Raw genomic sequence first — 61,282 nt, 5'->3', positions numbered from 1 at the left:
CTGTAAAAAAAAAAAAAAAAAAAAAGGGAAAAAGGGTGAATATAAAATACTTGTTAAACAATCTATTTGTAGTCTCTTGTCACATCCTTATCTTAGTAGGTATCTACTTACTTTTTATTGAGCTCTAAGAAGTTCGAGTCTAATCTTTACTGCTATATGAGCATCTGGAGTGCCTCGAAGTTTCGAGCAAGTCTATGTTTTAAATCTTACCCCCTAGGAGTTTGTATAGGCTCTACGACCTTACTATTACTTGACTTTGGGTAGCTTCTTTTGTCAATGCAATGTGAGATTGGTGTTTTGGGTTGAAGCGCTGCTTCAAAAATTTGATGGGACAACATGATGTTTGCTAGTTTGAACATCATCCATGGAAGATTAGCTGGGTGACCCTTCCACTAGGATCATAAAGTCTCTCCAATTTGGGGAGAGTGACCTCCATGTACTGGTCAACTACTGTGTTAACCTATGCGGTCCCACGCCTCCTCTCAAGAACAAGTTTACAGCTCAGTGGCCCTGTTTAGGAGACTCCTAACCATTTCCACAAGGCTGGGACATGCATTACCTTAATCGGCCTAGGCCTATCTCGACAATACTGATATTAGAATGGAAAGGATAGTGGAGACTATAATAACACCGTCTCTATTGCTTATAACTTGGAGTGTTACCTTAGTCATGTTGGGATTTATGCCCTAAAGCCTCGTAATTAATTATTTAGTTTTTTTTAACAATAACTTTTATTATTTTATTTGTAATTTAATTGTTATCCATTGTATGAAAATCCAAGGTTATTAATGTAATCTTGAACAGTACGTGGTTGACATACAAGAGGATCGTGTTCAAGTAATAACCTAAAGAGTCTATAGTATATGGATAAGATTGGGTGCCTTATCTTGGTAACACAATTGATACGACCCACTTTGTAATTGTTACAAATGATTTGATCCAAATTGCTCATGTGGAAACATGTAAGTGGGGGTATCCTATACAATGAATTTGTATAGGACTGAACCAAGAAATATTTAATCTCTATTTATAAATCCATTAATTGAGAATATTAATATTTCACATGATGATCATATGCGACTCGATCTTAATCTTGAGTGAGGTATGAGCTCCTGCCTGCGAGGGCTTGTCATTTAATTTACATGAGTGGGAATGACTCTTCTAGCCAATTCAATATGCCTACCATTTTGGGGACTTTACCAAATACGGAGTTGGGAACATAATATCATGAGATGAAATTCTCTTCAGTACTGATTTCGAGACTTGAACAATTGGGCCCCACCCTCTCATTGGCCCGAGAGGGACTTGATTTATGATTTGAGCATAAACAAATTGTTTATTAGAGAATCAGTGGTACTTAAGGTGAAAGATTAGGACTTTTGACCTAGTTGTAAGTATGAACAACTCGTAAATGATCAACTTTCTTGTAATGGTTATGTCAATGGACATAACTTGTCCTATAGTATATAAGAGTACAACTCTAGGCCTGTAGTGGAGTGACCTATATTTAAGGAATGAAAATTGATTAATTGAAGAATTTAATTAATTAATTTAAATTTGTAGGTCCAAAGGTCCCCTTGCTCTCTCATAATAACAGGGTTCAATTTATTTGAAAGAAAATTTGAAAGGTTCAAATTGATATTAAATATATTAAATATAATGGAGAAAATAAATTTAATTTAAATTGTCAAATTAATATTTAATATATTATATCTATTAAATAAATAGAAAAAATATACTTAAACGTTCAAATTAATATTTAATATTAAATATATTGAAAAGGAAAATATATTTATTGTATTTGATATCATTAAATATTAATTAATAAATGTACTTTAATACATTAATAAAAATATATTTAAAATTTGAATGAAATTCAAATTAATTAAATATGTATTAGGATATCTTATAATATGTAAATATGATTCGGATGAGTTATTATATTTTAATATATTAAATATGTAAATATATTATTTGACAAAGATTATACCAGAATACCAATAGGACATTCGAGATGAGCCAAAATACATCAATCTCTTCTACCTTCTCTCTGAAGAATGAAATTTATCTCTAGAGAATTCTTTAAATTCTCTCTTCTTCTCCAATCTATTCGATATCTTGTTTCAAGAGTAAAGAAAAAAAAATCGGGTGGAATGTGGAAGAATGTTTGCATGATTGGATTAATTAAGGAGATAATGCTATCCATCATTAAAAGCATAAACTAAAATATTTAAACAAACTCAACTCGAACATGATATCCATCAATAGGTTAAATAAATATGGAAGGAACCAGTGGTGAAGGAAATTGGTGAGAAGCTGAAGAAGTCATCAGCCCAAGGGACCCTTCGATGTGGCATCCAAAGAGGCCATAGTGCCCTTCCTAATATGTGTTTTAAAAATCTCAAATATAATTATTAAACTCATATATAAGTCCCCATTTCATGATTTGTATGTCATATATATCTATAGTATTATATTACAATTGGGACTAAACATATATGAAATTGACCGGAAGTTATTAAATATAGAATGTCGATACATGCTTTGAGAAGTCGAGCTCTTCTTCCCCATTTGTAAATTGTTTTAGTTATCATATCAACACAAAAGTTTGGTAATAGAGGATGAAAAAAAATACAAACGATTAACAACCAAAAATAAATTCAGTCAGAGCACCAATCGCTAAATTTCCAACAAGGGAAAACATTGTAGTACCAAACAGCGATCCCAAACTCGACGAAGGTGCATGTTCGTGTCCATGACAATGACAATGACAACGACCATGTCCTTGTCCTTGTCTTTGTCCACCATGATTTGGGTGATGACTTGGATGATTGTTATGTGCAAATGGAACAGGTCCAAGATGCCCAAAAGGGTTACTCGGATGTTCCCAACCGTGACCATTTGGGAAAGCCAACCCACCAGCGGGAAAGCCACCAGGAAAATGAGGTGGCCCCGTCACCCACGGTGGCAGCGGTGCATGGTGATGGTTATGTATCCCACGTGAACCGGACGGCTGGTCGGTTTTCTCCCGCGAACCTAACGGCTTTAGGAGGCATCTAAGATGAACATTAACTCTACAATCGTCACATCCGTACACCCAAAAAGAAGAACAATCAGCTTTGCAAACGGAACAGCAGCCAGCGGAGAGCCTGTGGAGCCTCAACTTATGGGTGGGGTCAATGACATGGCGCAGGCTCTTGGGGAGGTGGGTGTAATATGGATGGACGTGGAAATGGTAGTGGTTGCTGTTAAAGGTAGAGTAAATCATATTTGTGTATAGTAAGATAATCTAGTGATTTACTAGATTGTTACCAAATCTATGATTTACTAGTTTGTTACCAAATCTATGATTTCATAGTTTTGTTACCAAATCTATAATTTAGAATGTAATCTTCATTATACACATCTATAAATACATGAGGTCGTGACCCTAGGTCAGGTCATTGAGCCATTCAACCTAACATGGTATCAGAGCCAAAGGTTTATTTTTAAATGTCTACCATATCTTCCTCCTCCTCTCCATCCACCATCTCCAACACCGTCTCAACTACAATGGAGACTTTTGGCCCAAGCACTCTACACCATGCTGTCACAATTCGTCTAACCAAAAACAACTTCATCATATGGCGCGCCCAGCTCCTCCCCTATCTACGGAGTACGAAGCTTATGGGCTACCTCGATGGCACCAATGTCGCACCTGCCAAGTTGGTACCTTCCTCAACTGCGGTTGGTGCTGAGATGGTCTCTAATCCGGCCTATAATCAGTGGTATGATCAGGATCAACAGGTTCTTAGCGGTCTTCTCTCCTCCATGTCTAAGGAGATTCTTCACGATGTGGTTGCTGCTACTACGTCCAAGGAGGCGTGGGATACCCTGCAACGGATGTTTTCATCGTCAACTCATGCTCGCACTACTCAAATTCGTATTGAGCTCGCCACGTCCAAGAAACGAGATCAATCTGCTGCAAATTATTTTCGCAAGATCAAAGGGCTAGCCACCGAGTTGGCCGCCACCGGCTCTGCTTTGCAGGATGATGATGTGATCGCGTATCTTCTTGCTGGTCTTGGCCCTGACTATGATCCCTTCGTCACCTCAATGACTACCAAGAGTGAACCCCTCACGCTTGATGATGTGTTTGCACATTTAATGACGTATGAAGCTCGCCAACTACAACACCAGGCTGAACTTCAGTTAAATCTAGGATCTTCTGCCAATTATGCTGGTCGTGGTGGTCAGCAGAAGAATCGTGGGCGTAGGGATCGTGGGCGTGGTCGTTCTCAAGGTTATGCATCCTCTCGTCCTGCTGGTGATCGTCGTGGCCCTTCTACTCGTCCTTTCTGCCAGATCTGTGGCAAAGTGGGGCATACTGCTATCCGCTGCTGGCATAGGATGGATGAATCCTATCAAGATGAACCTTCTTCTGCTCCTCCCACGGCACTAGCGGCTACTTCCTCTTACAAGATTGACCCAAATTGGTACACTGACACAGGCGCTACGAATCATATCACCAGTGACCTAGATCGTCTCGCTGTGCGTGAACGCTATCATGGAGGTGAACAAGTTCAAGTCGGCAATGGAGCAGGTTTGCGTGTTTTGCATACTGGTCATTCTCTAATTAATACTGCTACTCGTCCTCTTGAATTGCGTAATATTTTGCATGTGCCTGAAATTTCCAAACATCTTCTTTCCGTTCATAAATTTTCTCGTGATAATGACGTATTTTTTGAATTCCATCCTTGGCATTTTTCTATAAAGGATCGACGGTCGAGGAAAAGTCTCCTAGATGGGAGGTGTGAATCTGGTCTTTATCCTATTAAGCCATCCGATGTCAATGATCTCAAGCATGCCTTAGTGAGCAGATCTACTACTCACGACCAATGGCATGCACGTCTTGGACATCCTTCATCTCAAGTAGTAAAATCAATTTTGCGTCTCAATAATATTTCGTGTGCTAGTGAGTCATCTTTGTCAATTTGTAATGCGTGTCAGTCAGCAAAAAGTCATCAGTTACCATATACTAGTTCTTTCCATAGGTCTTCGTCACTTTTGGAACTTATTTTTTCGGATGTTTGGGGCCCTGCACCTCCATCTGTTGGGGGTTTTAAATATTATATTAGCTTCATTGATGATTTCAGTAAATTTTCGTGGATCTATTTGATGCATGATCGTACAGAAGCTCCTCGTATATTTTTGCAATTCCAAGCTCATGTTGAGCGCCTTCTAGATACTAAAATCAAGTGGGTCCAAACTGATTGGGGTGGGGAATATCAGAAAATTCATAACACATTTTTTCGTTCCCTTGGAATTGCTCATCGTGTTTCGTGCCCTCACACACATCAACAAAATGGGTCTGCTGAACGCAAGCACCGTCATATTGTTGAAACAGGCCTAGCCCTTCTAGCTCATGCTCATGTACCTATTAAATTTTGGGATGACGCGTTTCTTACAGCCACATATCTCATCAATCGTCTTCCTACTCGTGTCATCGATAACAAATGCCCCTTAGAGCATCTTTTTCATATCCCACCAAATTACTCTTTATTAAAAAAATTTGGGTGTGCTTGTTGGCCTCATCTTCGTCCTTATAACAAACAAAAGCTCTCTTTTCGATCAAAGGAATGTGTCTTTCTAGGCTACAGTTCTTTACATAAAGGGTATAAGTGTCTTGACACAGATTCTGGTCGTGTCTATATGTCTAGAGACGTCATATTTGATGAAAATGTTTTTCCATTCAAGAGAGTCCCACCTATTTCTTCCTCAATCATGCAGTCAACGCATAATGCTCCTGATTTGGGTGCCTCACATTTGGGTAATAGCAGTACTAATTTGGAGAATGATCACATGCATATGTCTGTGCCTACTAACTCTTTGGATGCAGAAAATTTGGTGTCTACATCAACTTCGAAATTGCCGCAGCAATCCTCCGCGTCGCTGCCATGCGAATCGGCGTCGGTTGTTCAGCCAATGATTGAGGCCTCGACTCCTCCGCCAGTAGATGATATTGCACAATGCCCAGTCGAATCCTCGGCCGCTGGTCAACCAACTACTGTAGCATCGGTTGCTCCCCTCGCAACGGCTGATACGCCTGTCCCCTCAAATGTGGATCCTGCACCTACTACTCATCCGTATGGTACTCGATTGAAGCACAATATCAAGAAACCCAAGGTACGTACAGATGGAACAATAACATATTTTGTAGTTCGGTCTTCTGCCTCTGAGCCTACTTCACATATTACTACTATGGAGCATCCCCTCTGGCGTCAGGCAATGAATGATGAGTTTCAGGCACTTCAAAAAAATAAGACATGGCACTTAGTTCCTCCTCGTGCTGGTCTTAACGTTATTGATTGCAAATGGGTTTTCAAACTCAAGCAAAAGCCAGATGGCTCTGTTGATCGCTACAAAGCACGCCTGGTTGCTAAAGGGTTTAAACAGCAGTATGGCGTTGATTATGATGATACCTTTAGTCCAGTTGTTAAGCCCACTACTATTCGGCTCTTACTATCTCTTGCTATTTCTCGTGGTTGGGCTATTCGGCAGATTGATATTCAAAATGCTTTTCTTCATGGCGTTCTTAATGAAGATGTTTATATGAAGCAGCCCCCTGGATTTGTGAATTCTCAACATCCTGGTTATCTCTGCAAGCTGGATAAGTCGCTTTATGGCCTTAAACAAGCTTCGCGTGCTTGGTTTTCTCGCCTTAGCTCCAAATTATTACAGTTGGGTTTTACACCTTCAAAGGCTGATGTTTCTCTTTTCATTTTGAACCAGACGAGCATTCAGATGTATATCCTCATCTATGTTGATGACATTATTATTATCAGCTCATCTTCTACGGCTACTGATAAACTTCTTACACAGCTTCAGGATGATTTTGCTGTCAAGGATCTTGGCATTTTGAGTTATTTTCTTGGGATTGAGGTCCGTCATACTTCTAATGGACTTATTCTGACACAACATAAATACATTCAAGATTTATTGTCCAGAACCAATATGCTCACCTCCAAAGGTGTGCTCACACCTATGCTTCCTAGTGAGAAGTTATTATTGGATGGTGGTGAAAAGCTTTCGCCTGAGGATACTACTCGCTATCGGAGTGTCGTTGGTGCTCTCCAATATTTGTCTCTGACACGTCCTGATATATCGTTCTGTGTCAATAGAGTGTGTCAGTTCATGTCCTCCCCAACATCTATACATTGGACGGCAGTCAAACGAATTCTCCGTTATCTACATGACACTATTGATATGGGTTTGTGTCTTACAAAGTCCAGCACTGATTTGTTGAGTGCCTTTTCAGATGCTGATTGGGCCGGGAATCCTGATGATCGTCGAAGCACTGGAGGCTATGTAGTCTTCTTTGGTGGCAATCTTATCTCTTGGAGTTCGAGAAAACAATCAACAGTTTCTCGTTCTAGTACGGAGGCCGAATATAAGGCGGTTGCTGATGCCACTGCTGAATTAATTTGGATCCAAGTTCTCTTGCGTGAGCTCGGGATCTCGCAAGCGCGAGTACCTAGCCTGTGGTGTGACAACATTGGTGCCACCTACCTGTCCGCCAATCCAATTTTTTATCGACGGACGAAGCATGTTGAGGTTGATTACCACTTCGTTCGTGAACGAGTATCGACTCGTCAGCTTGATGTTCGACTTATTTCTTCGAAGGATCAGCTCGCCGATATCATGACAAAGCCATTACCAGCTCCTTCTTTTAGCAATTTTAGGCGCAATCTGAACTTAGTAGTACATCGTCCAGATTGAGGGGGGTGTTAAACGTAGAGTAAATCATATTTGTGTATAGTAAGATAATCTAGTGATTTACTAGATTGTTACCAAATCTATGATTTACTAGTTTGTTACCAAATCTATGATTTCATAGTTTTGTTACCAAATCTATGATTTAGAATGTAATCTTCATTATACACATCTATAAATACATGAGGTCGTGACCCTAGGTCAGGTCATTGAGCCATTCAACCTAACAGTTGCAGCCGTAGAAATCGCCGTCGATGGATTCACGGCAAAGGTAACAAATCCGATGCGTAGCGACGGAACTAGAGGATTACGGATCATGAGAGTGAGAAGGTGGCGGTGGAGGAAGGAGGAGAGTTCGCGGGGATAGTCGGAGTGATGCAATGGAGGATGGTTTGGGTGGTTTGGGTTTGTGGGCGGCGGAGCCATTTTTATCCGATCGGCCGAGAGGAAAAGATGCTTTGGGTGTTGTGTTTCATGTACTCGTAGAGCACTTCTTTTGTAGTCTCCTCTCTATGATTTTGGCAAAGGCGACGTCTTTAGGTGCTGGGGTTTTTCTTTGACTTATTCCATACCCCTCCCTCAATCCCAACTTGAATTTGTACGTTAGGATGTTCATTTCAAGATATTTAAAGTTATTTAAGTAACATTCAAACCAAGGTAGAGGTTATAGTTTAAACCCCATAAATTTTCTCCAATTTTCTTCTTCAAAAATATATCTAATCGTGTGTCAGCAAGGAGTTATTGGTTCATAAATGTCGGCATGTACTAATTAAAAAATGTGAGAGACACTCTACGTGGACCCATTAGGCATATGTTGAACATAAATTTTTGTGGGAAACACTCCACTCTTCAAGACCCATCGAATACTAGTGTTTTGTATTTTTGGATGATAATGTAGGGTGGAGGGATATTTATAACTACTACAATTTATTCATATATTATTGAATTATTTAGAAACAATTTATTTCTAAAATTCCAATCATTTACTTAACATACGTGGTATAATGACTCACTAATTGTTGGGCTTAATTTTATTGGGATAGTGATGATATTTTAACACTAGTCCTCGTTCATTGCATCCTGTTGAGCTGACAACAAAAGCTCTCATGTTAGCCCTTTTGTAAATAGGTTTGTTACTTGGTCATCCGTATTCTTCCTTCATCGCTTTATGTCAAGCCAAATTTTGTGTGCTTCTTCATATGTCTCTGGCTCATTAACTTCGTTTTCTGTAGTAGCCATATTGACGCACTTAGGATTTGACCTTCGGATTCTATTTGATCGCCTAAGTTGTTGATTTGTTATTTCATTTTCATCAAATTTGCTTGATTGAGTCACTTCCTGTTCATAAACATCAATGTCTCTTGGATCTTCAGGCGCATCAACATTTGACTGAATATGCATAATTTGCTCCCCCATCTTTTGTTGTAAAATTTCTTTAATGTTGTTTGAATCTAGTAAGTCTTTCTTTTCTGAGGACCACCATGATATGCTTCATTGAAAACATCTCTTGATGTATTTATCCACTTGTTGGATCACACCACTTTCATCCTTTTCTTTGATTGTGAAATCCAACAAATATACACTTGACTGCTTTCTTGCCAAACTTGGTACGTAGATTGTCAAACACAAATACATAGCCAACACAGCTAAATACTCTAAAGTAGCTAACCATAGGTTTCATGTCCCATAGTATCTCAAATGGTGAGATGAAACCTAGCCTTGGCTGAGGAATCTTGTTGATCACATGGGCATCGGTTCGCATAGCTTCAACCCAAAATCTTTTTGGAACATTCTTCGTGTGTAATATGCTTTGAAATATTTCTGTAAGGTGTCGATTTTTCTTTCTATTACACCATTTTGCTGTTGTGTTGGCACATGTAAACTAATGTCGTATCCCACACCTGTGTAAATATTGATCGAATTCATTTGACGTGTATTCTCTGCCATTGTCTGAACGTAGGTAACGAATCTTCACTCCTACTTCTCATTCGATCATCATCTTAAATTTTTAAAAATTTTGAGAACGTGTTCGACTTTTCTTTTATAAAGAAAATTCACACATATCTTGAGTAGTCGTCAATGAATGTTAGCATATACTGCATTCTGTTGATTGATGTTTGTTTGACTGAACCGAACATATCAGAGTTAATTAACTCTAATGGTTTCTTTGCTTTGAAATTTGACTCTTTTATGGTAATTGATAAGTTGTACCATATTGACATCTAGCCCAAACAACGTTTGTTTTGACTTCAAGTTGAAGTAGGCCTTTGAGCATGAATTTGTCCATAATAAGCTTCAACTTGTGGCAGCCAACAAGTCCCAACCTTACATGTCATAGATCTATTGTCTCATCCTTCGGGGACCTGTTAACATAGGCAGACTTTGCAGATAGGACGTAAACGGAATCCACTCTTCATCCTTTCATTGTTGGCTTTCCTGTTATCTTAATATCTTCATAGACTTCCACATCTTCTAGCTTAAACAAGACATATTTTTTTGATGTTGTTAGTTGTGACACTGACAACAAGTTCTTCTTTATTCCCAGTACATGATAAACATTGTGTAGTGACACTATATCAGATTTATTGTCAGGCATGATTGTCGTATTGTTGATCTGAGCAATTGACAACTGTGTTATTTGTTGTGTGTACCATACGACTTCCTTTATACTATTTCTTGTCTTGCAATTTTCTCTGATCCTCAATCATGTGGTTTGAGCATCCTGAATCAATGATCCAATCATTCTCATAATCGATATGCTCTCTCGTCATCGTCATGAGAGCTAGCTCGTCTTCTTCTATGACACATAGTACCTCTGCATCCCATTCCTCCTCCATCTCCATGTTGGAGGATGCCACATTGCTTTCGATAGACTTTTTTCTAAACCAACATGTGTGGTTCTTCCCGCAATTGTAGCAAACACCTTCAAATTTCTTCCCTTGAGAGCTCTTGTTGTCGTTCTTCTTAGCTCTCCCTGGTTGTGCAGTTTCTAGGTGGCTTCTTCCTTTGTCAACATTTTTGTATCCACGTTTGGTAGACGACTTATTATTGCTTCGACTTTCACTTGTGTAGAGTGCTTCTTCTTCACTCTTCAATGTGATGCCTCCTATTTGTTTAGCCATGACTTCTTGGCTAGCTAACAAATTTTCAAACTCTACAAGTGATGGTTGAGCCGGTCATCCTTATACAAAAATAACGAACCTTCTATATTCTGGTCGCAATCCATGAATAATGATTCTCTTCATTTGGAATTCTCCTTCGGGTCTAATTCAGTAATCTCCCGGCAAATTGACTTAAATTTGTGGAAGTATTGAGAAATCGTCATGTCACGATGTGAAATTGATAACAACTAGATCTTCAGAAGTTGTAACCTTGTATCGTTTTTCTTTGAGAACAACATTATGAACATGTCCCATGGTTCTTTCGGTGTCTTGTCATCCTAAATATGTTCCAACTCGACACGACTTGCACAGTCACGGACTACTCACAACACAACAAAACTCACTCACTAATAATCTCAAGAAATCATTTTTGATGTGAAAGATCAAATAGTTGCAACCACAGAGCATACTAAAAATTCCAAGAGATCAGACACCCTACACCAACCTGGCAACACTCAACTCTTTATTAACACCAATGGAGAAAGATTTCAAGACACTCTTTAGACTTTGTATTTCTTCGGATGATAACCTAGGTAGGATGGAGTGATGTTTATAATATAAGCTATACAATTTATTACTAAAATTTCTCAATATTTTTTCTAAAATATTTAGATATATTTATTCTTAATATACCTAAATTATTTTATTAAGTTTATTTCTAAAATTTTTAAATCATTTTCGTAACATAAATATATATGTGTTGGGCTTAACCCTATTAGGCTTTTAACGTAATATTGCTCTTGTAAACCTTAAACTTGCGAATGGACTTGTGCACTCTCACATCGGTCAAAATCAACCTAAAGAAATAGAACACAAAATAACACATTATAGGTAAACCCTCAACTTGCCTAAGGAATTATAGACTCTCACCGTCAAAATCAACCTAAAGAAATATAACACAAAATAACATATCATACATCATACGTAAGCGATACAATATATGAGTGGAGAGTAAATCCACGTACATATGAGTACACAACATGCTTAAAGTTCCACATATAAAATTATAGTTTAACTAAATGATGCACAAAATACTTCTATACATTATCAACGATACAACTCTGAAGGAACCTAAGTCAAAACCATTTTCAATTTAAGAGGATAAACAAAGCACACTAATTAGATGAAGAATTAGAAACCAGTGGAACCAAAAATAAAGGCAGTAACAGTGCCTACTGTTAAATTTTCAACCAAAGAAGAAATCATTGTAGCCCCGAACATCGATCCCCAGAGAGACAACGACGGTGACGATGTCTGTCCGCCATAAATTGCCCTCGGACACGGATTGTTTTGTGGGAATTGAATAGATCTGTAAGAATTAGGTTGAGTTAGATAACTAGAACGAAATTTTGGAAATCTCCAAGGGGAAGAATGACCCAAATTGTTTTGTGGGAATTGAACAAATTCATAAGAATTATGTTGAGTCGGATAACTAGAATGGAAATTTTGAAATTCCCAATGGGGAGAATGGCTCGGATTGTTGTGTGGAAATTGAACAGATCCGTAAGACTTAGGTTGAGTACCATAACTAGAATGTCCCTTCGAAAATCTCAAATGAGAAAAATGGCCCTAATTATTGGGTGGGAATTGAACAGAATTCGGAAATCTCCCATGGGAAGAATGGCCTCCACCTCCTCCTCCTGCATAACCATAACCGCCAAACCCAGACGGCGCGTGCCCATATGGTATTGAGCGAGAATCCTACGGCGGGACAGCCGGGTTCTCACTCGGGCGCGGACCATACGGCTTGAGGATGCATTGGGGATGGATATTGACTGGACAAACATTGCAGCTGTAGACCCAGAGAGAAGAACAATCCGATTCGCAAACAGAACAACGGCCAGAGGAGAGCTTGTGGAGCCTGAGCTTATGGCGTTTGTCGATGTGGAGCTGCTCAGGGAGTTGGGTGCAAAGTGGGTGCACATCGAAGTCACAGCTACCGCATCGGTAGAACAAGCCATCGATGCGTTCACGACAAACGTCGCAGCTCCGATGGTCCATACAGGGCAAGAGAGCTAGGGAGTGAGTGTGGAGGAAGGAGGATAATTGAGGTGGGCAATCGAGGCAGTAGATGTGGACGTCGACGGAGCAGATATGGCATCGGAATCGGTTACCAATGCTGGAAGTCTTGCAGCCTGACAGGTGTAAACATGATCGTCGGAATAATAGTTTAGAGTGGTTTGGATGGACATGGGAGACGGTCTTTGTGAGCCCCGGCGCCAAGATTATCTGGTTAGAGGGCTCCTGGATGGGCAGGTTTATAGCCAGAAGGAAAGAGCCGAGTTGACTTAGGGAAGACCAAGACTCCAGGTCTTCGCTCTGCCTTTCTTCCCTTCATTTATTGCCACCGTCATTAAATTCAACCTAACAGGCTGATATACGGGAGAGCATGTTCAATTATAACATACCAATATAAGTAATAACTCGTTACAAAATGATTTAAGGGTATCATATACCATGAGTGGTATAAAGTTCCATCACGCTACGGGATGAAATTGAATCCTTCTCATATAGGGTAAGTACGTGAGTAATTCCAAATGCTCCCATATAAAATTGTTCCAAGTAATACACATGCTTAATCATGACGTTTCTACAATTGAGATATTAAAAAAAAAAAAAAAATCTTGTTAATCTAGATAGTAACTTTCATTTTTTTTTTTAAATCTTTCTTAGTTATATATCCTATCCTCCGATTCACTCTCATTTGGATGTAATCTCAGTTCATTCATGTACAATTCCTTTACTTGTGTGTCACATGTTCATTAGCTTCTACCTTAGTTCGTCCCCGAATCACATCTGACTAGGAGATGTACGAGTCTGATACCAAATGTTAGAGTTCCACATTGACTAATTAAGGGGAATATCATGAGTATATAAGTGAGGGACACTATCTCTATTGGTACGAAGTCTTTTGAGGAAATCAAAAGTAAAACCATGAAAATCTATACTCAAAATGGACAATGTCATATAATGTGGAGGGTCGTTGCTCATAACATGGTATGAGAGTCATGCTTTTATCTTAACTTAATCATGTCAATAAAACCTTGGAGTGTCGAACAAATAAGTTGTGTGTCTCGAAGATATAGTCACAGTGACTCAAATGTTGAACAAATGTCGTAATTTGTTTGAGGGCTCTAGAGAACAAAATCTCAAAGGAAGCTCTACGTGGTATACTTTGGGGAGGATTGTTGAAGAGCATTTGAGTCCTATACCGACTAATTAAGGAGAAGATCATGAATATATATAAGTGAAAGACACTCTCTTTACGAATATCTTAATCAATTAACTCGTACAAATGAACAATTGATTAACTCGTACAAATGAACAAATTGAACTTTTGAGAAATAAAAGAATTATGATCTTGTTTCTGCGAACCAAATCCTTCTTTGCCGTGGTCAATAGCCAGATGAGCCTCCACCACCGCCGCCTCCAGAATCACACCCTCCTCCTCCTCCCCCACCTCCGCCACCGCCGCCGCCACCACCACCACCTCCAAAGTCACATCCTCCACCTCCGCCGCCTCCACCTCCACCTCCAAAGTCATATCCTCCTCCCCCACCAAAGTCATAGCCGCCACCTCCAGCGTCACTGCCCCATCCATTGTTGTTGTCGTGGTTAAATCCGCCGCTACCACCGTCATCAATATCTATATTGACTTGGTTCCCATCATAAGCACCAACATCACCGCCGCTAACTTTGCCATTAGAAACTCTGCTCCGACAAATAATACTCAACACACATATAGTAATCCAGAGGGAAACGAAGACAACGGGTAGGATGATGAATACTGCTGTTGGAACCATCTTGCCTCTCAATTGGATATCTCTTGCATCAATGAACTGTTATTGTGGGTTGTAATTTATAGGAACCAAAATCATGGCAAATGTTTGACCTGTTAAACCCAAGTCAAATGCTTTGAACTTTCAAAAACTTGTAACGTTTGCCCACAACCTTTGACTATCTTAATTAACATTCATCTAATTGGGTGTTTTACTTGGTCTCTCCAATTCCTTTCGTAGCTAATTTAGATTATTCCTAAATTATTCAGATTACGATGTTGATCAAATATCTTAAAACAAGAATATTTGTTTGAGATTCGAATTACTTCTCTAGCAATTTCTAGCTTGAATAATTCTAAACATACAATCCAAACTATAAAGAATTGCAGGAGAGAAGTAAGAACACTATGTTCTAAGCAAAAACACTTGTTTGAGATTCGAATCACTTTATAAGCAAAATTGATCACGTTAAGTTTCAATGATTCCACATGCAACCTAACGTACATGCAATTGCAAAGAAATTTAGTTATTGGCTAAAAAGAAGCACAAATGCTCATTTTAATACATTTTCTAAATCTACTTTACAAAGATAACATTAACCACTATGTATACTTTATCCTTTTATATAGCTTCACAATTAAAACTATTATCTTGCCGGAAGCATTTCAAGAATGGTAACTTTCATATTTTATGATTATAATTAACTACCATTTATGCTTTACGGTCATAATTAGCGTAAATAAATCTTAAAATATATTAAAAAAACCACCTTAAACTATCTAATAATGAATGGAGCGGGATTTGAAGTATCTTTGAATATCAAATTTATGCTACAACGAATATCAAATTGTCACCAAAAGGATGATCCTCCGCCCCCTCCAAAATCAAAACCCCCTCCACCACCTCCATAATCAGAAACCCCTCCACCTCCGCCGTGGTCATAACTTGCTCCGCCACCACCTCCGCCGTGATCATGACTGGCTCCGTCACCACCTCCACCGTGAGAACTTGCTCCACCTCCAAAATTAGAATGCCCACCATCCATGTGAAAACTCCCACCACCTCCATGATCAGAAACAGTCCCACCTCCACCACCACATTCGTCGAAAGAGCTCGCTACACCACCATCTCCACCACCTGCCTCGTGAAAACTCGCTCCGTTGCCGTCTCCATTTCCACACCCAACTCCATCACCTCGACCGACATCACTGCCTCGACCACCAACTTCAGAATCCCCACCACCTCCACCGACATCACAACCTCCTCCGTCATTGCCGTTGCCTGTATCTCCTACACTACTAAAAGTCCAATCCCAACCCCAACCTCCATAACCACCGTTAAACATGGGTGTTGTACCCACATAGCTCCCATCATCCACAACTATTCCAATTCTATTGCCACCTTCAACATAACTTCCACTTTTTCTCCCCCTGCTAGCATCTCCCTTAGAAACTCTCCTCCGGCAAAGCAAACACGACAGCAACATGACAAAACAAATGATAAAAGCCCCGACAATGGGCAAGACAATGTATGCTGTTCGAACCATATTTCAAAGAATTGAAGTTCTCTTACTTTTGGTGTGTTATATAGCCAAAAAGAAGACGTGGGGGAATGGCTGAGCTCAAATTGTTCAGTGTTTGAAAATCTTTGGTGTTCTTTTGTACACAATCTTTGACCTTCTGTTTCAATTCTGACATTTTTTTTTTTTTGTGTGGAAATGACAATAGGGTTTGTGCAATGGTTTTAGACACACATTTGATTGGTTTAGTTGACTTTATTTATGTTTAGTTTTGTATGTATTTGAGGGAAGAACTTCTAGAAAAACAATTTGTTGGGTGAATTTTTAAAGGTGGTATTGATTGCACTTTCATAATTAGCAATAATATTATTAAAGATATTGTTATCCAATTATCTGGTTAGGTTTTCTATAATGGGAACATAGCTTCCATATTGTAAGAAAATGGAGATCCCAATCATGGGTTGACAAAAAAGAAAATTAAGGTTGACCAACTTGGTAAACAAACAAGTTAAAAAAATAATAATAATAATATATATCTTTTTCAACATGTACTATCGACTAAAAACGTCGAACTAACAAAAAATAATAATAATAATAATAATAAGAAGAAGAAGTCAACATTGATCCTAAATCTAAATTCGAGACTAGATGTGAAAAATAAAATAGGATAGAAAGGTAGTAAATGAGACATGGAAGGTTAGCACCTAGATGCTACAAACATAGAATTTGAGTTGAAAACACGTGTTTATAGTATTTAGACGCTGTTAAGAGATAGATCAATGCGACGCCTCTGTCATCAGTACAAGGGTGCCTTATCTTTGCTTGAAATATAAGAATAATACAAAACTTGAGTATTTTAAGAAATACTCAGTAAGTGAGCCCGAGGTCAGAAATGCAATCACATGCAACATGAGGACCTATCTTTTAGAACATCATTTCATTTCATTCTCTTAGGTAACTTTCCAAGGATAAGTTGGATGTATAGTACTTCTTTACATACAACCTATACGTGCGAGCGTGGCCCGCCAGGCCTGTTGGTTAGGCTATCACGCGTTGGGCTGTTGCCGAACACCCAGAGGGAATTTTGATCGTCGTAGCATCATGGTAAACATGATAATCATTTCAATCTCGTGGTGTCGCATCTGTATTCATCATAAAGAGGAAGTATCCCGAAACACATGAACATACAATTATGCATGAGATCTCTATACTTTCCATCAATTGTAATAAACAATGCAAGACAACCCCCATTTTTTGAACACATATTAAACTCTATAATTATGCATACATAAACTCTTATAAATTATTTCTTTCAAATCATGGCATAGGGGTTGTGCATCATAGATTTTCTTATTTTAAACACATCATGACATGTCATAGCTGTGGTAAACACACAAACTAAAGCTTTGAAATCAATTACATTGACAAATAAATCAACTTGGTTGGCTTTTATAGTCTTACTAACAACTTTAGAAAGCATAAAATTAATCAACTCTAAAAATAGGAAAAAACAACCCCCACTAATTAATTTAGTGGTTCTACCATTCCTAAAAAACGGGACATCAACCCTAGAGAAAAGTTCTATGACCGTGGACATCAACCATAGTAAAAGTATGATCATCTTTAACCATTTCTCCCCTCAACTAATTGCAGGGATGCTTTCAGATTACTCAAGATACTGCACACATACCCATTGACTCACGTAGTTTTATGAATGCATCTAGCTTCAGCGGTTTTGTTATAATATCTGTAACTTGTTCTTGTGTGACACAATGCTTCAACTCAATAACTCCATCTCTGGTCAAATCACGCAAGAATTGAAACTTCACATCAATGTGTTTGCTACGTCCATGCATGATTGGATTCTTGGATAGCTTAATAGTGGAACTGTTATCACATAACATAGTGATACACTTGTCTTGAACATGACAAGCTTTTCCAAAACTCTCCTCATCCACACCTCTCGACAAGCACAAGACGCAGCTGCCACAAATTCTGCTTTAGTGTAACTACAGGTTGTTTTTTAGAGGACCAAGACACCGCTCCATCACTGAGTAAGAATACATAGCTAGAAGTACTTTTCCTGTCATCTATATTTTATGCATAATCACTGTTAGTATATGCTATCAACTCTCCATTACCCCTTTTCCGATAAAGGATTCCCAAATCTACAGTACCTTTTAAGTATCTCAACACTCTTTTTGCAGCTTGCAAATGCAACTCTGTAGGAATTGCCATAAATCTGCTCATTAGAGACCCTATATACATTAAATTCGACCTTGTTGCAGTTAGATACATAAGGCTTCCAATCAATTGTTTATACATGGTAGCATTGATCTTGGCTCCTTCTTCATCCTTTGTTAGTCTAACCCCAGGAACAATAGGGCTTTTCACACTATTACTTTTTTCAATCCTAAACTTCTTCAAAACTTCGTTTGCATACTTTCTCTAACTAATATAAATGCCTTCAGGATTTTGTAAAATCTCTACACCGAGAAATTATTTCATTTTTTCCAAATCCGTCATTTCAAATTCAAGTTTCATAGAATTCTTGAAGTTAACAAACATACTCTCATCATTACCAGTAAAAATTTGATCGTTCACATATAGACTAACAATCAAAATTTTACCTCAATCTCCTGTTTGTATGAATAAAGTATAGTCACAGTTGCACCTCCCAAATCCTTCTTTGACAAAATGTGCTTCAATTTGACTGTACCATGCACGTGGGACTTGTTTAAGGCCATATAATGTCCTCTCAATTTGTATACCTTCTATTCTTGACCTTTTTTCTCATAACCTTGTGGTTGCTCAACAAAGACGGCTTCTTTTAATTCTCCATATAAGAAAGTACTTTTCACGTCAAGCTAATACACGTTCCAACTATTTTGAGCTACTAAAACAATTATCATTTGAATAGTATCCCACCTAGCCACAAGTGCAAACACGTCGGTATAGTCTATACCATGTTGTTGTGTATAACCTTTTGCTACCAACCTAGCCTTATACTTGTCAACTTCGTCATTTTTGTTGAGTTTGGTTTTGAAAACTCACTTTACTCCAATCTTCTTCATTCCTTTAGGCAAATCTGTCAACTCCCAAGTCTCATTCCGTTCGATGACTTCTATCTCCAAGTCCATTGCAGCTCTCTCCATTTTGAACTTTGAACAGCTTCTTCAAAGGTAGTCGAATCTGTAGTTGAGGTTAATAGAACTAAATTGTTGTGCTCAACTTCTTCAAAAAAATTTCCCCCGCTCACATAATCTTCCATCCATAATGGGTCTCTTCTATTCCTCACTTCGGGAGTGCTTTCTTCAGATGTTGAGAAATTTGATTCAGATGACTCACTGGAAGATATACTAACTTCCCCTTCTTCTTCTGCTATCGTTTCCTCTACAAATTCTTCCTCACTTTGGTCATGTTCGCTTCCTTCTATATTACTATCTTCTCATTCGAGGGTATCAAGTCAAGCTTTTCATTAGTTTTCTCCCAATTCTAGGATTTGTTTTCTTAAAAAATCACATCTCTGCTAACAACTATCTTCTTGGACACTGGATCATAGAGTTTATATGTTTTAGACTCTTCACTCATCCCTAGAAGCACACACTGAAAATTTTTATCATCTAACTTCTTTCTCTTACTGTTTGATACATGAACATGCCCAATGCATCCAAAAACTCGAAAATAATCAACATTAGGCTTTACGTCACTCCAAGCCTCCTCAAGAGTCATATCTTTCACTACCACTGTAGGACTTCGGTTGAGCACGTGCATTGTTCAATTTACTGCTTCTAGCCAGAAATTCTTTGGAACTTGTTTGTCTGATAATATACTTCTAACCATGTTCATAATTGTTCTGTTCTTGCGCTCAGCTACACCATTTTGTTGGGGAGTATAGGCTGCAGTAAGTTGTCTACTGATACCATTAGTTTTGCAAAAATTGTTGAACTCATGAGAGGTGAACTCTCTACCCCTGTTTGTGCGTAGACAACGAATAAAATACCTCTTCTTACCGTTGGAAAGAGGTTTTATGGGTCCACAAATGTCTGCATGTACCAGTTGCAGTCTTTGTGTTGCTCTCAATAAACTTCTCTTTGAAAATGCATCCATATGTTGCTTTCCCACCATACAATCTATGCATATTTTAGACGATGCTTTCAATTGGGGTAACCCTCTCACCATTTGCTTATGTTGCAATGTTTTCAAACCTTTGAAGCCTAGGTGCTCATATCTGCGGTGCCAAAGATGAGTGTTGTCTTCGATAATTGTTTGCAAGCAAGTGGTGGTTTGTGGCATGATTCTTGCAAGTAATATGAACATCCTATTTACAGACATTGTTGTTTGCATAATAAGCCCCTTCTTGGGATGATAGATTTTTCATTCTCCATGTTGTATCAAAATAGATACACCTCTTTCTTGTAGTTATCCAAGACTTAGGAGATTGTTAGATTTTGCATTCTCCATGATGTTGTATCAAAATAGATACACCTCTTTCTTGCAGCTGTCCAAGACTTGGGAGATTATTTTACAACTCAGGTATATAGAAAACATCCGTGATTACCTGAGTGACTCCAGCAACTTGAAATCTAATGTTACCTTTTTCCAACACTGTCATCTTGAAATTATTTTCAAACTTCACAGATTGTCGGAACTCCTCGTCAAAATCTGAGAACCATTCCTTGTTTGCACACATATGATTGCTACACCCCGAATCAAGGAACCAAACATCTTCCTCCTTGATTGATTGAGCTTCACATATGACATCAACAAGATTTCTTCTTCATCCTCAAGCTCGGCATAATTTGCTTCCTTTTCCCATTGAGGACACTCATATCTAAAGTGTCCTAACTTATGACACTTGTAACATTCAACGGTAGTTTTGTTGAATGGATGTCTACCTCTTCCTCTTCCCCTACCTCTTCCTCGAAAAACTTCACGAGCTCGATCAACTCCTCTTCCACCGAATCTGGTATCATATGTCACCTTTAGTGCTTGTTCATCACTTACACATCCATTCAGTCTTTGCTCATGTACCAGTAAGCTGCTTTGCAATTCATTGATTGTTAAAGTGTCTAAGTTATTTGACTCTTCAATCGAACATATAACATAGTCAAATCTTGAGGTCATTGATCTCAAGATTTTTTAAATAATCACCCGTTGTGTCATGTGTTCGCCATGAATTTTCATCTTGTTTGCAATGGTGAGAGTTCGAGCAAAATATGCATCAACACTCTCACCTTCTTTCATAGGTAGGACTTCAAACTCTTTCTTAAGAGCTTGGAATTGATCTCTTTTGACTCTTGTGGAACCTTGGTACTTTTACTTCATAGAGTTCCAAATTTGTTTTGCAATATCTCTATTAAGGATCGTTTCCATAATAGTTCGATCAATGGCTTGGAACAAATAATTCTTGACCTTCAAGTCTTTCAGCTTCTGGTCTACAATTGTTTTTTGTTGTGCTTCGGTAATCTCTACTTCTTCTACTGCGGCAGGGATTCCGATCTCCACCAAAGACCAATATTCCTTTGAACGAAGAAATTTTTTCAAAAGCATAGACCAATGATCATAATGTCCATCAAACTTAGGAATTGCCGGTTGAACGAAATTGATTTCAGCTGCCATATTTTGAATCTTTTTAGCTTACTCTTTAAAGAAAAAACTGTCATTTCTTCTTCTCACAATCAGGCCTTGCGATGTGTCTCTGATACCAAATATTGTAAACACACAAACTAAAGCTTTGAAATCAATTGCATTGACAAATAGATCAACTTGGTTGGCTTTTATAGTCTTACAGACTAACAACAGCATAAAAAAATTAGCCAGCTCGAAAAAACAATCACCCACTAATTAATTGAGTTGTTCTACCATTACTAGAGAAGTGGACATCAACCTAGAGAAAAGGTCTAGTATGACCATCTTTTACAGTAGCATATCGAAGTCTAACCTAACCTAACATATCATAGTACATATGCCACATGCACAACCACTAGACACGTGTCATCATACATAAAGAAATTCTTCTATCCAAACGGATAGTAGAGCCACTTACTTGATTGGTCTGAGCCGAAGTTACTCGATAATCCTAAAGTTGACTTGAGGCACTCCTTATCGTTCACTCTAACTTATATCTCCCTACGGGATCGTATCAAGACATGACAAAAACCTACCTAGTTAAGAGTGTCCCTTAATTCAAATTTATAGCTCTAAATAACTTGGTTCGAGCAAATGAGGGTTAAACGAACCTTAAACACCTCCAATGAGATCAAAACAGCTTCGGAAGGGTAAAAAACGTAAGAAACGGTACCAAATATGCTATACCGAGCCGAATAATCCACCAAGCTAAGCCAAAAGTCGAGTCTAGTCGTGGAGCAATGCACAAAGGGGTCGTTGGACGAAGCCGTGCACGAGCCATTGTCTAGTTATCGGCTCATCATGCGTGGATATCTACTCCAGATCCAACCCAACTTTCGACCAGTGAACCTTGTCTTCTTTGCCCGATTTTCTTCTTATGCCTAAGTTTCACTTTCGATGATTGCATGTTTCCTTCACCACCCACGTCTTGCTCTGGCGACCATGTCTTGGGTGACTGAATCCACGGAATCGACCCCTACACAACCGTTTTATGAGAAACCAAACCCACGCGATTTTTTTCTCTGTTTGGATCTACCCACACAAAGTGGAAGAATGAGTGCTTACTCGTTTGCATTCAGCAACCGTGACGATGCTCACTACCATGAAGGGTGCACGGTGTTAGATGAACATGACTCACCATAATAGTATGATATTGTCCACTTTGAACATGAACTCTCATGGCTTTACTTTTGGCATCCCAAAAGATCTCATAAGATAGTATTTTTTGATTATAGTAATTGTATGCTAGCAAACTCGAAGAACTTCCCCACATCTCTTCTCCTCTAGCCTTATGGTGTTTTGTAGATCGATAAGATTAATGAGTCGAAATAGCTACAACCAAACGGATTCCGTTTCTTTAATTCTTGCTCTATCATGCATAATTATCACTAAACATGTTAATTCAACGAAGTGATCATAACAAAATGGCACTAAGCTCAAAGCCTTGCATAATTATCAATTCACTATTAAGCTTCAACATTGACATCTAAATGAAACTAAATAAACATCATGATCAGTAACCAGCAGAGCCACCGTGGGTGCAGCCGCAAGAACTACAAGATTGACATTTCATAACCTCCCCCACCATCGCTACAACCACCTCCGGTCCTCCGCCATATATCCTATCGTACTGAAACTCGCCACCGGCGTTTAAGGAGCCGACGTTGCCACATCCAGCCGGGAAGTTGGTTCCACCAATAGGACTTCCATTTTGGTCAACCACTGATAATTTTTCCGCCGCCGACGCCATAAACAGCACCTCCGTTGTTCATCTTTTGCAATTCTCTCCATTTACAGCACAAAGTTACTACGAAACGACTAAAACCGCAAAACGCAAATACCATAATCATTATCGGAGCCATTAAGAATACAATGTGGTCGTTATCCATGTTCCTCAAACACTGTTCTTTCTATCTTCCTTTTTATAACAAAAGAATTTGAAATTTTCAATGGTTTTATTTTTAAAAAAGAACATAAAAAATCTGTTAGATCAGTTGACTTTGGGAAATTTGAGTGATTGAAGTGATCATTTGACACATTAAATATTGGTTTTAATACTTGGTTATTTAACTTAAGAACAAAGATTTTTTTCAAGAATGTTGATAAGGTCAACTGTTGAATTTATTGGTAAAGATCATGGAAATAGAAGAAAATACAATATAGAGGCGTGTGGACTTTTCAAAAATAATTATTCTCCAAGCTTTGAATGTTTCCTAATTTTTTTTTTTTTTTTTAAACCCTTCATCCGATTTTGGCCACTTCTATACACGTTTAATTAAGACGCAATCAAGATAAATTATCTTATTGTTGGAACGTTATATGTTTGATTCGATGAATGTTTTTATATGAATACTCGGTTACTATTTTATATAAGGTAGAGAGGCTAGTTATGGGACTGATGTTCTATGGAACGATGAATGCTAGCTGTGGTTTTAAATAATGTATGCATGCTAGCCTTGAGACTAATATGAACGCTTTAAGAAAAGGTGCATGCTAGCACGAATTTGTAAAAAATGCCACCACGTTGGAGACTGGCAATATGACCCTCCAATGTTTCGTCATATGGTCACAACTAGACATTTGAAAACTTGGTGATATGGTCATAAGGGAGAATGATGGTATGACCCTCATATTTCAAGTCGATATGGTCACGTTTGATGATATAACCAATAAAAGAAAGGTTAAATACGATATATCCCAATGTGTAATATAATAGAATCACTTGCATGGTATTTAAAATACTCAACTTTTTTTCAAACCATTTTTCTTAAAGAAAAGAGTAAGAATATCATAGGCGAATGACGATTGCTACAGAGACCATAGCATACTCAAATTAATTTTAAAATTTTAACGCTATCTATTCATAATTGAAAAGACATTTTGAATTAGACCCATAATTCAAATTAACAAATCAATTGAACTAAACCCATAATTCAAATTAACAAATCAATTGAACTAAACCCATAATCCTAACCAAAGACAAAAACAAAAGGAATTGAGATGGGTTGGATGACTATTAATAGAAGTCCTAGAAGTAGAAGTATATGTGTCGTTGAATTTGAAGAAAAGGGTAACTCACCATATAAAATTTGGAATCCCTTACAACATGGCAGCCTGAGAGAGGGTGTAGTGAGACCACCTCAAAATAGAAATGTGTAGCAAACCAAATGAATTCCTATAGTTACACACACACACACACCAGATCAGAAGCAAATTGAAAGAGCAAATCTATGGACAATGGCACTCTTCGCTCCTCCTTGGATCCTTCTCCTAAGCCACCGCTGGGCGGATGGCGAGCCGTCAGATTCATACTCGGTAAAATTAATTAATTTGTTGTGTTGTTTTTGTTGTTTCTACTTTGATTTGATTTCAGGGTTGTGATTAGTTTTGTTGTTGTGGGTTGTGAACAAATAAACGCAAGCAAATGAGACGTTTGAGAAGCTGGCGTCCATGAGTTTGATAGCCAATTTGATATTTTATCTGCACACCATGTATAACTTGGACAATGTTGATTCGGCTTATGTGTTCCAAATCTGGGGCGGCACCACCAATTTTTCTCCCCTCGCTGGGGCGTTTCTTGCCGATACTTATTTGGGAAGGTTTTATACTCTCCTCTTTGGCTCCATCGCCTCCTTCCTGGTACTTTTCCTTCTTCTTTAATCCCTCTTTACCACGTGCATGTTCAAGAATTAACCCTCAAACCACACGGTTGAACATTGTTAGGTGGGTAGAATGATCATGAATTTATAAGTAAATAATACATCTTCATTGGTACGTACGAGGCATTTTAGAGAAGCCCAAAGCAAAGCCATAAGAGCTTATACTTAAATTGGACAATATCATATCATTGTAGCAGATGTTGTCAAATTGGGCTTCCCTTTTAAGAGACGTAGGACGGTGCTCCAGCGTCGAGAGGACGCTGGACTCCAATGAGGGTGGGTGGGTAGCGTCCCCAAGGAGGGTGGATAGTGAGATGGCTTCCCTCAAGGTTTCAATAAACTTAACGTTTTGTTCTTCTCTCTTACAAATGTGTGATCTCACAATAATCCAAAGATGAAAATACTTGAAAGTTGTATGATTGGGCTATTACTAATGGCATTAGAGGCAGACACTGGGCGGTGCGACAGTGAGGATACTTATCTTAAGAAGGGTGGATTGTAAGATCTCATATCGGATGGAGAGAATAACGAAACATTATTTATAAGCGAGACATTTAAAAACTAAAACCTTAACAGGAAGCTCGAAAGAAGAAGACAAAAAACAATATCTATTATCTGTAGGCTTAGTTATTACAGCTCGAACTCGAATAAGAACGGAACATGTTGAATTTGATATTTTTATTTTTTTATTTTTGAGTGAGCTAAAGAGAAGGGATTCTCATGGATTGATTCATGATAGGGCATGGGAGTATTGACCTTAGGCGCAGCCTTACCTGAAATGAGACCACCACCATGCAGCAGTGGCAAAACCGACTGCATACAATCTAAACCATGGCAACTCGCATTCCTCTACCTTGGTCTTGGCCTCCTTGTCATCGGAGCCGGTGGCATTAGACCCTGCAACATCTCCTTCGGCGCCGATCAGTTCGACACCAACACCGAAAAGGGCCGAGCCAAACTCGAAAGCTTCTTAAACTGGTGGTACTTCCTCTTCTCCATAGCCCTGGTCATAGCACTCACCCTCGTCGTCTACATCCAAACCAACATCAGCTGGACCCTCGGCTTCGCAATCCCCACCGCCGCCTTCATCTTTTCCATCGTCATCTTCCTCCTCGGCCGCCACTTATACATCTGCAGGATCCCCCAAGGCAGCGTCTTCGCTGACATGGCCAAAGTCCTCATCGCCACATACCGCAAACGCCAAATCCCAAGACCCTCTCCAAATCACTTACATGACCCTCCAATGGATTCCTCTAAGCTCCCACACACCAATAGATTTTTGGTTTTTGACAAAGCCGCTATGGTTACTGATTCCTCCATGGAATTGGACGAACAGGGGAGGTCCAAAAACGAGTGGAAATTATGCACCGTTCATCAAGTGGAGCAACTTAAATGCGTTGTGGGTATTGTACCAATTTGGGCTGCCGGGATTTCGTGTTTCATTTCAATGCAACAAATGGGTTCTTTTGGGATTTTACAAGCGATTCAAATGAACAGATTTCTCGGCCCCCATTTCGAAATCCCACCGGCTTGGATGAGTTTAATACCCATGATTGCACTCTCGCTTTGGATTTACATTTACGAGAAATACGTTGAGTTCATGAAAAGAAAAACCCATCACAACAAACGCTTCTCCATGAAAATGAGAATCGAAATTGGGATTATGATGTCGGTTTTATGTATGGTAGTCGCCGGAATTCTCGAGAAGATCCGACGAGACTCTGCGATTGAGAACAGAACATTTGTTTCGCCGTTACATGTTTCTGTGTTGATACCGGAATTCGCATTGTCGGGTTTGACGGAGGCATTTGCAGCCATTTCTGTGATGGAACTTCTCACGACGCAATTGCCGGAGAGTCTGAGGACGGTGGCCGGAGCTATATTCTTTTTAAGCTTGTCGTTGGCTAGCTATCTGAGCTCTGTTCTTATGGGGATTGTGAACAGAGTAAGTAAAACAGAGGATTCAAAAACATCATGGCTTGAGGGTAATGATCTTAACAAAAACCACTTGGATTACTTTTTCTACGTGGTGGGTGTTATAGCAGCTTTGAATTTCTTCTACTTTCGGTTTGTTGGTACTAGATTCTTGCCGGAAGGGGATGTTGATCCGCGGGTGAAGGCAAATGAAAGGCGGTCGGAGGATGAAGAATCTGGTTTTAGATGATAAGAGGAGATGTAATGATGATGTTTGGCAGTTGTTATCATATGTATGATTGATTAGATTGTTTGATTCAATCTGTTTTCTGGTGGGAATTCAGATTTGGAAGATGAGCTTAGTTTTGGAAGTTGAATTTTAGAATTAGGAAGGGGAAGTTTACGACTCAAAATCTCTTGAATTTTGTAGACCTTAGTGTTCAACCTATAATAAATTTGTGTATGCATGCACCCAACCAAACTTCATAAATTTGATACTCTTAACCCGAAATGGTTAGGGATGATTTTAGCAAATATTGTCAGTAATCTCTAGTATTTTGGTGAGGAAGACTCGTAGATGATGCCACAAATTTCACCCCATAACCATATTTTGATTGAACTTTTGGAACGGTTTAGAAATAGTTATCAACGATAACAACATTATTCGTAACTTAATAGATAAGATATTTGTTCATTGCTCCATAGATAATACATTTATTATTAGTGAATAAGACATTTATTCATAGTTTAATAGATAAGACATTCGTTATCATCCGGACATGGAACTATTTATAGTTCAATTGAAACTCTGGAATGATTTGATAATCCATTTGTTCATTATCACTATTCATAATTCAATAGATAAACATTTGTTCGTATTTTAATAGATAAAACATTCATTATCCATGATAAGACATCTGTTAATTCCTAAGTTGACAAGTGTGGGAAATCAAGGGCTACTTGCATAGTTCTGGCTTCATATATATACATATATATATATAAGACTCTCGGATCAAAACCTTTATAAGAACCACCAAAAATTCTCTTTTTCAGCCGGAAATCCAAACCCCAAAAAGGATTATGGCCAAGATCGACGCCCTACGTCGGTACCTCCTCCCATGTTTCTTTCCCCCCACCTCAACAGCCACAGCCTCCGCCGCCACCCCCAAGAAACGTCTAAGCACCTCGCTTCGCGACGACGTTGAAACCACCACCAACGGCTATCCAACCGACGATCAAGATTCCCCATCCACCACTCCCGACAGCGTCACACCAAAATTCTGTACTGCCGCCACTGCCATCGTGGCCCCACCACGGCCCTCGAAAACCATGGTCATCGGAACCATCTTCGGCCACAGACGTGGCCACATGTGGTTCTGTGTCCAACACGACCGGCTACGAACCAAACCGTTTCTCCTCCTCGAGTTACCGATTCTGACTCACCAACTCGTCAACGAAATGCGGTTCGGACTCGTCCGAATCGCCCTTGAATACAACGGGGTCGAACTCGGGTTTTGTCCTCTCCGCTCAATCCCCATTTGGGCAATGTCCTGCAACGGCCGAAAACTCGGGTTCGCAGCCAGGAAAAAAGGCGGTGACCCGGTCCGATCCATGCTGAAGACAATGCAATCGACAACAGTCGGAGCCGGTGTAATCCCATCTGGATTCGGGTCGGACTCAGAGGAGATTATGTACATGAGAGCTAATTATGAGCACGTGGTGGGCAGCGCTGACTCGGAGTCATTTCATCTTATCAACCCGGACGAGTACCCAGGTCAAGAACTCAGTATCTTCTTGCTTAGATCTCGCAATGGGTAATTAATAAAAATCCTAGCTTTAATTTATTCATCAGTACAAAAATTATTCTACTCAGTTAAGTTTATAAGTTCACAGTCATTTGATGTGTTTTTGTTCCCTTTATATGATAAAGGAATTATGTTTATTAATTCAAAAAATATAGTTATCAAAATAATAAGAGATGTTTGTCGTAATCATCGTTGCCATGCACGATGTTGGTAAAGGAGAGAAAAAAAAATTTCAATCTGATACGAACCAAATCAAATTGATATAAGTTAAATATATTATTTATGTATATAGCACCAAATACGTTTGAAACGATCGTAGATTCCAAATACTAATTCAGATCCTAGGGAGCGGGTGTTTCACCTCGAGCTTTCAATACTCTAGTTATTTTACCACAACAACCCCCATGTGTTGTTCCATAGTTTATTTGCTTTACCACGTCATCACCCACATCATCCAAAGTTAACCCTTGAAGTGTCATGTCAGCCACCAAATCATCACAAAATGATTGTTGGAGTGTGTCATTTGGCTGTGAGATTGCCACGTTTGATTTTTTTAAAGAAAAACTTTCAAACTTCTTTTCTCCATAACTATTTTACTTACAACTCTAATTCTACTTATTCGAGAGACATTGATATCAACTTTCCACTCAACATAATAAGACTCGAGCAATCTTCAACTCAAAGACTAAAAATTTATACATTATTAGTGCCAAATGAAATAAAATCAAATCAAATATTGGCTGGTAGCTGTACCCATCATATTTTTGAAGTCCCTAAAGTTGAGGATGCAGATTACGAGATCCTAACTCGATCATTACACAAGTCCGTGAAAACGAAAGCAAATGATGAGGACAAATGGGAAGTAGCAAGTGATTGGAGAAAGAGAAGAAGAGAAAAAGTATGAGGAGTTACGAGCATTATGATTAGAAGTTAAAAAGGGTTTGAAGGCCATTGTTTCCCCAAGAAGCTTTGTAGTTTAATATTGCAATGCATAAAGTGGATACCCATCATAAGCTTGAGCTGCTGGTTTGATGATTGTTTTTGTTCTACGCTGCCCAACTGAATCATCATATGCCACATTCTTTTCATACAAAATTATTATTGTTCTTCCCTTCACTGCTTTTTCAAAGGGGTCTCTTTTTTCTCTCTCTTTACAAAAAAAAATTGTAGTTCGTTTGGTAGAAAGTCTTGTTTAAGATATTTGAAAGTAAGATGCTTGAGAATAGAATGTCTCGTAAATGTTTGTGAATAGGATGACTTGTATCAAATATTTAAAACGTGTCTGTTCAAAGAGGACAATATATGTTAATGATGGACTTGAACTATTACAAATGGTATCAGAGCCAGACACTGGATGGTGTGTAAACGAACGCTGGCCCCCAAGGGGTGGATTGTGAGATCTCACATTGGTTGGAGAGGGGAACGAAACATTTTTTAGCACAGTATGGAAACCTCTCCCTATTATAAGCATTTTAAAGCCTGGAAGGAAAACCCAAAGACAACAATATCTAATAACAGTGGGCTTAAGGGGTAACAATAACTTTAATTAATTAAAAATTTATTTAATTTTTTAAATTTATGGTTGATTTTACCATAATCTTAATAACTATTTCAAATAAATTATTTTAATAAATTATAAAAATAAATTAATAGTGAATATTTAAATGATGTACTAATAAATGTTATATAATTACAATAAATTATTAATAAAATAATAAAAAAATTAATTTATATAACATGTGCGAATATTTAATTTATTTTAATTAATTATAGAAACTATAATTAATTAAATTAATTGTGCTTTAAAATTATGATATATTAATAAATGACCCAATCAAAATTAGTCCAATAATTTATTATAAATAATCTATAAGTCATTAGTTTTGATTATTGAAAATCAGTAAGCTAACTAAAAGTAATTAGTTATAATTAATATATTGTTATCTAATTAATTAATAATTTGTTAATAGATAATTCATTTATTTAATAAACTTTTATCTATTCAAATGATTTAAATAAATTATTATTAATTCATTCTAATTAAATAAATAATTATATTAATTTAGATAAATTGGTTGGATGAAAGTCCCACGTTGTCAAATTTAGGAAATGATATGTATTTATAATCAAATAATAGTATCTTCATTGGTATGAGGCCTTTTGTAGAAGCCCAAAGCTAAGACACGAGTGCTTATGCACAAAGTGGATAATATTCATACCATTGTAGAGAATCGGTGTTGACAATATCATGGCATCAAAGTTATGCCCCTAAACTTAGTCATACCAATAGAATCCTCAAAATATCGAACAAAAGCAATCAGTGTTCATCTAACAAAATCGATTGCTTAGTTAATTAATTCAGTAACTATATCAAAATAAAATGAAATGAAAAGTAAATTAATAGACATGTAAACAGAAAATCCATGAAACTACTAAAAAGATAACCTTGAAACAAACATAAACTTTGGATGTCTGGTTATCATCAGCTTTTGTTTAGAGAGCTGTCTAAATTGGAAGGGCCCTTTCATTCAATATTATTCTATTCTTACCACCAAATTTGCTTCCTTCCTCTTCTTTAGTGTTCTTCGTCTGTGCTAACCATCATTGGTGAGATGGCAAAGCACAGGGCCTTTGTCCCAGTCAACAACATCATCATCATCATGAATCATGGCCGTTCAAGCATTGGTTGGCTGTGCTGCCTGCCTGCATCTTGCCCTTTCTCCAAATTGTATCACACACAGATTCAACACCCATTGGATTGGTTCTTCCTAACTCATCCTTGCCCTTCAGCCCTGCCACGGTTCATCTCACATATTTGGTATGCTTGAACATTAACATTAGTATTGCTTGAATTGATGTATGAGCCTGGCTTATAGCTATTAATTTAAAGGTTTGCTTAATATTGTTATGAGATTTGGAGTAATTGTCATTTTGTGTTTGTTTAGAGACAATTGGGATAAACATTGTAAAAGAGACTTTGTAGTGTAAGGGCGTAAAAGATGCACTCGTAAACGCTTTTTGTTATAGTGTTTAGCCACCACACGAGGATGTAGGAAAACTTCTTCTAACTATGTAAATCTTTTTCTCTTTGTTTAACTTTAGTTCGTGGGTGTGTGAATGCGATCGATATTGTGGTTGGTAATTGCTATCCTTTGGACCTGAAAAGTAAGTTCTCACGCTTTCGAGTGGGGCTCATGCTTCCACTTCAAATTCATATACTCTCTTTCGGCCATTTAAATCAAACTTTACACAACCAGTAAAATCAAACTAGCTTCAGCTTACGATACAACAATTAGTATCAGAATATTTTAGTTGTAACATATACGTACAATAATCTGTGGCATTTAGGTACAACAATCATGAACCTCTTAGATAAAAGATGTCTTAGAACAACAGTTGGAGGTTCTAGTCGAGGAGAGGCAAGAAAATATTAGGATTCTTCACTGATCTAAATCCCGGACAAAGCTGATGATATTATGACAGTAGTAGTACATTAAGAACATATGCGAGAGAGATTTAAGCACCTGAACTTCGAACTTTAACCAGCTCGTATCTCACAAGTCTTCAGCTTCACCAAAAGAGTTCATTGGCAAACCAATATAAATAAATGAAGAACACGACAAGTGACATCATGGAAAGAAATAACTGAACAGACAGAGATTCAATGGCCACGCATCAATAAGCAGACAATTCTAAACCAAAAATAATAATCAGTGCAATGAAGCCTACGTAGCTCTTCGAGATGGGAATAAAAATGTCAAGCTTTTAATGGTAATCGGAATGGCAATTGGGTTAACTCTTCCTGTACAAGATAAAAATACTACTAGTCTCTTGGCAGTAACAAGCAAAAATTAAACGCCACAAAATTTCTCGATTAAAATCTAATGGACGATCTAAACTCTACCCTATTGACCAGTATCCTATTTTCTATGCATCTCAATTTGTTCGTCACCATTGATCACTACTGCCTGGAATTAATAAAGTGACTTAAAATAAGCACTCAAATGGAAGAATGGCTACATCTGAGAGCAGCTATGAACTGGTGGAAATTCGTGATAGAAATTTTTTCAGAGTCTCGTACGTCATGAAGACGATGCCTACACTTGGGACGACCTTGTAGTACTCTGGCAAGATTCCTCGGTACAAACCTTTAAGACCTTCTGTCTTCACAATGTATTTAAATGTTCCATACAAGCCAGTCTTATAAACACGGGCCCGACCACCCGCACCTTCCAATTGCATCCTTCGTCTCATAAGATCCAAAGGGAATGTAGCTGAAATAACCGTGACAATTCAATTAAGCAGGAAGAAAGACAAACAAGTCCATTCTTAATCCAGGTAAAACAAAATAACTATCATGCTAAGCATATCAGTTAAATGCATTATACTATTGCAGGTGAATATGATGCACTGGAAACCCCAAATTCTATCAGTTCGATTCAATGGAAAATTCATCACAAAATGCTGACACTAAAGCACATCATCAGATGGGAACGCATAAGTAGAAATTGAAGAAACCACGCTTACCTGTTGATGATGCTATGCCTGAAAGACTACCACAAGCAAGACTGACCATTACAGTGGAGTCCTGAGGTCTGGTGTCAAATCAAATGCATCATTATTTATGCCAAAACACGGAAGCACAGAACCAAAGAGTGCATAGTACACCCAAATATAAACTAACCATATATTTTTTACCTTCGAGATTGCCAAAATGATCTCAAGCTCTCGTAAACTGAAAAGCTGATGGCTATACTTGGTCCAACAACCTGTACCAGGCAGAGTTTCATAAGGCTGTTTAAGTCAAATGAATGAAGCAATATGTACGTATATGTATAACTAGAATAATGCATACCAACAAGGTGGCTCCAAGTCCTTTATACAAACCAAAAAAACCTTCTTCTTTGCAAATAGTATGGAATGCGTGCCCGATGCCTCTGTAATACATGGTACTTCTCTGTGGAGATTAAATATGAAAAGGGTTACTTCAAAGAAAGTAAAAAGAGGTACGCAAGGATTGGATGTTATAACTACAACATACCATGCTAATAGCATTTTCTTTTGGGATACAACAAACTTCTCAATAAGAAATTGAAAAGTTAAGAGCCACAGGCATAAGCAAAAGCAAAACTCACAAAAAAAGCCAATTAATCATACACCCAAAAAAGCTTGGCAATCGCCACTCCCTTCAAACGGGAGAAAGAGACTCTATATGTTCTGTTGACCAGATTCTACTTTTGGAGGCTTAGGGTGAAAGAAGCAGCAGCTTAACCTCCAGAAACGAAACTCTCCCCTACAACAGATTTCAAGATAATATTTTCATTCACGCTCTTGGTTGGTGTAAATTTTTTTTACTTACCTTCACCAACTATATCTTAAATAGCCTCATGAAAAACTCTGTTTTTTTTTTTGTAAATTCAGTATTCGGAATTTTTCCCCTTCCCCTTTTGTATGTTTCACCCTTCCATTGAAGTTTCTATTTCTTATCCCCCCCAAAACAAAATGTTACAACCACCAGCAGCAACATCAACAATAACAAGAATTGACCTGTGCAGCAAGTCTGGTCCTGACAAGGTCCAGTGGGTATGTAGCAGAGGCAGCTGTTATTCCAGCCAAACCACCACCAAAAAAATGCACAAGAAGATCAGCACTGGGATTTCCCTGATATCTTTCCCTAATAATTGACTGCAGAAACTGCAGAGACGAGGGAAAAGACAAGAGGCAGTTATAAGAAATATTAGAATGCTCACAGCCATCAACTACCAACCAAGAAACTCAAAGAATATCATAGATCTCATTCCTCACCTTCTTGTATTGTTCATAAGCATAGAAACTAACTGAAGAATAAGGTAGGCGGTGAGCTATTGTGACCAGATTGCCTTTCCAAAATGCTCGGAATCCCTCTTCATTGATGATACGTGAAGCTTCATGCCATATGCTGGCTTTCCTCATCGATACGACATCCGAGTGCATGCCTTGCACCTGGTAGAGTTGAACCGTGCAAGGAAATCAACCAACTGAATTAATTCCAGTACAGAGCAAGAAAACTTAACTAATCTATCAAGAAAACCCCAGATTAAAACAATGATGTAATCAAAACTCTACCTAGTGTAAAGTAAAGCCAAGCCCTGAGAATAATTCATTATCTAATCATCCCTCATCTTCAACCCCCTAGTAATGAAACCGGAAAGAATATATACAATAGAAGAACCCTGGTCAACCCACAAACAAGGAGCAATGCAATTGCTTTCCTAATCCCACAATGATGTAATCAAAGCTTCTACCTAGTCTTAAGTAAAGCGAAGCCCTGAGAACAATTTAATACCTAATCATACCTCATCTTCAGGCCCCTATTAAAATGAAACCGGAAAGAATATATACAATAAAAGAACCCTGGTCAACCGACAAACAAGGAGCAAAACAATTGCTGTCCTAATCCCACAAGCATCTACTCTCCTAGGAAATTTTAGACACTGATCTCCTTACTCAGAAAAATAACAATAATAATAATAATAAATAAATAAACCCTTCCGAGATGTACTTAAAAAGCCGGTAAAGAAGTAGCAGACCTGAAAAAGGATAGTGAGACGAGCAAGAGGCGCGGTACATGTCTTGCTAAAGGCACCCGCAATACCACCGGCTAGAAGCTGCTGCACGGTGCCAATCTGCGATTGCTGATTCAACGACGACTTGTTCTGACTTTGTTGCTGCAAAAACTTCCTGGCGCCGGCGTCGACGACGGCTCCATGGGCAGAATTAAGAGCCTGCTGGCCTCCTTCGACCACTACACCAACTCGAGCTTCCATATTCAGTTGCCGTATCAAACGGTGTTGGAAGCTGGCACAAGAATGGCTGATCTTGATCTCACATCCGTCTTAAAGGAAAAAAAAAAAAAAAAAAAAAAAAAAAAAAAAAAAAAAAAAAAAAAAAAAAAAAAAAAAAAAAAAAAAAAAAAAAAAAGAAAGAATTTGGTAGCAAAGTTAGACGTTGAACAGAGCAAAATCCCTAGAAGAAGAAAACGAATAAACCCTAAACAAGAACCAAGATTATGGACTATGGAAAATTTGACCCGACGGATTTATTAACGTTATCGTAACAAATGCTCTTTTATGTTTTCATTTATATATATATATATATATATTCCTTTTCTGAAGTTATAATTTTATCTAATTCATTTTAGAAGTAATTTTTTTTAATATTCTTTTTATTAAATATCGATAAAAATGAATCATACATCAGACATTTTCGTCGAGAATTAGAATTTTATCATTTACATCAAAGAATATTTTTCTCAATAACCAATTTTATAAAAATTATTTTTCTTATGTAAATTTATATCAAATATAATAGTTCATATTTTTATGTTACACGAGTACCCGTACAAAATATAAGAGATAATGATTAATCCTTAATAATTTTATTATTATTATTATTATTTATTGATATTTTAACCTTATCTTTAAAAAATAAAATTTATTTTATTTCAGGAAGGTGTCCACGAATTAATTAATAAATTATAAAATAGTCTTTAAATTTATTTAATAAATTTTTGTCAGAGTCATAAACTTAAACATTGGAAATATTGACTCGTTTATTTAATTATTTAAAAAAAATAAAAATAAATAAACTTTAATACCGACTTACTCTTCTTTTTTGTTTTTCTACAAAAGAAAAAAAGTAATTCCACTTAAACACGTGTTGTAAAGTCTTTTATTTTTGGTCCAAAATTCGCAAAATCCACCAAAGATATTCAATACCGACTAAATTTATCATAAATTTTAATAATATATTTCAATATTTTAAAAAGTATTAAAAATAGTTTTGTTAATTTTGGACAGAAATACACTTAATTTTGTATAGAAATAATTTTTTTTTTTTTAATACATTAACAAAAATACTGTTCAACGGTAAAAAGTTTTATTAATACATTTACGGTTAATATTATATTTAAGAAATATCTATAAAATTTTAAAAACAACGGTAAAAAGTTTTATTAATACATTTACGGTTAATATTATATTTAAGAAATATCTATAAAATTTTAAAAATAACGTAACATCATTTATCTTTTTTAAAAAATTTTAAAAAAGTTATTGATGTCTATATATATGGATGAAAACTATATGTATCGGTAGAACCATCATAAATTATTTTTAAATATTTTAATGTTATTTTTAATATCTATTTTTTTACTTTTAAATTTTTTTAAAAAAGTTTGTTTTTGGAGTTTTTTTTTAAAATTAAATATATTTTTTAAGTTAAAAAAAAGGAATAATGGTATTTTTTTAAAAAATTATTTAGATAGTTTATATTAACCAACTAAATATTTTTTAATTATTTTTTAAGTTTAATATCCAATTTAAAGGTATTATTAAAGTTTATAGATATTTTAAAATAAATGCAAAATTGAATGATATTTGCATTAATTTAGTCTTTAAAATAAACTAAATTTTATGGAAGGATAAAAATAATAAATATAAATATTTGTTACTAAAAAATTTTAATATTGCATGACAATAACTTTTACCATAATCTTTTAATTATATCAAATTAAAATTTTGAAATTTTGATTAGCATGGATTGTAACTTTAATATTCGTAATATTACTATAATAAATTTATTAAAATTCAGTGTTCAATTATTGCAAATTCAAAAATTAGCGAACAACATTCTTTCTTCAATAGTAAATCTAAAAATATTATATCAACATAATTATTCATCTCATTTTAGATAAGAGAATACAATTATAGTAGAGGTTAGCCAAACGAGCCCTAATAGTAAACTTGTCTACATAACATCTTGTAGTTGTAGAGGCATGAAGTCACTCTTCACGTGATTATATTATTGGATGCCGTATATGTGGAATATTAAAGAGTTGTTAGTTGACTTTTAATAGTGAACCAGCTGGAAAGACATGGACCATATTCGCGTCATGAGTTGACACGATCAGGGTCGGCCCTAGATGCATATGTTTTACGATGCAATTACGTTATTTTATGAAGATTGCTCAAATAATATCCAATTATCCTTTGAAAATCAACCAAATAAATAAATAAGTAGGGCAAAAAATCGCAATAAACGCATCAATTTAAATAATATTAAAAATTTACAAAATTTATATTATTCTTTATTAAAATTCATCCATTTTAACCCAAAAAAAAAACATTTACGGAGTATAATAAATTTTAGATAAAAATCAAATTTTTGTTCTGAAATTTAAGAATATAAACAATAATTTAACCCTTTTTTAACCAAATTGTTTTTTTTTTTAAATAACAAATGAATCATATTCCACGTATGCATTTCTTACGTGTTACAAACTGAAAGTTAGTCATTTTTGACCGATTCAACTTTTGTGTCCTTCAAAAGGAACTACACATGTTACACGTGCTTTCCTTTATAAAATATAAAAAATTACCAAAATAGTCATTTCCAAGCCTTAATTTATTAATTTAGAACATCATTATTATAATATTTTTTCGACCATGTTATATTATTGCCATGTTTTTCATGCAGCTCAACTGGTTTAAGTATATATTGTGACCGAGAGATCTTTTTGACATATTAGCAGCCCTCGTCTAATATAAGATGACACTTCAACAACAGCCATCTACTCACCGAACTCGAGTTTGAGGATTGACTCTTGAAATGAAGCAACTCTCGGCAAATATAAGATGACACTTAGATATAAATCCAACCACTCATCAATTGCATGTTTCTAACCTGCCATTACAAGAAACAATGTAAATAAAGATTTTTAAATATCAAATCAAGAAAAGAATAGAATGACAATAAATATCCCTTCACATTTGAACATGGAAGACATTTTGATGTAGTTGAAACTACATTTAAGATTATTCATTTTATGTCTTATTTTCTCCAATTTATATTTAATNTTTTTTTTTTTTTTTTTTTTTTTTTTTTTTTTTTTTTTTTTTTTTTTTTTTTTTTGTATTTAGAGGCATGCAATATTCAAATTTGAAATTACGATAGGATACAAAAACCTAGTGTTTGAAACCTCGTTTGATGTTAAAATTGATTCATTGGATTAGTCACTAATTCTGGAGTGATTCGTCTTGGGATTTAGGAGTGACCATCATCGATTTCAAGTTTGATCTAAGAGTTATTCATCTTCTAACCCCCTCTTGGTTGAAATCATTCATTAATTTAGTTTTTTTTTTTTTTTTTTTGTAAAAGTTTGCAAAGATTCTGTAATAACCTCTAGCTGTGCAAAGTCTGGCATTGTTGGCGCTTATCACACTTCAACAACCGTCATCTACTCATCGAACCCGACTTTGAGAATTGACTATCGAACCCGACTTTGAGAATTGACTCTTGAAATGAAGCAAGTTTCGTCAAATATAAGATGACACTTCAACGACCATCATTTACTCGCCGAACCCGATTTTGAAGATTAACTCTTGAAATGAAGCAGCTCTCGTCAAATATAAGATGACACTTCAACAACTGTCATTTACTCACCGAACCGGAGTTCAAAGATTGACTCTTGAAATGAAGTAGCTCTCGTCAAATGTACAACTGTCATCTACTTACCGAATCCGAGTTTGAGATTGAATCTTGAAATGAAGCAGCTACTCATCTACTCACCCAACCCAAGTTTGAAGATGGACTCTTGATATGTTTTTCCCCCTCAGCGGTATGGGATGTAGCATTTTGAGAAACTAATTTAACAAATTTGGCCAACTCCAATTTCATCTGGGATTATAAAATTCTTACAAGTAGCTCAAATTTTATGAGTATAATGTCTTAATCAAACAACCTAGCTGCCCATGATGTTCCAAACCGAACATCCTCAGCCAACAAATCAATTAAAACCACTCATTTACAAACCCTTCACCATTGCCTTCTAACCCAAAGTTAAAATGCTGAGCTGCATTGATCGGAAACGGTTCCGTGAGAGTGATCCCGCCGTAATTCTGGTGGAGCCCCAGAGTTAAGGAAACGTTTCCGCCTCCGCCGCCGCCCATATGGGCGGCTCCTGCAGCCACATGAGGGTGGTGGGTCGGAATGAAATTGGAGTTGGACAAGTTCAGTTGGTTGTGATCATGATGTGATGAAGATGCATTGTTATTATTGCCGTTGTGGGATGAAATATGATCGTTGTCATTGTCGTCGTTTTCGTCGTTCTGGTGAGATTTCCGAGCTTGCCTTGTTTCTAGCATGTGGATTTCTTCCACCATTGGCTTCCAAAGCCTCACTCTTGCATTTATAAACCAATTTGATACCTGAACAAAAGTTGATTCATCATTCAACCCATCCAAGAAATTTGATGAAAAATATAAACTAGCTGAATTCAAATTTCGAATCCTACTCCAAACAGACCTGGCTTCGCGAGAGACCAGTTTGGCTAGCCAGCATGAGCTTATCCGTGTCAGTAGGATAGCTACAACATTAAAACAATCAAAAGCTTAAGCGGATAGGTTACAGTAAATTTAATCTTTTTATCCATTCAAATTCTCAACGTGTTTCTTACGGATGAAGGAAGTGTTCGAAGAGCCAAGCTCGGAGGACAGTGACAGCGCTCTCCGGGAGGCCTCTCTGAGGTCGCCAAACGGGTTGGTGGTCGACGAATGGTGCATTAGTGTTGTTGTGAATGGATGTTTGGCAATATGGGTTGTAAGGCTGCTGATTCTTCTTGTTGAATTGGAGCTGGTCGGCAATGGTGTTCTTTAAGAATTTGAAATGCTTAAACATGGCTGTTACGGCCAAGTTCATGTAGGGCGCTGCATTGCCAAGCCCTGCAGCGTATTCAAATGTTGTAACCACTGCTTGCATCTGTTGATAGTAAAGCTTATATCTTTTGTATACCTGTGGAACAACATGAAAAACAAAAGGGCCATGTTAACCCTGTCTAAATCCGGGATGTAATACCTCTTTATATTTTTCTTTTAAGCTTTCTTTCAAGATTTTTAAAACTGGTCAGGGTCAGGTTGTTAGAGAGAACTATATTTATATTTTTTTTTTTTTGTGTTCTCCTCTCTAATTTATCTGAGATCTCGAGTTTGTCACAAAAGATAACATCAAAATTATTCTAGGATTAAAAAAAACCTAAAACTTTTGACTACCTAAGATTCAATCATGGATTCCATTCACAATTCTCTCTTTTTTTTTTTCTCAAAATTGAAGGAATTAAATGGTTGCTTTAATAGAATTGTTTGGGGTTTAGTTCATTATTTTTAATCTAATCCATTAGTCCAATCAAAATCCGTCACGTCAATCGGTGAAAGTAAAAACATATCTTTTGTCTACCAAGGTAGAAATGATTTAAAAATGCATGAACATAATGAACACACAAAACAATAATAAAATAGCAATCAATGCAATTAGGAGCGTTCTTTTTTGGGGTTTGCCGAAGAACAATCAGTAAGTAAAAACTAGAAAGATCGGCAACAAAAAACAGTAAATTTTAAATTTTGAAACAACCCCACATCGAATCGATCAAAAAAACATCTGGGATTTGAACGAAATGTTGTAAGATTATCAAATTAACGTTTAGTAGAACATATATACCTCGTCCAGCATGGTAACGAGCCTGGATTTTTTCCTCCGGCTGTCGGCGCCGCCGTCGTCGTCGGTAGAGGTAATCGGATCAGGAATATCACCAGCCAAGCTTTCAAGAAGAGGGTCAAGAAGGAGGGGATCCGGCGGCGAGTTGTCAAACAGGTCGTGAAGCAGCTGCTGAGCGGGCTTCAAGAATTTGGAGCCCTTTAAAAGGGAGGCGGAGTAGCCAACAAAAGGGAGGGCAGAGGCGTAGCGCTGCTGGAGGTTGAGGTCGAGGGACAAGGGTTGGTCAGGGAGGAGCGGGGGGACATGGGCGGCGGCGGCGGTAGGAGGAGGAGGAGGAGGGTAATGAAAAGAGGGATTTTGAGGAAGTGGGTGGGAATCAAAGTGGGAGGAGATGAAAGAAGAAGGATGACATAAAGGAAGCAACGCAGCGGCGATGTGGGAATTATGATTATTATTTGCAATTCCCACACGAAGCTTATCTCTGCAGCTCTGGTGTGGGACATGGTACACTTCAAAACTCTCCTCCGCCATACCCAACACACACACAAAAGCTTAAAGAAGAAGATGAAGAAAGAGTTGTAATTATTTAATTAGCCGAGAGGAATGATTGAGGAGAGAAGGAAGTGATTGAAGATTGTAAGAACACAAACACACAAACACACAAACACACAAACTAATACATAGTTTCAGATGTTAACATACACATAAAAATTGCATCTTTTCTCTCTCTCTCTCTCTCTCTCTCTCGGGATAGGGTTTGAGGAGAGGTGAAGAGGGGAGCTGTCCATTTCAGCTTAGGGATTCTTTTTCTTCTTTTTTTTTTTTCTTTTTTCCTAAAAGATAAAAAATTTAAACTTCTAACATTTTGATCGAGAATAAAAGAACTTTAGGTCGGTCGGTCGGAGTCGTGCTAACTCAATTATTTGTCCACTTAACCTTTGTTTATTTATAGCAAGAGAATCGAATTCACTTCTATCATAGATTTTTTTTTCTTTTTGTGGTTTAGTTTTGATTGGATTAGAGTTTGAAATTGATAAACACAAAAATGGATTAAAATGAAAATGAGGAGGGAAGGTACAAGTAATGAGGCACAATAAATTATGATGGCCCCATGTTGTCTAAGCAATGGTTGCAGCCCACAGCAGGGCATCGTACTACTGTTATTATTTTTCCCATTAATTTCCCCTTTCAGCTCTCCAAATTATCCTCTTAAATTATTTAATAGTCCAAGAAAAATAAATAAAAGAATTATATAAAGAGTGTAAAATATGGTATATTTTGAACAGAAGGGAGATTTGGTTGAAGTGAAAGGGATTGTATAGTCAATATCCAAAACTGAGTGCTTTTAACACATCCCAGACTCCTAAATTACACCCAAAAAAATTATGAACAATTTTCCAAAAATGTCACTACTTTTTTCTAATTTTTAATATTAGATTTCAGCTTGGTTTTTTATTTTTCCAAATTTCTTTTTCATTAAAAAAAAAAAAAAAACTTTTAAATTGACTAACATTTTTTCAAAAAAATTAAAAATAACCATTTAAGGAAATTAAAAATTGAATGGAAAAGAATTTAATAATATTAAAAAGTTTAGAAAGTAAGATAAAAAAGAAAAATAATTATTTGAGTGAAGTTAATTAATAAATTAAGATTTTAGGATTAGGGAAAGATCCGGTTACTATTGACGGAGTTGGCGGTGGGTCAGATGACGTCGTCATCTCTGTGTTTTAAAAATGCTTCAGATGCCAATTTGTCGTGTTCTGTGTTTTGACGGAATTGTTTTTTACTGCCTTTTTCTTTTTTCCACCGCTCATCATTTATCCCCTACTCCCCTACCCCCTCTACACTTATTTTATTTTATTTTTTAATTTATTTATTTATATTGCTCACTCTTTATTTTAATATAAGATTTAATCAATTATAAAATATATATAACTGGATTTTAGAATTATTTAAGAAGACAAAAATACCTTAAAATGTTGAAATGACAAAGTGGTAATTATAATTTTTTTCTTTTTTTTTTATATATTAAATTTAAAATAATGATATTCAGACCGGGAGATGCACGTAGTTACTACTGTCACACTCACTGTTGGCGGCTCTTTTTACTAAATCACTGGTAAATTCTCATTTTGCTCAAGTGAACCATTTGTCCATAACGCATTCGTCTTTTGTTATACTAAGAAATTGTTTTCGAATTGAGCTTAAACACCTATTTAATTGTCGATCTTCAGGTATTGTGGTCTTCATCATAGTCAACATCACAATATCCAACTAGATTGTAGTCTTTGTTTTTTTTTTTTTTTTTGTACGAAAGATCATTGTCTATTGTTATCGTGCTGTTTTTCGATAATGGCAAGTGAAATCCTTCTCGCTTAAAATGAGGTGATCATTTATTTCTGAATAGATTCACTGTTTAAATATTTAACTTATCCTAAAAATGGTATGAGAGGCCAACTAAATCTGTGCTACTTCTTATAAAATGGTCATCTAAAAAGTTGGTAAGGTAATTGAAAGATATTCAATCAACTAATAGAAACGTGTAAAGCTAACTAAGGAAACCTTAGGTTTTATCTAACAATCTAACTAATAGAAACGTGTGAAGCTGATTAAGAAAATCTCAGGTTTTATCTAACAATCTCCAATAGAAACGTGTAAAGCTAACTAAGGGAACCTCAGGTTTTATCTAACAATCTTCTCCTCCTAAAACCTGTGGTATGTACTCCAGACTCCGGTTTTATCTAACAATCTTCTCCTCCTAAAACCTGTGGTACCCTAAACCCTAAACCCTAAATCTGTCCTTCCTAAGGAAACCTCAGGTTTCTCCAATAGAAACGTTTTAACTAAGGAAACCTCAGGTTTTATCTAACAATCTTCTCCCTAAGGAAACCTCAGGTTTTTTCTAACAATGTCCTCCCTAAGGAAAGGTTTCTCCAATATAAACGTTTTTTAACTAAGGAAACCTTTATCTAACAATCTCCTCCTAAAATCTAAACCTTTATCTAACAATCTCCTCCTAAAACCTGTGGAATGTCCTCCAGACTCCGGTTTAAACCTCATGTTTCTCCAATAGAAACGTTGGTTAACGGAGGTTTTATCTAACAATGTCCTCCGTAAGGAAAAGATTATCTAGGTTTAAACATCAGGTTTCTCCAATAGAAACGTTGGTTAACGGAGGTTTTATCTAACAATGTCCTCCCTAAGGAAAAGATCATCTAAAATCTCCTCCTAAAACCTGTGGTATGGCCTCCAGACTCCGGTTTAAACCTAACGGAGGTTTTATCTAACAATGTCCTCCCTAAGGAAAAGGAAAGGCCTCAGGAAAAGGTTATCTAACAATCTCCTCCTAAAACCTGTGGTATGTCCTCCAGACTCCGGTTTAAACCTAACGGAGGTTTTATCTAACAATGTCCTCCCTAAGGAAAAGGAAAGGCCTTAGGTTTCTCCAATAGAAACGTTGGTTTTATCTAACGGAGGTTTTATCTAACAATGTCCTCCTGATCAGCATGTGGTGCTTGCCTCCCTTGCCGACGAACAGGATGGTGTCGCGCCCTTCGATTTCAAGGACGGAGTCATCACCGAATTTCACCATCACATGAATCCCCGGAGTCAAGCTTGGAGAACGCAGACTTGGCCCCCACGATGTGTATGTTTTCACGCTTTGCATTTTCTTCACCGTCCCATGAATCCCCGGAGTCAAGCTTGGAGAACGCAGACTTGGCCCCCACGATGTGTATGTTTTCACGCTTTGCATTTTCTTCACCGTCCCATGAATCCCCGGAGTCAAGCTTGGAGAACGCAGACTTGGCCCCCACGATGTGTATGTTTTCATGCTTTGCATTTTCTTCACCGTCCCATGAATCCCCGGAGTCAAGCTTGGAGAACGCAGACTTGGCCCCACGATGTGTATGTTTTCACGCTTTGCATTTTCTTCACCGTCCCATGAATCCCCGGAGTCAAGCTTGGAGAACGCAGACTTGGCCCCCACGATGTGTATGTTTTCATGCTTTGCATTTTCTTCACCGTCCCATGAATCCCCGGAGTCAAGCTTGGAGAACGCAGACTTGGCCCCCATGATGTGTATGTTTTTACGCTTTGCATTTTCTTCTACTCAAACCTGAGGCCTGTGTGTTGTTAGATCGACGCTCTAACCACCTGAGCTATTCAACTTGACTGTTGATAAGGTTGGCTCTTCCGCAATGATATACCACCAATGGCTTCAACTAGGCTCTGATACAACTTGTTGTTTTTCGACAATCGGCAAGGTCGGCAAGTGAAATTCTTTTCGGTGAGAGGAAATCGTTTGACGGGAAGTTGTTGAAAAATAACAGAGAGAGAGAGAGAGTTGCTAAATACTCTTGCTTAAAATGAGGTGATAATCTATTTTTGTGCTACTTGATACAAAATGGTCATCTAAAAAGTTGGTAATCATTCGAAGAGTTTATCAAATGGTCAAAGAAAGATATTCAATCAATTAATAGAAACGTGTAAAGCTAAATAAGGAAACCTCACGTTTTATCTAACATATTGTACCTTTAACATATCTTAGGATCTATTGAGCTGCATCCAAATGAGGTTTTTTTGGATTTGGCATGTACCGACTAGTGATACCAACGACATTCTCAAAGCCCTTTGATTGGTTCATGTAGATCTTCTCATCCAACTCTTCGTGCAAGAAATTATTATTCACATTCATCTTCAATAATTTTCAATTTTTACTTGTTGAAAGCACTAGTGAGATCATAGTCTAGTCCATATTGTTGAGAAACCCCTCGAACTATAGGTTGAGCCTTGTATCTCTCGATTAATCAATTCGGACGAACACTTTATTTTATAAACCTACTTGCAAGAGATGGGTTTGACATCTCCTAATCTTAACACTAGTTCGCAAAATCTTACTCTATCGCCTTTTGCCAGGCCGAGTTTTTTTTATACTTCTTCATAGGTCTTTAACTCTTTTAACTCCATCTTCTAAATTAGCTTCATTAGCATACTTTGGATTGCTTTTTATCGTCTTGTTTGTTGAGGTATCATTTCCTTTTCACTAGGTTTGCTTCGTTGGGTCACTTCTCGCTCACCAATATCAATGCTACTTGAATCTTCAGACACATCAACACTTGACCAAATGTGTGCAGTTTTCTCTGCCATCTTTTATGGTAGAATTTCTTTAATGTTATTTGAGTATGGTTAGACTTTCTTCTCTGAGGACCACCACACTTTCATGACACTACTTTGATAGCCAGTCATGTGGTTTGAGTTTCTTGAATCAGTGGTCTAATCATTCTAATAATCTGTATGCTCTCGTATCATTGTCATGAGCGTTAACTCATCTTTTTCTAAGGCACATTGTACCTTTACATCCCATTCATCCACCATTTTATTTTTTTGTATTTTTTTTGGGACCATTAATCCTTGGATTTGTGACCCTTTTTCGCAGGGGTAGCAAATGACTTCAAATCTCTTCCCTTGGAAACTCTGGTTGTCGTTCTTTTTGTATCCATCTTTAGTGGATGACTTATTATTGCTCCAACTTTCACTTATATAGAGCGTTTCTCCTTCACCCTTCAACGTGGTGCCTCACATTTACTTAGCCGTGATTTCTTGATTGGCTAGCAATTTTTCAAACTCTATAAGTGATAGTTGAGAGGATCTCATTATACAGCAATAACGAAACTTTTGTATTCTGGTCACAATCCGTGGATGATGACCATCTTCATTTGAGCTTCTCCGACGATAGACTCTGCATCTAGTTCAGTAATCTCACAACAGATCGACCTAATCATGTGGAAGTATTGAGTAATCATCATGTCATTTTATGAGATTGATAACAAACTCTCCAGAAGTTAGCATCATATTGTTCTTTTTTTAGAAAAGTGTCACGAACTTGTTTCTTGCTTCTTTCGATATGTTGTCATCTCAAATGTGTTCCAACATCTCTTCTTCTACTGTGGTCTTCAAAGAAAACATTACTTTGTTTGCTTTCATTCTCTATTTGCACAAGGTGTCATTAGCACCTTCCTTTAGCAGCAAAGTTTCGCTTTCATCAACGACCTCTCAAAGATCTTGTCCTTATAGATATGACATTATACATGTTGCCCACGTATTATAGTTATTGCTATTGAGTTTCTTGGTTCCTCCAATGACCTGGAGATCATCATCATGTTGGCAGTACATCAATAGTATCAAACAAACTAGTTTTCAACACATAACTTGTAGCGTCACGGACTACTCACGACACAAAAAATACTTAGTCAATAATAATCTTAAAAAAAATCGTTTTTGATGTGGAAGATCAATCAAAGCTGCAACCCTAAAGCATATTAAGATTTTTAAGAGATTTAACAAACGATACCCACCTTGCTTTGATACTTGATAAACAAAAATACCTATTCTTAGAATATCTAAATATTTATTCTTAAATTATGGAGATACCTAAAATACTAGGTATCTATTTGTAAAAAAATAACTAATATCTTTTTTTTTAAATACATAAACTATTTTTCTAAAGTACACCAGTAATGTACTTAATATATTATCAAGATATTTGATTCTTTAGGTATCTTTCCATTTATTACTATTCTCATATCTTTTTAATTTATTTGATTTTCACAGAGAATTTTCACACATAATCTAAGTGGGGTGGTTTTAGCAAATATTCTCATTATTCACGTGATTATTGGATTTGACCCTAGCAAGTTATTGATGATATTTTAATCTAAATTTTTAAAAGTATTTAAAAAAATCTTTATATATAAAACTTTCAAAATAATATTAATATCCTATAATAAAAAATAATAATAATAATAATTAATTAATTTTTTTAAAAATAAATTATTTATCTATACTTGAAAGATGATTTTTAAATAATACTGTTATTATTACTAATAAAAATTGTTAAACGTATTTATAAATAGCAAATTCTTTTTTTCTAATACATAATTACCCATTTACCTCATTAAACTAAAAACTAAGGCACTAAAATATTCTAAGCCATCGACTCTCCATTTTCACGCGCTTCATCCTCATAGCAATCGGCCACGACCACGCGCCGCTGCACATTCTTGTACGAGTAGCAGCGCGTGATGAGTACATAGACGCACATATTCGCAGCCGAAACGGCGGCCAACAGCCAATAAAACTTGTCGAGGCGGCTGCTGTTCAAGTCCTTGCCGAACCAGCTCTTACCGGTCCGGCGAGTAATGTTGTCGACCGCCGTGATCAGCAGGCTGCTCAGAAAACTTCCGGCCCCAATTACGCTCAGGTAAAATGCAATGCCGAGGCTCCTCATTGAATCAGGGACTTGATCGTAAAAGTACTCTTGGAGGCCGACGATGGCGAAGCCGTCGCCGATACCGACGATGAGGAACTGTGGGGCCAACCAGAACACCGACATTGTTTGGGAGGCGGTTTTGGGATTCTCCGCCGCCACGTGGAGTCTCTTTTTCTCAACTACGGCTGCTGTGATCATCGTAGCGATGACGAAGAGCATTCCGATGCCGATTCTTTGAAGGATGTTGATGCCTCTCTCGTTGCCGGTGGCTCGCCGGAGTAAGGGTACGAGGAGCTTGTCGTAAATGGTGAGAGAGACGATCATTCCGACGGCGGCTAGGCAGAAGATGGTGGTCGGCGGGAGGATTAAGCCGTGGGTGATTTTCCGGTTCAAGTTGGCGGCTTGTTTGATGAAGAACGTTGAGGTTTGGCCTACGGCGACTCCGAACGGCAGAGTGGCCAACCATATGGGTATCATGTTCAATATTAGCTTCATTTCCTCCACCTTTGTCACCGTCGCTAGCCGCCATGGACTTTCCTTCTCCGCCGGTGCTCCACTTTCTTCATAAATCGCTGCTTTGTCTAGAAATCTGAATTCCAAAGTTTTAATTTTTATGATTTGGAAATGTATTTAGGAGATTAAAATGGGATCAGTGAGCTAACCAAACCAAGTAAAGTAAGTTACCAACTTACGGTTAGTTGACAAATTGTGGACTAAGTTTTGTGTTTTAACTACGAAAATTGTTACCTGTTCTTAACTTGAAGTGAAAGTTTGCCAAATTAGTGTTCTTAACGAGTAAGATTGTCAAATTGCTAAAGAGAAAGTTTAAGAAACTAGTTAGTTCTTTTTACACTGTATGTTCTTTTCAATACAACAACGAATAGAATTGAAAAGCTAACGACTTAATGTTTCTTTGCTCCAAAAGAGTTGTCCACTCAATTTGTTCCTTTGATTCTTTTTATTTGTTTCGATGTATTATTTTTTATTTATTTTGACATATTTTGATCGAGGGTCACATCCCTATCATTGGTAGGTTAAGTTAAGCATCCAAAAGATTTATCCCCTTCGTTCGTTTACTTTTTTTTTAGTTGCTTGGAAAGATGGTAAAGTTAATACTTACTTGAGCTTGTGGGTGTGGTACAAGAACCTTCCATGAGCGTTATTAGCCGTCTTAGGAGTTTCATGCAACAAACAAGGATTCGTTGGGTAAGGAAACTTTCTCTTTCGAATGGCCGCCACAAGAACCTGCAACAACGGCGTCAACGGACTTCCAGACGGTTGTCGGTACCGATAAAACGGCCGTCCGATGACAAAAATGACTATAGAAACTGCCATCACCGCTGTAAGAATCAAATCTCCAGCTCCCCAACTGATATGATCTTGTACATAAACAATAACTGTAACGCCAAACAACAATCCAGAACAAAGACCGAAGTTCCACCAATTGAAATATGACATTTTTTTCTTTCGTTCTTCTGGATGATCGTCGTCGAATTGATCGGCTCCGAAGCTCTCGAGCGACGGCTTGTGGCCGCCGGTTCCTATGGAGATCAAGTAAATAGCAAGGAAGAAGATGATCTCGTGGATCTTCCTTGGTTGTGTGCAGTCCTGATCATTGCTTCCACAAAATTTTAAACTCGGAATAGTGGCCGACATGGTTAAGAGAATCAAACCCTGAGCAGAGAATATTTAACTTTGAATTACTGTTTACCATATGCATCATATCTCACATTGACTAAACATAATTTTATATTGACATTGGAGAAAAGAAAAGAACGGACCAAGACGTAGAGAATGGAAGAGAGGAGGACGGTGGCATAGCGGCCGAAGTACGCGTCGGCGAGAAAGCCGCCGAGGAGCGGCATCAAAGTGGTGACGCCGGTCCAGTAATTGACACTCCTGGCCGCCGTCTTCAGCTCTTGATGAAGAACTTTCGTCAAATAAATGATCAAACTTGTGGCGATCCCAAAATAACTCAGCCGCTCACCAAACTCGATGGCTGCAAATCCCATAAGTTTTCAAAACAAAAGAAAGATTGATCATTCATGTCAAACACTTGGGAAATTCATTACCTATGATGAACAGAGAGGCTTTCCAAGCACCGGTGGAAGCTCTTAGAGGAACTCTCCCTTTGTAATCAACTGAAGAATCGGCAACCCATTTCTCATGATCACCGCCGCCTCCGCCGCCATCGCCGCCGCCATTGACTTCTGATCTTTGCAATTCTTCTCTCTCGGCCAAGCCTTTCATCATCCCAAAGAAACCCAACACGAAATTTGGTTTCTTTTTCAAAAGCTATCCGCCACCAAAATCTTGGATCTTAGCTGCTCCACTTTGCACTCGTTATATAGCCCAAGATTTTGACCGTAAAACACACTTAATTTTCTTACCCTCTATGGTAAAAATGGAATAGATGACGTAGTTGAAGTTAAAAACAGGAACTTTTTGTCTTGTTTTTTCATGGTGTGGTGTGTGATTAGTAGTGAGGGAATAGGTTTGGAAGCCAATTTGTGTGGTGGGAAATTTGGGAAGTGGGTTAGAAGCTATACTCATTAAAGTGGAATAATGTTTATATTCCACCATACAATGAATATAATGCAATTTTAAGAAAAATTATTAAGCCCTTAGATTTGGTTTAATTCTTTTATTAACATGGTGGGTGGCCTTTGATTGGGGAAAAGAATTAGTTCGGCATGAATTGGTTGAAGATAACTATCTGTGAAAAACACTCGCACATTTATTAAGACCAATCAAGAAGAGATAACTAGGTGGGAAACACTCGCACACTTCATTAAGACCAATCGAGAAGAGATTTACACTCACAAACTTTATTAAGACCAATCGAGAAGAGATAACTATCTGTGGGAAAAACTCGCACACTTTATTAAGACCAATCGAAGAAAGACTAAACTTTGTATTGTTTGGGATTTCTTAGGATGATGATCTAAATAGGGTGGAGGGGTATTTATAGGTAGTCAGTCTATTCACTCTTAGAATCGAGAAGTAAAAAACATGATTTTGTTATAGTGGAATGTCAATACCACTAAATGCGAAATTCATATCCAAATCCTGATTCGAGTCCTAGGTATTGATCGTTACACTGTTACTTAGTTGAAATAACTTTTAATGTTCGAGCACGAACGGTACCTTCATACTTTGTACGTTATTCGACATTGAACAATACATGAATGTAAACCGAAAAGCAAAATGTTTGATTTGTATTGTAATTAATTTGAAATTAAGTTGCCCATTGATTAGGTAATGTTGTATGGGAATCTATAATTAAAGCCCTAAGATTTGGTCTAGAGAAAAGCAAGCATATCACTATTTATCAAAGTTAAAAAAAAAAAATTTAATTAAACATGATGGATCAACCATTGTTTGTTCCCACCATTCCAAAAAAATAAATAAATATTGTTCCCACCCAATATAATTAATTAATTAATTAATTAATTAAGAGCTGTCCCCCATGTAATTGACCTACTAAAACCAACTTTTGACCCTTAATTCTCTCTTAATTATTCACTCTTTTATTAAATTTCTATCCTTTTTTTTTTTCAAATAAATTTAAATCCAATTTTTATTGACAAAATCTAGTTGACACCAACCATATAGTGTAACGAGAAGACATTACGTACTATTAAAAATATACCGTCTTGTACTATTGTGGACAACTTTTCAAGACCGAACAAATGTTGTTCGAGGGAAGGATTTCTAAGGGTGCAAAAAAAAGTGGTAGAAATTATGTAACCCACAATGTGATCTATGGTGGAGAGTTATTGGATAAGAGATGTACTTTGAAGAAAGAGGAGTTGTCCTCGATAAGAGAAAAAATGACTAATTTTGAAAGGCTCGACTTGGGAGTAAAACTAGATAAGAAGAAAATCATGAACATATGAGTCAACGAAAACAGATACGAGACGTTTATGATAAAGCCAAAAATAAAGTAAACAGCCAATAACCAAAGACATCGGTAAATATTCCTTTTCATTGTGGTCATACCACCCCGTTTAAAGATCATAATTAAACTACCTTGAATTGTTTCTTCTAGACAACTTTATTCTTTTTAAAAAATTTAAATCCCCTCTCATCCATCTAATGGCTTACCCATATCTTTAATTATTCTATGTATGAATTGAATGACAAATATTAGAGAAGATAATTAGTTCACAAACGTTGACTTTATATTCCGAAAAGAATTCGGTAAATAAGTAGTCAAACTCCGACAAAAATCGAGTTTACATTGTATTCAATATGCGACAATAATCATTCAAAAAGACAAAGGGACATCGTTAGAACTCATGTAATCCTAAGTAAAATGGTTAAGGTTTGTTTGTCATTTTGTTGGAAAAGGAACAAAAAAAAGTTGCAGTAAAAGGTAAAAAGAAGGCAAAAGAGTGAAAGAGCAGCCAACAGAAGCAGCTTTGGTTTTGGTTTTGGTATTGGCAGTGCGTGTGAGATTCATGGAGGTCAAATCCATCATTCTCACTAAGATTCTCTCTTCACTTTCATTTTCAATCTCATATCTCTCCCTCTCTGCATAATTTGATTTGGATCCCATACCTTCAAAACCAAAATTCTCCAGCTTTTCTTCAAGGAATATATTCTATTCTATATCTTTATCTCTAACCCACATGCCTACATGATATGCTAAACAGATTCCCACTAATGTTTTTCATTTGTCTCTCTCGAACCCGATAAGCGATCGAAAAGATCACTGATGAGTATTGATTGAGTTGATCGAATGTTTTTTTTAGAAATTTTTGATTTAGTTTGATGGGATAATTCAAGAAAAAAGAATACTTTTCTATAAGTGGGTTTTTTACTAATTTGTAAAGAATTAGATTAGATTGCTGTATTTCACTTCAATGTCTTATCAGTTTCTCATTCTCTTCAACATTTGAAACTGTTCTTTGATGTGCCATTCCATTATTACAACAACTTGGTTTGTAATATTGAAAAACAATTGTATTGGTAGCTGAGTCAGAATCATCTTCGACGGGAGACGTTCGTAGTTCAGCAGCCTGATAAATGATAGAGGATGGTCTTTCTTTCTATGATTATGGTGTGTTCGATCCTTGTGGAGGGGGGAATTCTACTCCGTCTCCAAGCCCTTCTTCTCATCCATTCCAAACTTAGAATTATAAATCTGCCCACAAAAGAGAATATTACTTTTGGGTCTGAATCATCAGAAAAGGTTCAAAACTATCATAATTTTCTCCAGTATTACCTTAGCAAAGCAGAGAAAGAGATACCAAGTAGTCTAAACAAGATTGGTCCGTCCATGCCATAACAGTAACAATCACTTTATTTGATTGGGGTGTCTGTGATATGTGGAATGGTCTTTAAATGGTGCTGGACAATCTCTGTTAAACAAAAGGAAGTTTTACTGCATTACATGTGTGTTCTAATAGTACTTGATATGTGGAATGGTCTTTAAATGGTGCTGGACAATCTCTGTTAAACAAAAGGAAGTTTTACTGCATTACATGTGTGTTCTAATAGTACTATATCTTCAAACAGATAACAATCTTATCAATACTCTGAACATATCTATAGATCCTAACAATGATCGAGGATGAGTTTAATATCAAATTTGGAACCGTGAATAGCATATTTAGATAACGGAAGCACTTTTCAAATTCTATGAACGAAACTATTGGAAAAATGGATGTGTTCTTGCCACAAGTGTTTAAAGGGGAGTAAAAGAGGAGAAAATGTATAAGAAGATTATGAACAAGTGAAAAGGTTGAAATAGCCGCCCACCTCTGCCGAAGTCAACAAGTTATCAAAAAGCCAATGACAAAACTATTTTGCAAAAAAAACTTCTCAGCTAACCATAGAACTATTGTGACTGTAGCACTAGTGGCGTTTTGTGATGGAAACCTAAAATCCACTAAGCTATATTCGAGTGGACACTTAGTTAAAACATGTGGAAACCAGAAGATTAAATCGATTATGATGGTTGACCATGAAGACTTGATCTTATTGGACCAATAAATGGGAAAGAACTATCACAAAAATGGGTAGAATATAGCTTTTCGACCAAGAAGACAGCAAGAACAAAGCATAGCATCAAATGAACCAGAACCGAAAGAAAACGAAAACAGTTCTCACTTTGGTCTTATCAACAAATCTACAGCAACTGAACAATTCTAAGAAAGCTAAAAAAACCCTACAGAAGCTAGAAAAATATTGAAGAATAGTGGTACCTGAGTTAGTAAATATAGCAATGATGCCCAGGGAAAGCAATTCCATCCCTGTGGATAATGATATCTCTAACTTATCAGTCCAAGCCTGTTAAAGCTCCTATAGTGTATTTGACATTAGGTGCATGAGATATGTACGTCATTAATACTATGAATACAGGTCAACCAAAATGGATGTGAGGCTAAGCGACTAAAGGTATAAAGGGACTTACTACCTACAAAATGCGACTTTTTGATCAATGCATTATGTAGCACTCAATCACAAAGACAGCCCCAGTAGTGATTGGATATGCTTGCGAGTCACAGAGGCAATAGCAAATGTGTAATTGCAGACAATATGCTTGGACAAAAAATAACGAAGGATGCGATTCTACTATCATCTGACAAGTATAGCTAAAATGGGCGGGTGAAGTGCTCTACCAATAATATTTTATTTTCCTGTGCAATTTTCAGGACTTCTTAATTGAAATCATCACACAGAATGCAATATAGAAACAGTTTATCGGTATTCACAGACGGGAGAAAAAGAGAACTTTCTTTAAAGAATATGATTGAAAACAGAAACTACCATGCTCTAAATGAAGCTGACGCTAATCTAGAAGATAGACCATGAGTCTGTTCTGGGATCGCGAACTTCACTTATGTTTCATGGTTGATTTGCAAGTATAATCTGCCTAAATACTCGAATGATACTGGTTCTTCATGTTTTTTTTTTTTTTTTCCTTCAATTGTAGGTTAATAATGAAAGCATTGCACCAAATAAAATTGGTTTTCCCTTTAAAATGGAAGCTACATAAGAATTCTAAGGCTGTACGAAATTAGGAAGAGGTAGGCTAACACCCAGCATGGAAAAGAGTTTCCACCAAACTTACTTAGTGAAAGGGACCTCTAGAATAAGGGATTAGAAATTCGCTACTTTGCACACGTATAAGAGTAAATTTCAGTGGGACAGAAGTTGTCAAAACCTTCTTAATTCAATATCAAAAAGTGCCAAAATGTATTGCAACCAATGAGCCAACCAGCAGATAAGATCACATAATTATTTGTCACATCTTGCATAATAGCAAAGACAATTCTAATAAAGCTAAAAGAACCTACAGAAGCAAGCAAATGCTTAAGAATAACGATACCTTGAGGTTTTTTTTACAGCACCTATATTTGGCCAAAGTTATCTTCATCCCTGTTGATAATGCTATCTCCAATTTATCTGGCTAAGCACATTTAAGTACCTGTACAAGTATTTGACATTAAGTGCTTGAGATAGTGCGCCATTAATATTATCTCTAGAAGGCAATCGAAGGATGGCAACTCGCTACAGGGTTCAAAAAAGAATACAACAATGTGTTACTCGATGCCCAATCCCTTCCCACAGCTTCTGTAATTTCATTGACGTGTTGAAATTACAAAAAGAAGGCAATCCCCTCAGAATTAAATCTCTTATAAAAAAAAAAGTTTCAAATGGGATGTGAGGTAAGAGGGATCAAAATAAAGAAAGATTAATAATGACACCAAGTAATAGCCATAAAAACTAGTGATTCAAGAAAACTATTAAATGATCTTTCCTTATCACAAAAGATGCCGCTATTTTGCGCACACATAATGGTCCAGAAGAAAGTTATAATAAGATTACACCAAAGAATCTCTTTTCCGCCCTTGAAAGGATGCCCAAGCAGAACAGATGGTAAGAGAGCATTCAAATTGTACAAAGTCACTATATGACATTGACAGTGGGATTTTACATTTGATGGCATCAATCATAAAGTTAGCACTACCATATAATTGGATATACTTGTGAGCTGACGGAGAGCCGCATAAAGTACCAATTGCATAAACATTGCACAAGATCTGCTTATGAAACAACAAACAGAAGAATATGAAAGGATGGTGAGACGCTACCATCATCAAACAAGTGCAGCTCGAATGGATGGCTGAAGTTCTCTGTAATAGTATTTATGCTGCTGTGCAATACTGTGTTCCTTGGATTGAAAACACCAAAAGGAATGCAATATCAGACAAATTTCTTCCCATTCACAAAGGAAGGAAAGAGGTTTCTTTCTTTCTTTTCTTTTCTATCTGAACCTAAGAAGCACAAACACGAAGACGACGAAACGCCAATTTCTAAAGAACAAGGACACGTCCATTGGGGACACGTTCTTTTCTTTATTATTACTTCAATATTTATGGAAATTTAACATAAAATACTAAATATACTCCATTAAAAAGCATAAAATAGCAAGTACTCTAATTTAGTTTAGCTCACCGAAAGCTAAGAAAAAATAAAAGTAATTTAAGTGGTGAATAACCGACAACAAAGAGAAATTTACCTCTACAAAAGCTTGACCATAAAGGGTGGAATACATAATCTGCCTTACTATTAGAGGAAGGACAAAGGACAAGTTGAAGGCCTGAAGAGTCTTCAGAAAATTTGTACTGTATAAGAACAACCTAGAAAAATATGATTAGCATTTTTGCACATGGCCTTTACCAGAATGCACCAATTTGTTTTAAGTACTGTTTGGATAGTAGCCTGGAATTTTATCATCAGTGTTAACTGTTGAGGCCTCAGAGATAAAATCAAATGAGAAATTTAATCATCCATTGCTTTGGCAATTATACTATCCTATCATTGAAGAAAGTCTTGGAAAAATGGTAATCTTCTCGGAAATAGATATGAAATAATATCTTGAAAGAGAAAGACCAGATGAATATGAGACCATAAGATTAGCAACTCCAAATTTTGATCATACAGATTGGTTCATAGATCCAGTAACCAATCATTGTTTTGAGCATTTCAACTGTGGTATTCCATATCTTGGGAAAATTTTGAACAAGAATGTTATCTGAATGCATAGATTAGGTCAAATCCACCCCGGTTGTATTATTCTTCATAAAATCCTTGAGACTTAAAAGATGAGATAGAGTTCCGAGGGCTATAGTTGGAGAAGTTAGTGTTAAATTTAGGAGTCCATCCCACCTCCTCTTTATGGATGCTGACCCCAGCCACATGGTGGAGGCGATCTTCTGAAACTTATAGAAGACAGCACTGAATTGGATCCAGAAGAGGGAAAAACAACGACAACTAAGTGGTGGAGGTGATCATTTGAGATTCCAATATTTATTGGTCATTTGAAGTAGATGAATTCTATGAATAAGAGAATAGTTAGTTAGAGATGTGAACAACCAATTCACCTCAAGCAAAACTGCTAAAGAGAAGCAAATTTGACTAGTGGCTCCAATTCTGAAATGCCTTCTTCCTCATGAGACAGTGTAGACATACGTTGAGAAAAGCAGTCCATGACATACTGCTAATTTCCATGATACCACGAAAAGAGGATGTATTACAGTGACCAAGCCCACAAATGTGTAAATACACATGGGCACTTGCGCGGGGCAAGTAAACACTAAACAGTATCTGATGAGAAATTTAGACAGTTGAAGTTTTAACACAAACTAAAGATAGTAGTTACACCATAACTTTCAGCAAGCTTGTTTAAACTGTGTCAAGTGAAAATATTAGGAAGAGCTAACACTCTTGATAGACTTTTGAGGAAGACGTCTTCGTTGTTTGGCCCATTCTATTGCATCTTTAGTCAGGAGGTGTAAGAAGATCTAGATCATATCCTTTGGAGCTATGACTTTGCACCTTTTGTTCACAGTTTTTTCTTTCAAGTGTTTGGTTTTTGGTGCGCCGGACATACAGATCACAGGGAGATGTTTGAGGAGTCCTTCCTCCATCTGCCTTTTCAAGAGAAGGGGAGGTCTTTGTGGTAAGCTGGGGTGAGTGCGGCGTGCCGTGTTGTGAGGTATTTGGGGGTAGAGGAACAATAGGACCTTTATGGGAGTCGAGAGGGGACCTTCTGATGTGTGGTTCTTAACAAGATTCATTGTTTCTTTTTAATCATGATATCCACAAAAATTTGTACAGTGTGCCCATTCAGGGTTGAAGCATTCTTCCATTATAAAATCTTCCACTTTTTTATGCTTTTACAAGAAGAGAATCAAACTAATAATCTGCCTACAAGCAACATGTAAAAAAAACATATTTGTGACAACAAATTGTGGAGTGAATAGATAGACATAAAGAGTTAATAAGTCAGTGCATTATACAAGACATTTACAGTGGATATGCAATTAAGTATTTCTCAGCCATCTCTAAAACTAAACAAGTCCAAAAGATATTATTAAACGAGAAGGTATTTTATACATACTTTGAAAGACAACCACATCAGCTAACCTTCCTATGAGACATTATCAGCCTTTCCAGCTCAACTGCAGCAATTCCATAACACAATCAAGTTGAAGTTTTCTTCTTCAGCCAATATGGTTGCAGCACTACAATGACTTCAGAATATGAGCTCCTGGACTCAGTTCGACCGAGTTTTCATCGGTTTGAATCTGTAACTCCCATCCTGCTCCAAACTCATGTCATAAACTTCAGAATATGAACCCTTGGATCGCCTCGAATCCTTGCCTTTTCCATACTGTCTATTACCATTATGCATCTGAGGACTAGGAACCCTTTGTCTTCTATCCAATCCAATTTGTCCTGAATTCAACTCCCTCTTAGAAGACTCGAGGTTTCTTCCATTTTCCCGACTCCCGAATTTACGACCATTGTTACTACTTGATGGTACCATGGAACTCTTCAGATAATAATCCTCTGTATCCGAGTAATCTGAATTAGCTTCTCCTTCACTCACTGACCCACTTCTCAATTTCCGGTTAGAAGACCTCCGGTAAGTCTTAAAATCATCTACTTGAAATCTAGTTTCAATTCCATTTCCAGCTTCTGAGCCCAAGCTCGAAGATCTCTTAGAAGACTGGAGGTTTCTTCCCTTTTCCCGATTCCTGAATTTACCCTCGTATGTCTTTCCTTTTTGACCATTACTACTTGATGGAACCGAGGAACTCCTCGGATAATAATCAGAGTAATTTGAATTAGCTTTTTCTTCACTCACTGACCCAATTCTTAATTTCCGGTTAGAAGACCTCCGGGGAGTCTTTAAATCGTCTTCTTGAAAACTAGTTCCAATTTCATTTCCATCTTCGGAATCCAAACTCGAAGAACCCTCCGACCCTGTTATACTTCTGTACGGCTTTACACTGTGAACCACCCCTTTCGGGAAAAACCTTGCGGAAGGCAGTTCATCAACCGTCTCAAACAATTGAGGCCCATCTTTTTCCGTCCACAAATCGAATCCACCGGGCCTCTGAAACCTATCCGCCAAGACCTTCACCTGCTCATCGGCGCCAACAGAGAACAAATTGGGAGCCTTCTCCACAACCTCCCACGGCCTCTCCAGCTCGGACACAGCCGCCTTAAGTTCAGCCCGCTTACGCATCTCATATATCTGGCGTTCGCGACACAACCGGGCCTTGAGCAACTGCTTAGCTTTCTTAGCCTGCATCCGCTTCCACTGCCACTTCGACACTCCGCCTGGATAAGTTCTTGGACCTCCACCCATTCGAATAAGCGTCGTGATCTTCGTAGCGGTCCGTATCCCATTGGGAAAGTACAAAAGGCGGTTTGAACCAGTTATGGACTGAGAGAAAGAGAATAACGGCGGTGGTCGAGGAGGGTTTGAAATTGCGAGTGAGATTGGGAAAATTGGCATTTCTTCGTCGATAATTTGAAGCCGAAGAAATCAAACGAAACGACAACTTCCAAATTGCAGATTGCTGAATACTGCAAAATTGTGGCGGAGGAGGAGGAGGAGGAGGTGCCGAGATATTCACAGCGGCGGATTGGATTTTATGGGCCGCCGGGAATGTCAAGATCTTTAGCCGAATACTGAAAGGCCCATAATGTAAAAGCCCAATGGGCTTATACTATTTTGAAAATGATTTTGCATCAATAAAAAAACAATTAAAATCTCATTTCATGAAAACATAATTTCCACGTATTATTAAGAAGTAGATAGCATAAAATAAATTAATTAATTAAAGAAAATAAAATATCAACCATGAATATATTTATATAAAATTGATGTCATAATTTAATAATAAAGTGTTCAGAATTTAATTATTAAAAAAAAAAAAAAAAAAAAAAAAAAAA

General features: G+C 37.1%; 7 protein-coding genes and 1 non-coding gene across 13 annotated transcripts; 3 read left to right on the top strand and 5 right to left on the bottom strand.

Annotated features, from left to right (window-relative positions):
- The first annotated feature begins 4,020 nt into the window (after positions 1-4,020).
- Positions 4,021-4,160, top strand: LOC111466281. Its single transcript, XR_002714352.1, has one exon. It is a non-coding gene; the product is annotated as a small nucleolar RNA Z247 (small nucleolar RNA).
- Positions 4,161-14,463: 10,303 nt separating this feature from the next.
- Positions 14,464-16,228, bottom strand: LOC111466258 (loricrin-like). Its single transcript, XM_023110865.1, has 2 exons — positions 15,462-16,228; positions 14,464-14,805 (listed from the first exon to the last, which is right to left on the bottom strand). Exon 1 carries the CDS (start codon positions 16,176-16,178, stop codon positions 15,543-15,545), a length of 636 nt encoding a protein of 211 aa, XP_022966633.1. The 5' UTR covers positions 16,179-16,228; the 3' UTR covers positions 14,464-14,805; positions 15,462-15,542.
- Positions 16,229-25,343: 9,115 nt separating this feature from the next.
- LOC111466257 (protein NRT1/ PTR FAMILY 2.8-like) lies at positions 25,344-27,805 on the top strand. The gene is made up of 2 exons (XM_023110864.1): positions 25,344-25,481; positions 26,241-27,805. Exon 2 carries the CDS (start codon positions 26,244-26,246, stop codon positions 27,663-27,665), a length of 1,422 nt encoding a protein of 473 aa, XP_022966632.1. The 5' UTR covers positions 25,344-25,481; positions 26,241-26,243; the 3' UTR covers positions 27,666-27,805.
- Positions 27,806-28,454: 649 nt separating this feature from the next.
- Positions 28,455-29,258, top strand: LOC111466214 (protein MIZU-KUSSEI 1-like). The gene has a single exon (XM_023110803.1). The coding sequence runs from the start codon at positions 28,496-28,498 to the stop codon at positions 29,231-29,233; it is 738 nt and encodes a 245-aa protein (XP_022966571.1). The 5' UTR covers positions 28,455-28,495; the 3' UTR covers positions 29,234-29,258.
- Positions 29,259-32,956: 3,698 nt separating this feature from the next.
- Positions 32,957-36,300, bottom strand: LOC111466252 (mitochondrial substrate carrier family protein B-like). Its single transcript, XM_023110860.1, has 8 exons — positions 36,181-36,300; positions 35,790-36,113; positions 35,026-35,202; positions 34,768-34,914; positions 34,076-34,177; positions 33,919-33,989; positions 33,748-33,815; positions 32,957-33,494 (listed from the first exon to the last, which is right to left on the bottom strand). Exons 2-8 carry the CDS (start codon positions 36,024-36,026, stop codon positions 33,253-33,255), a joined length of 1,044 nt encoding a protein of 347 aa, XP_022966628.1. The 5' UTR covers positions 36,027-36,113; positions 36,181-36,300; the 3' UTR covers positions 32,957-33,252.
- A 3,615-nt stretch (positions 36,301-39,915) lies between these two features.
- LOC111466273 (BEL1-like homeodomain protein 9) lies at positions 39,916-42,557 on the bottom strand. The gene is made up of 4 exons (XM_023110885.1): positions 41,752-42,557; positions 40,715-41,049; positions 40,564-40,624; positions 39,916-40,466 (listed from the first exon to the last, which is right to left on the bottom strand). Exons 1-4 carry the CDS (start codon positions 42,277-42,279, stop codon positions 40,050-40,052), a joined length of 1,341 nt encoding a protein of 446 aa, XP_022966653.1. The 5' UTR covers positions 42,280-42,557; the 3' UTR covers positions 39,916-40,049.
- A 6,073-nt stretch (positions 42,558-48,630) lies between these two features.
- Positions 48,631-51,438, bottom strand: LOC111466224 (protein NRT1/ PTR FAMILY 5.6-like). The gene is made up of 4 exons (XM_023110817.1): positions 51,091-51,438; positions 50,800-51,017; positions 50,139-50,692; positions 48,631-49,607 (listed from the first exon to the last, which is right to left on the bottom strand). Exons 1-4 carry the CDS (start codon positions 51,269-51,271, stop codon positions 48,734-48,736), a joined length of 1,827 nt encoding a protein of 608 aa, XP_022966585.1. The 5' UTR covers positions 51,272-51,438; the 3' UTR covers positions 48,631-48,733.
- Positions 51,439-53,873: 2,435 nt separating this feature from the next.
- Positions 53,874-60,929, bottom strand: LOC111466226. Of its 6 annotated transcripts, XM_023110823.1 has the most exons (7): positions 59,462-60,929; positions 57,552-57,672; positions 57,124-57,203; positions 56,358-56,456; positions 55,231-55,278; positions 54,249-54,384; positions 53,874-54,167 (listed from the first exon to the last, which is right to left on the bottom strand). In XM_023110823.1, exon 1 carries the CDS (start codon positions 60,840-60,842, stop codon positions 59,592-59,594), a length of 1,251 nt encoding a protein of 416 aa, XP_022966591.1. In that variant the 5' UTR covers positions 60,843-60,929; the 3' UTR covers positions 53,874-54,167; positions 54,249-54,384; positions 55,231-55,278; positions 56,358-56,456; positions 57,124-57,203; positions 57,552-57,672; positions 59,462-59,591. The 6 variants fall into 6 exon arrangements, with proteins under 6 accessions (XP_022966591.1, XP_022966590.1, XP_022966592.1 ...); XM_023110822.1 differs by lacking the exon at positions 57,552-57,672; XM_023110824.1 differs by lacking the exons at positions 57,124-57,203; positions 57,552-57,672 and having other exon boundaries at positions 55,231-55,327.
- Between the last annotated feature and the right edge of the window lie 353 nt (positions 60,930-61,282).

Source organism: Cucurbita maxima, unplaced genomic scaffold, assembly GCF_002738345.1.
Source record: "Cucurbita maxima cultivar Rimu unplaced genomic scaffold, Cmax_1.0 Cma_Scf00030, whole genome shotgun sequence".
Taxonomy (NCBI): Eukaryota; Viridiplantae; Streptophyta; class Magnoliopsida; order Cucurbitales; family Cucurbitaceae; genus Cucurbita; species Cucurbita maxima.
This window is presented reverse-complemented; position numbering and strand designations above follow the sequence as displayed.

Excerpts from the sequence above, each read along its gene's own strand:
- LOC111466258 (XM_023110865.1), bottom strand. The coding sequence starts at position 16,178 with ATGTTGCTGTCGTGTTTGCTTTGCCGGAGGAGAGTTTCTAAGGGAGAT.
- LOC111466252 (XM_023110860.1), bottom strand. The coding sequence starts at position 36,026 with ATGGAAGCTCGAGTTGGTGTAGTGGTCGAAGGAGGCCAGCAGGCTCTT. Across the intron at positions 34,178-34,767 it reads GGACCAGACTTGCTGCACAG|AGAAGTACCATGTATTACAG; the intron begins GTCAATTCTTGT and ends TAATCTCCACAG. Across the intron at positions 33,495-33,747 it reads AGGCATAGCATCATCAACAG|CTACATTCCCTTTGGATCTT; the intron begins GTAAGCGTGGTT and ends CGGTTATTTCAG.
- LOC111466273 (XM_023110885.1), bottom strand. The coding sequence starts at position 42,279 with ATGGCGGAGGAGAGTTTTGAAGTGTACCATGTCCCACACCAGAGCTGC. Across the intron at positions 41,050-41,751 it reads TCGTTACCATGCTGGACGAG|GTATACAAAAGATATAAGCT; the intron begins GTATATATGTTC and ends GTTGTTCCACAG. Across the intron at positions 40,625-40,714 it reads TTCGAACACTTCCTTCATCC|CTATCCTACTGACACGGATA; the intron begins GTAAGAAACACG and ends TTAATGTTGTAG.
- LOC111466224 (XM_023110817.1), bottom strand. The coding sequence starts at position 51,271 with ATGATGAAAGGCTTGGCCGAGAGAGAAGAATTGCAAAGATCAGAAGTC. Across the intron at positions 51,018-51,090 it reads AGCCTCTCTGTTCATCATAG|CCATCGAGTTTGGTGAGCGG; the intron begins GTAATGAATTTC and ends TGGGATTTGCAG. Across the intron at positions 49,608-50,138 it reads TACCACACCCACAAGCTCAA|ATTTCTAGACAAAGCAGCGA; the intron begins GTAAGTATTAAC and ends TTTGGAATTCAG.
- LOC111466257 (XM_023110864.1), top strand. The coding sequence starts at position 26,244 with ATGGGAGTATTGACCTTAGGCGCAGCCTTACCTGAAATGAGACCACCA.
- LOC111466226 (XM_023110823.1), bottom strand. The coding sequence starts at position 60,842 with ATGCCAATTTTCCCAATCTCACTCGCAATTTCAAACCCTCCTCGACCA.
- LOC111466214 (XM_023110803.1), top strand. The coding sequence starts at position 28,496 with ATGGCCAAGATCGACGCCCTACGTCGGTACCTCCTCCCATGTTTCTTT.